This window comes from Triturus cristatus, chromosome 5_2, assembly GCF_964204655.1.
Source record: "Triturus cristatus chromosome 5_2, aTriCri1.1, whole genome shotgun sequence".
Classification (NCBI taxonomy): Eukaryota; Metazoa; Chordata; class Amphibia; order Caudata; family Salamandridae; genus Triturus; species Triturus cristatus.
Window position 1 is genome coordinate 894271530 of NC_140588.1, and position 72089 is coordinate 894343618.

Here is a 72089-nt window from a genome sequence, read left to right on the forward strand (position 1 = left end):
ATTCACTGTGTGAGAATAGCACTTTTTAGAAAGTAGCTATTCTCCTGTTTAACCTTCCTGTGTGCCTGTGTGCTGGTTGGCTGACAGGTGTCATGTGATGGGCTAGGTGGCTCCAGGAGCCTGGATGAGTCAGCAGCAGGGTGAATAGGGAGATCTGCTTTAGATGGGTGGGAGGAGTAGTCCCTGGGTTTGAATAGGGCTGCCCCTGCCAGCACAATGCTGGCTCCACCCCCTGCTGGCCAGGCTGAGGACTCTGCCTCTGCTGGCACAAAGAAGGCTCCACCTCCTGCTGAGCGTCTAACGACCCTGCCCCTCACTCTGAAAGGAACCAGGTGCTCCAGAGCAGAGCACACCCAGGAACCGGTTTGAGCAGGGGAATCCCCCCACTGGAACAAAGAGAGACAAAGACTTGGAGGGGTATAAGAAGAGGACCCCAGACACCTAAACTTTAGATCACTTTGGAACTAAGAAGAAACCTCTGCCAAGGAGAAAGCTGAAAAGGACTGAAGAGGAGAAGACTGCCTGCTTGCTGTTTTGCTTTGCTGCCAAGGAGAGGGGAAGGACTTTGCTGTGTCCCCTTCTTTTGATTCTGATCTCCAAGGGCCTGAGAAGAGCTGGCTCCCTGTTAAGAAGTCCCAGGAACAAAAGGACTTCACCACCAGCTCCCCTGGAACTCTGCTGAAGGAGTTCTGACCTGCCTTGGAGTGCTTGCCCAGTCTTGGGGCCTCAGGAGGTCGTTTTTGCTGTGTTTGGGAGCTGGGAAGCAGAAGCGTGAAAAAGAGTAACTGGTACCCAACGCATCATCCGATTGCGTGTCGCAAGAACGAGAGTACGAGGAGAATTTCATTGCGGCGTCATCGCAGCACCCGGAGTCCCCGCATCGCCAAGTGCGTCGAGCATCGTCCCGGTGCGAGAAGATTCCTGACGCTGCGAGGGTCGTCGCAGAACCAGTTTGCGAGCCGCACCACTGCCGGTGCGTGAAAGTATCCAGTCGCTGCATGTGTCGACGCAGAGTCCCGTCCCATGACGCATCGAGGGTTGCGGCGCCCGAAGTCAACGCTGCGCCGCGCACCGCGATGCATCGAGGGTTGCGGCGCCAGAAGTCAACGCCGCACCGCCAACTAGAGACCCCCAGATCTAACAGTAGGCATAACATATTACTATTTAACCTTGTGTATTCTCGTGCACTCCAACTCCTCTTTGAACCACGATTACCACTAACAGTTCGAAGATTGTACTTCAAGAAGGAAGGATGCACTCAACTGGTGTTCTCTATTAACGTTGAAAGAAACCTTCATTTACCTCAAGACGTTTCCAATATTATATTTTTTCTCCCTTTCCAGACACTGGGTTAGTGGAGCCAAAATGGGGGGAGCAGGTGCTCACCCCATGATGATGCCCTGGGCATTCTGATGCCTTCCACCGTGGTATCAAGACACTGTCCCCGACCGGATTCCTGCTGGGCCACCCTGATAGCGGCACCCCGGAGTTGGAGCTCGCACCGGCACGTCCTTGGACACACCGGTTGTGACAGGTGAGCAGTCAAGCCTCGGCGCGCAGGAGCTGCAATTGAGCATAGAGCGGAGAAAGGGGCTGGGGTGTAGCAGCCTGGGTGCACAGGTGCAGGCAAGCGATGTTGCCATAGATAATAATGTAATCTCTGGCCTCATTCATATTTCTGTTTCATTTTAAGGACTTGCTGTACCGCACTCTTTCTCGCGGACCCCAGCATCCCAGACACATGGGTGAAGGGAGATGAACAGTGAGGGCTGGGTTTCAGTAGGCCGGCGCTCTGTCTCCTCCTCCTCCTCCCTCTGTTCTTTTCTCTCTCCTTCCCCTTCTCCCTTCCACCCACTCGCTCTCTGTCCCATTCTCACTTTCCTCCATTCATTCTCCCTACCTTTCTTTTTCTCTTGCAGGTTTTGTACGCTGCTTCCGGTGGAGGTCCATCCACTTCTTTCATGTTTTACTGTTGTTCGAATAAAGTTACATTTCCATTTATTTGTGTTGTGTTAATAAAAGTTATTTTTTTTTACCAATAAAAAACTGAGTGTATGGGTCTTCTTTATCTGACAACACTTGTCTGTAGTTTATTGTGAAAATCAGCGGTTGATAGTAGGTTATAAGGGAAATTTTGTTTAATTTTCCGGTGCACCTACCAAATATAAACCAACAGACTATTACATAAATGAAGCCTGGGTAATTGTATCACTTTATAACACCATGAGTACAGCCCGTGTGATTTCAGAACCAAAAAGGCACTGCCTAGGGCCACCGAGGCTTCAAGGACTGGCGAGGCCCACCCTGCATATTTAAGTAAAGCCCCGGAGGTTGCCGATCCCTGGTCTTGAGTTGGCCTCGAAGCCCACCGAACAATTCGTAAACAATACCCGGGGAGGTGTCGAACCCCTAGTCTGCAAGACATCTCTGTGCCCTCCCACGTCTAATTTACAAGTGAGATTAAGATCCCCAGTGCTGCAGAGACCCTGCAATATAATAATAGGATTGGCCCTGGAACCTTACCCACCAGTGGGCTCATTTAAATGAACGGGTGAGACCCCGCTTCATTTTTTTTTCTCCATTTTTACCATCCGGTTCCGCTTTATTGAAACAACACGAGGTTTTTCTCCTCTCGCTTCAACGAGGCAAACAAGAATTTACTATCACAGGGTGCAAACAATGCTCCCGCCATGTAATAGCAAACATAAATGTCCCGCGCTTGCACACCCCGGGACATTGTATGACCTGCGCCAGGGAGGTGGCGCTCCATAAGGACCATGATGCTTTTTTTAATGCATAACTACAGAATTACTATAAACGAATACTAACACTACTTGCACACGTGTGGTACAGCAACCAGAGTATAGTGAAGAGGCAGAGGAAGCCCAAAATCTAAAAATATAAATCCTACCAGAGGTAGGATCACATTGTTCGATCAGCCGACGACCCTGGGATGAGTAGAAACAGTTTCACCAAGAAAACGGTCTTCAGCACAACGCAAGCAAGCGCAAAATCTTGGTGAGTGCTGCCTTCTTTTCACCTTCTCCCGCTCGTTGCCAAATTTATGTAGTGAACAGGAAGACAGCAGTGGATCCGATAAGTAGATTTATTGCAGGAAAAGAACACTGCTTAAACAGCCACCAACAGGACCAGACACCAAGGCATCCGTCTTCTCCAGCACCGTGTACAAACTCCCCAAGATTCCCCTCATGACAGCCCTACATTCTAACATTACATACTTACATTATAGTATCATTACATACTAACATTGTACTATGACTTACATTGAAATAGTACACAGAGCACATCACTTTACAGCAATGAGCTTACGGTTTAATCCCCGAGTCTTCAGCCCAGTAGGGGTGAGTAGTTTGCTTCCCACTCCCTGTATAGTTTAAGCACATACTAACACTACTTACAGTTATACTACAGCAGCCAGTATGCTACAGTGTCCACAGCCCATCACTTTACAACAATCAGCTCGGTTTGATCCCCGAGTCTTCACACCGGTAGGCGTAGTACTTCGCTTCCCACTTCCGGCATACTATAAACGCATGGTAGAGCTCAGTAGTTCGCTTCCCTCTCCCTGTATGGTATAAACGCCTACTATCACTACTTCCACAGGTATCCTACAAACACCACAGCACATCACTTTACAGCAATGACCTCCCGGTTTAGGCTCTAGGTTTCATACCCGACTGTAGCACCATGTCACTCTGAGCAACACCACACTTTCAGACCGGTAGGTGTGACTACTTCGCTTTGCACTCTCCCACAGAGGGTACAGTGCTCCTATCCTCCTGTTTCCTACTCTTGTCGCCCTTTTTTCCCCTTACTCGCTTCAATGGTATCACAAAATGGCGGCCAACACTTCCTAGTTGCAACTGCTCGCAGTGCTCACAACCAATAAGCAGCAAGCTCATGCTCGTAATGCCTCAGCCAATGAGATGGCAGAATTCCCAAATATCGATATCTGTAAATTTCGATATTTGTCCAAAACTACTGAACGGATTTACACCAAATAAACAAAAGCGTGCTTTCTAGACCAAGACCCTTCTCCCTCCCAAATTTGGGGCAATTCTGTTCACCCATTCGACCTGTAGCCTTGTCTAAAGTTTCCTATGGATATTAACATGGAGAAAACACGTTTTGGGGCTCCCCTTTTGTCTCGCCCCCCCCTTGATGAATCACCCCCAAACTTCCCACATAGGAGCTGATATGAACATAGAATTAGTTTGGAAAATTTCATGAAGATTCATCAAATGACGCCAAAGTTATAAGCAAAACAAAAAATGCTCTTCCTATGGAAACTTGGTCCTAACTATAACTACCTACTGGCGACTGGGATATATATATATCCCATACACGATCACTGCCCAAAAGATTGTAGCTCTCCACACGGCGGGTGTCGCAGCTCACGGGTGCGGTCCCATGCAGCAAATCGCACCAGCAGTCCAAGAACAACGCTGCGCAGTCAGGCTCTATAGTTTCTTGAAAAATCTATTGTTCCAAGCCACTTGAAATAAAGAAGCACTGACAAACGCGTTTCAGCCACCTGGCCTTCGTCTGTGTCAGTGACTGCCCGCAACCTCAGGCTTTTTAACAACAATTACACTCATTGGCTCACACCAGTTAATGAAAATAATGGAAGGACCAAATACAACTTATATGTATGTCATTCAAATATTGGCCATCTTAGACTGCCTTCAAAATAGCATAGTTTGGGTCGTTCCTGGATTTAAAGTTGTGAAATAAATACAAAGACCTATATATCCGTGATATCACCACAACAAAATATCTTAAGGTTGACAATAGAACAATAAATATGCATTTTCATGAATTACTTGATTATTTCAATATACCCATACATACTGGAAAAAAGAATATAATAATTCATAATGATAAAGTGCAGTATAATACAAATGGAAGTCGTCCTTCAATCATGCCCTATTGGGCTCACCATTGTATATTACGGTGCCGTATCAGTTGTCCTGTTGGTATATATTCTTTTACAATCTATGTATCAATCAATCCCATAATTGGATAGTTCATTAAACAAATTCATGTCCTACAGTGATATCAACCAAAGAATATATATGTACAGATATAATTTGATATGCATTCTTTATGGTCTATGTATCAAACAAGCCCTTGATGGGCTATTCCATTATCCAGGTTTAGATCCTACACTAATATCCACATAAATATATACAAATATGTACACACAAGGAAAGGCTTTACCCCCCGAAAGACAATAATTCCTCCTCACTGTTGAGGCCCCAAGGTGTGATATATATATATATATATATATATATATATATATATATATATATATATATATATATATATATATATATATATATATATATATATATATATATATATATATATATATATATATATATATATATATATCATGATTATTTATGTTTTACTGTTTCAAAGTATGTTTGTAAAGAGTGCTCCATGTGCAATGTTACTGAAATTCAATTGTGCATTGACTCGTGGGTGCTGACAAGGGCTCTCCCCTACCCCTGTGATTGACTAAAGAGAGGCTCCGGATGCTGATGAAGGTGTTTGTGCAACTAGGGAAGAAATGCAGAAGGAACATGTGGAATAAGGAAGCTACTATGACTTAAAAACGGGAAAGGAACCAGTGGTGGCTGGCATCTATTGGTCATGGGGTCATGTGCGCGTGTGCACCAAAATAATTTTAAAAGTACCTGAAGATGAAGATGATGTCCTCTGCACCCGACGTCTTCTTTCTCTGACTGCAGCAATGCCAACAGAAAACTTCCTTTGCCAATCCTGATGCTGCTCTCACCAGCAGGACAGCAACACTAGGATTGGTAGGAGCGTCCCAACATGGCGCTCAACAGGCTGTGGAGGCTTTGGCTTGCTCTAACTCAGCTGTCTTAAGACAGCTGGGTTAGAGCTGTTAAAGTGTGCATATGTGGTGGCAATCGCAAGAAAGACAAGCCCACTTTAAACAGTACTCAGCCAGACCACTCTCCTCCCTGCTGCTGTCAGTCAGCAGTGGCCCCACCCCATCCTGATGCTCCATTCGGGATGGGGCATGAAAAATAAAATGGTAATAAATTACCATTTTAGTTTTCACCTATGGAGCTTATTGGGGGGGTTTAAGTGGGGCAACGCTCTTCCGCTCCAACGGAGGAGCCGCCTCTGAAAGGAACTATATATAGTGTGACGAGTTAGAGTAGGTCATTGTACAAGGTTGCTCGGATTACTTAGCGAGGCTAACCCCCACCGTTATGTGCGGACTCATTCCACGACCAAAGACATGTGTAACCTGATAATGCAGGCTGCATGCTAGACACCCACTAACATGAAAGAGATAGTTTCCGAGAAGCAATTTATTACAGCATTCACTTCTACCGATGTACTGCCAACAATGTGTCACATAACTTAGGTGAAGATGAAGGTCATTTTTTGACACACTGGTGCTATCACGTAACCAGGTCTTTAAGGATGAATGCCCAGGTATGACATTGTGTGAGAGTTCTCATTCTACAAAAACAATGCAGGACGTCTCAGCCAGAACCTTACCACTTTATAGGAATCCACTTAAATGCTCCATACAAAGGAAGTCTACTAAATCTCACACTGGTGCAGGTACTATGAAAGAATGGCCCATCGTGTCTGTGACCTTAAGGAGAATAGTGCCAGTAGTGATCAGGGGCTACTGAATAAATCACAGTCAACTGGTTATAATGTGAGTAGTGTGAAACTGACACATATGATCAACATAATAATGCAGGCTATGGCCTGTATATTCACAGAGAAATATTCCTCAACAACACATGACACAGAGATTGACCAGCCTTCCCACAAGGTAACACCACAACTGTTATTTTCTTGCTTTTGTCTTAGTAGGTTAGCTCACCAATGTGTATTTATGGCTGTTGAGCAAAAAAGAAACACAAGATAGCCCTTAAAGGGCAATCCTGCTTAACTCACTGTAAGCTCTGCACTTGTGACGCTGCTTTTCACTACTGATTTTCTATTTCATTCTTTTGCAACTTGAAAAAAATGGAATATTATAATTTCAACTTAATTACAAATTTTGTATTTCATGCACCCTAAAATAAACCTATAAAAAAATAATAATAATAATTTGTTATTTTTTTAAATTATGTATCACTGTTGGAAAGTGGGTTATTAGTAGCGGTGAATATATATCTACCACTGGCAATAAGGCCAGTAACTCAATATAGGGCTCAGTATAGGTCTTAGAAAATTATTCCCATGCACAACCCTTGGTAGCTTGGCTGTGAGCTGACAGGCTTAACTTCAAAGACATGTATGTAAAGCATTTAAAAACACAAATTCAGTGAATAATTAGAACCCAACACACAATAAAAAATCCAACACCAATTTATAAAACTAGTAAATGTTTTTTCTTTATAATGCACCAAAATAGAAAACATCCAATGTAGGGAAACAGAGATATGAATTTTTAAAGATTTAGCACTAATAGCACATAGAAACCTATAGCGCCTATTGGGATCTCTGGTCACGCTAAGCAGGGACAAAGTCTAATTTTTAGGCCGATCACGATGGAGCCCTGCGAGACTACCCCTAGCAGAAGGTACTGGTCAAAGTTTTTACCTTCTGACTTGAAAACTTTTCTGGAGCTTTTCTTCCCGGGGTCCCTCAAAGCTCTCAGCCAGTCTGGATTTGGTGAAGGTTCGCCTTCTTGCCTTGCGATGAGCTCCTGGTCAAACCTGCAGAAGTCTGACCTCCAGAGCTTTCCAGCGGAACTAATCAGAGATCCAGGCCAGATCATGGTTGAAGGTGGGAGGCTTGACTCTCGCGGTTGGTCCCGGTTACCTTATCTACGTTCTGACTTAAAAACTTTTACGGAGCTTTCTCTTGCGGGGTCCCTCGATGCTCTTCACCAGGACAGATTCAGTGAGGGTTTGCTGGCTTGGGTTTCAACCAACTCCCAGTCAAACTCTTTAAGTCGGACCTCTGGAGCTTTTCTGCCTGATGATCCTGGATGTCAGGCTGGCTCATGGTTGAGGGTCGCTGGCTTGGTTGGCCAGGTTGAGTCGGTCCACTTATGGAGATTTTTCCCAAGTTGCTCCAAACATCTTCAGACTTCTAGAACTTCTTCCTGAAGCTACTTTGAGGGTACCAAAGTGTCCAAAACTTACGCCAAGGTCCTGGAAGCTCCAAGATGATCCTTGAAAGTTTGGGACTTCAATTCCCACAATCTACTTGGACAAAACCCTTACAAATCCACTGGTAGTACTCCAGGCTGTTGATTCTTCGTGGTGATCTCTGTTAACCTGTAGCTTGCAGGGAGTCCACTCTTTGGTCCTTTTGAAAGAGGTTTGATCTACAGAGCTCTAGTTCCAGATTGTGCAGCAGGAGCAGTCAGTCAGAATGCAGGGCCTGATTGGTGCCAATCAAACTTCAAACATGGACTCTTTTTCTCCCTAAGGTTTCAAGCAGCAGATCTGAGAGGCTCTCCCCTCTCAGATACTTATTCCAAGTTCTCTGGGTCACACAGGAGGGAACTCCTGTCCAATGAGGTACAGGGCAACACCTCAGGGAAGGACCACATCCTCTATAGTGTGGCACTATAGTCTCCCAGAAAGTTCAATTTCTCCAAAATTCATTATGACTGATTTTCCAGTAGAAGGAGAAGAGATAACTAAACCAGCATACAGGATGGCTCGACTACATAATTTCCCCCCCTTTTGCATCTGCCAATCCCTTCTCTAAGCCTGCCATCTGGCTGGTGGAGAAGGGTACAGGTGTAAATCAAACTGGTTTCTCCAGCTGATTCCCTCTTTCCTTTGAAGAACATTTATTACTACCCCGCCTCCTGGCTCTGGCATTCCTATGCCCAGCACCTTCTCCTACCAGAAGGGCTCCCTAACCACAGGGATCATTTATCAACTCTTTAAGGCAGCCTAGCTAATCCACTTAACTCTGGCCAATCAGGTCAGAGCACTAGAAGATTGAATTTTGACTTACTGACAAGAAAGTCTTATAACTTCTTGTCAATACATTTTAGGATAAATTCAACAATAGCATATTGTTGGATTTATCAATACCATTCTACTGAGTCCTTGAAATATATTTTTATGACACCCCTTTCTTTAGTTATTATCCAATAAACTTTTGCCATGTTGATCTATGTGGCTGGATAACTGCAACAGGGAAATTGAACTGGGCAATTTCTCCACCACCAGGGCTTATAAAATATCTTTTATAAGGACCCTGCCTATATTACAGGACCCCCTCCCTTGGAACACCTATGGGGGGGACTTTAAGCGTTCTGCATATGTACAAGTATTGCTGATCCTCACTCCACAGTGCTCCTTGCATAAAAGTTGATTTTGGAAAGCACTTTACCACAATGTGGAGATTGAAATGCTCACTTTCACTAACCCCAGGGCATATGAAACTCATTTTATAAATGTCCTCCTTCTTAATACCTGGCATCCCACCCCTGGCACTCCTAGGGGAGACCATGGGGGTACCCTATATGCCGAAACATTGTAGTTTATTAATTTTTAAGTGCCCCAAACACCAGAGTCACATTTGGGCACAATTTGCATTTTAAAAGCAGCCCTGCAACACTGGGCTGCTTTTAAACTGACCCCAGGCCTCATATGCAAGTGCAGAAAGGGCTGCTGGCCTCTAAACTGACATCCCCTATTATATACTAGGGACTTAAAGGTAGTTTTGATTCCCCTCTCCCATTATGTACTAGGGCCTTATAGGGGAAGTCATTCCAATCATAGGGGTACCCTAACCCATAGAGTACCCTAGTGCATGTAGGTGTTTTCACTGTATTCTAAGGGTCTTCTCAGCATAGCACTGGAACTGGACCTGGATAGGTACAGCCCAGGGACAATCAGAGTCAGTTAACACCATTACCTGTCAGCAAACAAATGGGAGTGCCAAGGGCATAAGGATGACTTTGCAACAATGACACTATTAACATCATAGTAGGTTACCTAAGTATTTGGCTGCCTACAATGGGTATAGCCTCAGAAAAGTTCAAGAACAGAACAGACTATCTTTCTTATTTTGACAGGGGATTACATGTAATCCCCTGAATCCAAATGTTAAGCACTAATAATAGAATAAAATTAGCAAAACTGTACAAAACTGCTTTAACAGATTTCACTTGAAGCTCTTCGATATATATAAAGAAAAAAGTACCATACCCCAAATCAGGAGCATTTGTAAATTGAAAGTGGATTACTTTAATGAATAAGATATTCTGATCCAATGTTTAAAAGAACAGGGCTAGCACGTTGAGTCCTCCAGAAAGCTAACAAGAGAACTTCATTTGGCACTCGAGGAACGTTTGTCCAAAGATGCATACAATCCTTGCTTTGGAAGTATGCTCATATGAGACCTCGACTTACTCTTTTTTTGTGAATTCTGAAATGTGGATAGACAATGGTTCCTGAAATGTCTAAGCTTATAGTAAAATAGTCAGAGAAAATAGGTACACATATAAACACAGAATCACACTCCAACTTCTCATCTCTGCTTAATCCCTGCTAGATATTGCACAAACAGCAGACAATTCTCAAAAGAAACGTGTGTTGCTTTTAAGGATGTGGCCTAATGGCTAGATCAGTCGACCTCAAAGCTGGGGAACCAGGTTCGAACCGCGGCAGGGACGCTCAACATCCTGTGATTCTGGGCAAATCACTTAATCTCCTTGTGCTTAACAAAATAAATGTGTCCATCTGTAAAGCAACTAGTGTTTCAGTAAGCAGTACCAAACAAGATTGAGGTAAATAACACACACATGTACTTTGAAAGTTTTATGGTAAAAAGCACTAAGAAAACACAAAGTGCCAATCAGAGTCATTGTTCGCAGTAGACAGACTTTGTTACTTTTTTAGCCAAAAGTTCTGAGCGGTACAAAAGCAGCATTTTGCAGTTTCTAAGGTCACTTTGCTACTGGGGTAACTTGCTGTCTCATCAATGTCCCAAGTTGCACCTTCAGACTTTCAGGCTTCGAAATTATCCAGGTGATCCAATGCAAATTTGTTTGAATCGAATTTGCTCTCAGGCATCACACAGAACTCTTTTTAAAAGCTGCTTGTCCAATACACTTATCAAAAATATACTTTCACCATTGAATTCTTTTTTAATAACAGATGACAATGAATTATTTCGCAACCATTTCCTTGGGTGGAATTATAAAATTTGATTTTTATGGGAAAACATAGCCTAGCATACACTGCTGCAAATAGCTATTGGCAACTGTTTACTGAGGGAACACACATTTTTAATATTTAGTATGCCCCACTTATATATATAAATAACCTAGCCCTGGGGCTTAAAAGACACACTGGGGGATGCCTTCGCAATATATAAATGTAATTTTCTTTGCCATGTGTCACTGTAATAGTTTTAAAACTGCAGCCCAGCAAGGGCACACTAGGATTGACTGTAGCCACACACTTTGTATGTGAGTCAGGCATATGCATACAGCAGCATATGCATTATATTTAATATAAATATCACTGGTGCTTTTCCTGTGCCAGTTTACCATGGTCTAATATCAAGTCAATAAGCTAACTAGGTGTAACCATGTAAAGAGGAAATGCATAAATGCAATGACACTGTTTAGCATTCTCATAGTACACAGAGTCCTAAAGCTTGCCAAAACAAACTGGAAAAACTAGTGTGAACTACAAAAGGATGTTATGTTATGTTGACCTTTATAGCGCACTAATCACCCAAGAGGGTATCCATGTGCTTTAGCAAGTGTGCAGGTTTGTGGCTCCAAGGAAGGAGCCCCTGGCTTCAGTTTATAGCGGAACTCAAGAAGTGGGGAGTAAACCCTAACGCATTGAAGGAGGTCGTTCCATGTCTTGGCTTCAATGTAGGAGAATGAGTGACCTCCAGTTTTGCTTCTGCGGATGCAGGGAGTGTGTGTGAACAAGAGTGAGGCATAAATTAGGTGTCTGTTGGGTTGGTGAAAGTGAATGCGGCTGTTCAGGTACTCTGCTACTGTGTTTTGTAGGGCTTTGTATGTGTGTGAGAGAAATTTGAACTGACTGTACTTGTGTGTGGGAAGCCAGTGAAACTTCCTGAGGTGCGGTGTGATGTGAGTGCGGCATGGGAGATCGAGTATGAGTCTTGCTGTGGTGTTCTGGATGCACTGGAGTCTGTGTAGGATATCCTTTAGATAATCAACAGTGTTTCAAGTACTGTACATTTACTAGTTTGACTTCAAATCAACCTCCTCACAAGGACTTATCAACAAAAGGCAGGCTAGCACCACAATGAATCATAAACATTGAGAATCCAACCGAGAACAACATAAACCCACTTAATATTTCACACCTTATCCATCTAAACTACCCATCACATGTATAAACAATACAATTCCCAATTAAGATGTTTAGGCTTTACGTAGCCCCAGGTCTGTGTACCACAAAGAATATTCAAGGCAGTGTCCAACAGTTGGAATTAGAAGGAATCTTGACAGCATGTGGACACATGTGAAAGATGGGGAATAGCAGAGTTGTGCTGGTTTCAATCATAGAAGTAGCCTGATGGCACGTGGTTGCTTCTTAGGGTTAGCTATAATCCTTTCCTAGCATGAGCCTTCTAAGCAGTGCTATAAGGAAAACAACAGTTTGGCCTTCTCTTGTTTATTACTGGGTGTGGGCGGGGTCTGGGCTGCAGAAATCTTCAAAGTTTTAAATGCCGCCCTCCCCCTCAGTAAAAGAAAAAAAAACACTTGGGCCCGCCCTCAACATTTTTCACAATTATTTCACAATTATTCTTTTAAACTGGCGATGTTTAAATATGTCTAGACTTATTTAAACATTGCATTTAAGTCCTGGTACTATTTTGAAAATGCAAACAAATAAATGATTGTCAAACATACTATTCTGGCCAGGCAGGCCTCACTAACGTGTAAAAGTATTAACAGTGTGATTATTAGACATAGGGGTGGGGGTTTTAAAGACTATTTGGAGCCCTTTCCTTTATGACATCTTCTCCCATCCAGGATAAAAATGACAAAAGATGTTAGTGATGGCCCATTACAGTGTGGCTTACTGCTGCTCATTTTTTTCTACTGTAAACAAAGCACTGTTATCAGCATAATGCTTCTTTTGGCCAGAGCCTGGCGCCCCCTATCCCCTCCCACTAGGATCACTTGAGGCCCCTCTAGGGGGGCTCGCCCCCCAGTTTCAAGACCCCTGAAAGATAGCATGGCTCGCCCCCCATTCTCGCGAGGACCAAAAATGCAAAACTTTGAATTACATTTGGCACTGAAGCCTTAGATTGGGGACCATTACAGGAATATCACAAACATTCTGCATATCGAAGGTGTTTGGGCTGCGGATCAAAGGATTTTTTTTTTTAAAACGCTTAGAAAGCAAATACGTGTGACCTAATTGATTAAATAAAATGCAAAATATGTCGACAAGAGAAAATATTTTTTTTTTAAACGGCCAACAAACACGAATATTGTGTCTAAAAATCACCCCTGAGGCATCGGGGTACTGGGCAGGAAAGCAGACAAGGAATTCTAAATTCAGTTTCCCCTTCCCAAGCACCCGGAAGCGATTTCATCTCTGAAAGTCCCCTCGATTTCTCCAACCGATTTTTGTGACTTTTTTTCGCCAGCAATATAAATATTTGTTTCGGTTGTATGAAATACTTTAATTATTACCTGTTTCTTAGTTGTTTGGGGGAGGGAACACGATGATGTTTGCCATTTCATTTCAGTGGACGCATCTGTTTAATGAAGTTGCAGTGAGCACACACATTAATGTATTTTAGTTCGCACAGTTCATGTGACCAACTTCTGAGCACCTAATTTTTTAGTTCATAACATGGCTCCATATCACCATTTCAAGTCAATCAAGACTACTAATCCCAGAATGCAATGTTATTTGAAATATACGCCCACTAGTGGAAATGCGTTCATGTGTAGATACAGAGGGGCATATCAGCAAGGGCCAGCGATAATTATCGTTCAGCGCTCTTAGCGTGAGGATAATTATCGCCGGCCAACTCTGAATTTTATCGTGGAGATAGCGTGCTATTAGCAACGCTTATCTCCAAAGCGATAAAATTCAGAGCGCAAGCTGCCAATTGTGAGATTATCGCTGGAAATACAGCGATAATCCCACAAGGTTTGGCGATAGCTTGCTGATAGGGATAGACATACTTAGCCATGATATCCACCTTACATAGGATATCACGGCTAAGTCAGAAAAATACCAGACGTAAAAAAGCAGCGTTAACCGCGGTTAGCGCTGCTTTTTTTTATCTCTAACAGTATAGCGATATCCTTGATAATAGGAGAAATGTCGCTTAGCGACATTTCTCCTTTTATTTTACTCTGGAACGCCCCCTTTGCATCTCATTAGAGATGCAAAAGGAAGCGTAGAGTAAAAGGGTGCTAACATGCAAATTTGCGCGTTGGCACCCTGTTGCTGATAGGGCGCTAGTTTTATCTCTGCTTTTTTGGCTTTTAAAGCCAAAAAAGCAGAGATGAAGCCCTTGTTGATATGCCCCAGAGTACTTCAGTAATCCTACAGCTTTTTAAAAATATTTTATAGTAGGCTGAATATAGTTACCTGTTAGTTAACTTCTGGCTTGTCTCTGCCACAGCCAAACAGGCTCGAAATGGCGAGAAAAAAAGACGATAAAAAGGGTATAGGAGGAAACTGATGCAAGAACATTTTTTTAATTCATAGAACTCTCAGATTTCCTTGGTCCATTCGTGAAGAGATAATCAAGCCAGTTTTTTTTTTGCATTCCCACAACTGTAGTTTGGATTTTATGCTAAAAAGTACTAAAGTGCAAAATAAAAATCCTGGATTGACTGACTGAGCCTCTATTGCAAGGACTTGGGAAACTTTAGACCCTGCATTTAAGAACAGCACTTTCAAGAGTCTCAGTTCAATTTGTGAGTCACTCATCTAGTCCAGGTTTCTAGTTTAATTCTGGAATTTGTAGCCCTGTTCATCGTATGCAAAAACCAGAACTGCACGTCCCAGCATTTAAAGTAGTATCCTGGGCTGAAGGAGGTGCTAATACACGGAACTGCAAAGCTTCAGGGCCCTGTGATTAGATAGGGAGTGACTTGCAAGTTTCCATGGGAATGTGCCATTACCCAAAGGGCTCGGCGTTGGACCAATCAGAAATCTGAATTACACATAGTTAATATCCCTGTTACCATAGAAACGAGCCGAATGAGTCCCTATAATTATGCAAGGGAAAAATATTGTTTGCACATGAATGCTAGTCTCACGATCTTTTCTCAGGGTCTCCTTGACACACATTCATTATTTATATAAATACATTCACTAGTTTGCTCAGACGTACATGATGTAAAGCTTTTATTGTTGCTGTTTGAGAGCATTCATTAACTCTCGCTTGTGTTTGTTTATATCTGCTGCGTACTACAAGTTGCTATTTACTGTGAAGCCACCATGACTAAAGTGTCTGGTCACTCTTGTGGAAAGGAGCTCGCCTCCGTTTGTAATTTTGCTTCAAGCTGTTATGTAAATGGCCTAACTAGTAATGGAGTGCCGTGCCACTGCATGGAAGTGAATCACCAACAAACAGAATGCCTGCAAATTAAGCAAGCTCCGAAGCGTGAAAAATGCAAGCAATGTAGAGTAATCAAATCGTCTAGAAATGGTATTCACTTTAATTATGCGAGGGACCGTCAGGAGTTGAAATGGACAAGTAAAGAAGCGTGCAAAAGTTCATGAGGCAGAGAGTCTCCCTGTGGCCGCCAGGGGGCATTATTCTGCACCATCACTGCTGGAGGATGCGAACGCCGACCAGGCTGTTCATGTGACTGGTCATGCAGAACAAACATACTATGTTTGCAGTAGCTGGATGCTTCTGCGATATTGAGGTAAACCAAGGAAAATGTTCCTGCACCCAGCTGAAACTCTCCACACCAGGATTTGTTGGAATTAATTTATTTCAGTGATCAGTGTTGTCGTAATACTCCACGCTCACACTGCAGGAACCTTTTCTTTCCTTTTTTTTATTTTATGTAGGGAGAAATAGATACAACATATAAATATCATATATCACAATATGCTTATAATATAGAGAGAAAGAAGGAAAGAAATTAACCCATCGCAAAATATTTACATAAATGATGAACAGAAGACCAATTTTCAGTAAAATTTACAAGATATTTCGAAACACAAAGTACTTCCACCTCTGACTTTTACATTTTATGGTTTGTATCACTTTGTTATTATTATTTAGACAAAGTAAGCAGTTCCTTGCCCAGCTGTAATAACAACGATACATTTCGAGGTTGTATAGTATAAGCTTATCCAATCATGCCAATTCTTATCGACCAAGCGGTACATTAGATAGGGCAATGAGGAACAGAAATCTAACTTAAAGCGGATCCCTCTCGCTTCCCAAACTCACTCACTCTTCTCGTACATGGCTTAAATGACCATGACCAGTTGCAATTAAGGCGTAGACTCTATCTCTGGTAAGCGAAGAATGCCGAGATATTTAAGGCTTGTCAATCCACGAAAATCTTGGGAGAGCAGAGACAAGTAGGGTTGCCATAGTTCTCCAAAAGAGGCACCTTGATCAGCAACGAGATCTTCACCATGCCCAATATATACCATAAGCGGTGTATCCACCTCTGGTGTGTCGGTGTTCTCGGTGTCCCCCAGTGGGTGAGTATGTTCTAGCTAGCTGCCCCTAGAGCTAAACCTATCTGTCTCCCCCGCGTTGACTTGAGTGTGTATATGAGAGTGTTAGGAAAGCCCAACAGGATGCATGCGGGAAATCTGGGAAGTTGTGTAAGGAGGTGAAGATCTACATCATCAAGCATTTGCGCCCAGTATCAGAGCAACCGCGGGCAGTTCCAAAGCAAGTGCACCAGAGTTCCCAGAAATAGATACAACATATAAATATCATATATCACAATATGCTTATAATATAGAGAGAAAGAAGGAAAGAAATTCACCCATCGCAAAATATTTACATAAATGATGAACAGAAGACCAATTTTCAGTAAAATTTACAAGATATTTCAAAACACAAAGTACTTCCACCTCTGACTTTTGCATTTTATGGTTTGTATCACTTTGTTATTATTATTTAGACAAAGTAAGCAGTTGCTTGCCCAGCTGTAATAACAACATTACATTTCGAGGTTGTATAGTATAAGCTTATCCAATCATGCCAATTCTTATCGACCAAGCTGTACATTAGATAGGGCAACGAGGAACGGAAATCTAACTTAAAACGGATCCCAAACTCACTCACTCTTCTCGTACAAGGCTTAAATGACCATGACCAGTTGCAATTAAGGCGTAGACTCTATCTCTGGTAAGCGAAGAATGCCGAGATATTTAGGGCTTGTCAATCCACGAAAATCTTGGGAGAGCAGAGACAAGTAGGGTTGCCATAGTTCTCCAAAAGAGGCCCCTTGATCAGCAAGTGTCAACGAGATCTTCACCATGCCCAATATATACCATAAGCGGTGTATCCACCTCTGGTGTGTCGGTGTTCTCGGTGTCCCCCAGTGGGTGAGTATGTTCTGGCTAGCTGCCCCTAGAGCTAAACCTATCTGTCTCCCCCGCGTTGACTTGAGTGTGTATATGAGAGTGTTAGGAAAGCCCAACAGGATGTATGCGGGAAATCTGGGAAGTTGTGTAAGGAGGTGAAGATCTACATCATCAAGCATTTGCGCCCAGTATCAGAGCAACCGCGGGCAGTCCCAAAGCAAGTGCACCAGAGTTCTCAGAACCCTACAACTTTTCCAACACTTTTCGTCTCAGGCTGGGTTGGCCTTGTTTAGTCGGACCGGTGTGTAGTACCAAGAGGTGGTCACCTTAGTAAACATCTTGGTTAGTGCTGTATTGCATTCTGTGTGTCTGGCTCTGTAGTAGATCTCCCCCCATTCTTTATCACTGAGTTGCCTCCCTATTTCCTGCTTCCACCAGTGCTGACTAGCTTTATATGTGTGTCTATTGCACTGCAGGAGGAGCATGTATAGATCAAAGACAAGGTGTCCATCGGAAGATCTGGTGATCAGCCATAGCTCACAGAGGGTCTCTGTGTGTTAGGTTTATTGTGTGGATGCGACAGCCAATGTTGGAGCTGCTGGTAGTGAACGCGTTCGGATTCAGGGAGGGCAAAATTTGTGCAGAGTGAAGTGATGGGGATACACCTGTTTCATCTAGTGTATGACCTGGCCGATCGGCAGCCCGTCTGCAGCCAATTCTCGAATTCTCCGGCTCCCAGCCCGGGTGTGAAATCCATATTTTCAAACAGGGGTGTGAGAGGTGAGGGTAAGGAAGTGAGAACATGTTGTATGTTGGTCTTATCAGTGTAAAGACTTAAGGCAACAATTATAATACAATCACATTATAATTTGCATAATGAACAAAAACAAATGCTTAAAGAAAGAACCAACAATTACTATTTTTCTCAAACAAGTACAAAATTTAATTTTTTGATAATAACATGAGCAATAAAATGACCCATTCATATTATTTCATTCATATCAGCAATCATACTTCACCCAAAATATAAACTCAATTAAAAACAGTAATTTGATGACATTAATAATGAGAATAGTTTGATGACCTGAACACGACAGTCAATTGAATTCGTGCCACACTGTTTTCTTGTGAATGTGAAAACCGGTCATCAAACTATTGTCATTATTAATGTAATCAAATTACTGTTTTTAATTGAGTTTATATTTTGGGTGAAGTATGATTGCTGATATGAATGAAACAGTATGAATGCAATAGGTCTATTTAGCAAAGCGATATGCGCTCATCCAAATCTCTTCCAAGGATAATAAAGTATGTACTGAATGGTATAAGTGTGCCCAATATAGGAGATCATTTTCATTTTATTGACTTCCATCAGTACCGAAGTTTAGGACAGGTAAAACAACATATTCATCTCTTCTGCATTTGCAACCATGCACCTGGGCCAATTAGAGCTAAGGTTTTTATTTCAGCAATGTAATCTACTAGAAGTGAAATCGAGTTGATGGGTTGTTTTACATTGCTGCATTAGTAAATTGGCCAGACGTAAATATTTGCCCGACCTATTGAAGCTTTATGAGATTATCTCTGATGTTATTGGAAGATGCAGAGCATTGGCCCAGATCCACCCACAGATTATTGCAGTTAGGAATTTGTTTTTTCAGACATGCATAAATATTTTTGATGATACTATACTTGGGATGAATTAGGAATTCTATGAACTTGATTTTATCTATTTAGTTTTCATTAGGTATTTCCTAATCTGTAGATATTTTTGAAAAACCACCCCTACGAAGGTGAAACTCCTTGTTAAGATCCTCACATGTGCTTATGTATGCGTTGGTTCCTATAGAAAGAACCAAGTTGGGCAATGCCCTTTTAGTCCACTTCTGTGCCAACTCATCATAAAAGATATCTGGAAGATGAATTGGGACTCAGATAGGTAGGCAACTGTTAATTGTAGGAAAGCTGAAACATTTTACCCATTCTAGCCATGGTCTAGCATCTCTGATTACCTTGAATTTTACTCTCTTAGTAGTTGTGTTCAAAATGGTGCATAAGATATCCACTAGCATTGGCTTCTAAAGTCATAGAGTGTGTATTAACAAGGTTATCCCACTTGGAAGGGAGCAACAACATTGACAGTCACTTAGCAATGGCAGCCCAATAATAAAATTTAAATCAGGCAGTTACCACCCTCCTTCTACAGGTGGGGCCTTGAGAAATTTGGTGGAACATCTCACCTTCCTGTAGTCCCAAACAAAGAGTGATATTGCAGCATCTACACATTTGAAAAACATCAGCGCAATAGAGATAGAGCATAAAAAATATAGGAGGCCCATTCACAGAACTAATCTGAGACAAAATCCTAAACTTACTCCTTTTTCTATTCACAGAAGGCATTTAGTAGTAGTAAAGTTAGGATTTTGTCTTAAATTAGGATTTTGTCTTAAGTTAGGAGTTTGTCTTAAATAAGGATTTGTCTTAAGTTAGGATTTTGTCTTGAGTTAGGATTTTGTTATTTTGGCTTGCGGATGTAGAGTTAAAAGATGAATTATAGTTCATAATACTTTGATCTTATTGCTATTCAGTTAATAGCTGGAGGTTTTACCTAGTGCAGAGGTAATCTCCTCAATAGTCAGAAGCGCTTCTTCAACATTAGAGGAGAAAATTGTCACATCATCAGCATAAGCAGCAATCTTTAATGTACAGTTATTTAGGCACACTGGAGATATGTGTGGTTCTAGCTATAATCTCCTAGGTTAGGGCTCTAGATGAAGAGTGAAAAGTAAAGGAGACTGTGGGCACCCGTGTTGTGTGCCCCCCTTATTCTCTATATTTGCTGACTCCTTGCCCATTACTAATATTCTAGCAGTAGGATTCCGATATAATTGTTGGACCAATTTGAGGTAAAGCGTCCCAAGATCCATTCATGACATCACCTGCCACAAATAGGACCAGCTTACTCCAGCGAAGGCCTTCTCTGTGTCAGGGAGGATGATACCAACCTTCTCCTCGAATCACTAGCGGCATCAAGCCTAGATATAACTGTGTTTATATGCTCTGTTATGTCTCTCTCAGGCATGAAACCATGTTCTTCTAGAAGACTACCTTAGTAATCACTGCAGAAAGTCATCTGGCTAAAATATTGGCATAGGGGAGGGGGATGAAGCTTGCCAGGCCTGATGATGGCCACTTCCTAAGCAAGCTCCTTTGGCCACCAAATCTATCCTGAAATATCCTTCACCATACATAAACTATGGCGCTCTCTGACACCAGTCCTGGTGCACCTGAGTGGCTCAGGTACGAATGGAGGACAGAAAGTTAAATCAGAGCACCGGAGGCGGTGAGACATCGGAAGCCGAAATCGGCTGGAGTCCTTGCTGGTGCTGTCTCCGTTGTGAGGGCCCATGTGACCGGGGTGATTGTAGCGCTCCTCCCTCCTTCTAGTCTGCCTGTCACCCCAGGCTTGGATTGCCTTTGCTGCTGGAGAGCCCGAGCACTGAACACAACTGTGTGGAAGAATTGGAGGCCCGACAGCGGCCTGCAGTCACTGCTAACCTGCTCTGTACCTGCCTAACCCTTCACTTACCACCGGGCAAACTGCGCTGCACCTGTGCTGCACTCATCAGAACCATCACCGAATGCCAATTATGAGACCATTGCCATCCTCATAATAACAATTGAAGGGGCTCTGGGACCCACCCTATGACTGCATAGCTGCAGTGGGCCTGTAACCAAAAACGCACCGACTGCACTGTGGAACATCATTTGACCTGCCTCTGGGATTGAGACTACATGAGCTGGAACGGGTGGGGTAACATCACGGGCAGCTCGTAGTTTGGCTCCCATGGGGCCGCTCATATTGAACCCTTTAAACCTCTATCGGGTCACACCAAGGAGGCACCACTGACTGGTCTATCGTGCCTCTGTAGGCCATTGGGAGCGGGAATCTTCACCTCTCTTACAAAACTACATTTTCAGCAGCACAAGCTCCAGGGGCTGCAAAGTGAGGACCAGAGGACGATGGGTGCAGACACGGAGTCCCAGGAATCTGAGATTGGAGGGGACCTGCGGCAGATCCTCTCTGCAATGTAGGTTACTCTGACGGCCATTGATAGGAAACTAGACGCTCTAGCGTACCGTGTGGATAGACTGTCAGAGAGAATGGACAAACACGCAGAGCGTCTCGACATGGTGGAGCGCAGAGTGTCCAATACAGAGGATGCTGAGAGCACAGCCACAAAGACCCAGAAGAAGATGAAGAAAGTGCTGGAATCACTCCACCCCAAGGCCGAGGACCTGAACGCACACTCCACACACAATAACCTCAGAATTACCGGAATTGCTGAGTCTACAAATACAGGCAATATGGAGCGATTCACAGAAAACCTATTAGTTAACCTATTAGAGAGAGATGCCTTTATGGATGTACTTGTGGTAGAGCAAGCTCACCGATCACTTGCACCTCACCTGCCGCCTGGGGTGAGACCTGGCCTCATTATAGTGAGGATCCTGAACTACAGAGAACGTGATGCAGCATTGCTCGCTCCAGCAAATTACAGACCCTCAGATATGAGGGTGCAGAGGTCTCCATCTACTCGGACTTCACATTAAAGGTCCAAGAGGCGCGAAATACATTTTAACCAATGAAAAAAATCTCCACAAAATAAATATCCCTTATGCTATGCTATACCCGGCTCATTTCAAGATAATAATAGATGGCAGGCAAAAGGACTTCGAAAATCCAAAAAGTCTACAAAAGTTCCTACAGCAGCAGGAAAGGGCGGGTAACCAACGGAAATCTCCCTGGGGGAAGCTGGTGAACAGGCATGGATGACCCAACCTAACAACACATCGTTAACCATGGTCCCACACTATATTGTGACGGAACATCAGGGCGGCTATTGATATCTGATACCTTTGCAAAGTGCCTCCCTTGTTGAGATGGATCAGGAACATTACTAGAGATCCTTTATTGCAAAAGAGAAGCGCGTAAGGACATTCATGTGGACCCTATGTTATCACTGATGGGCATCCCCCTTCGGCATTTATCACACTGTGGGTGTATTTGGCGGGCCTTTTCCACGCCCATGTGTGCACCAAATTGTTTCTATAAAGTTGAGTTGTCTAAAGGGGGGAAGGGGTGGGATGTTTTGGAGGAGTTTGTCTTAGGGAACGGTAAGGTCTCTGACACAACTGGGGTGTTGGAGTTGGAGGCTGGTGGGTACACATTGTGGACGAAACTAGATTTTACTGACTGAATTGACACAACAGTTAAACTGCTTGATACTGAGTATAATATCCTGTACCACTTTATAAGATGCTACACTACGATATGACTGTGGTGCAGTCATTTAGACCTCTAACCCTACTTACATGGAACATCAGAGGACTGAACAACCCACGTAGGACCATACAGGTTTTGTATTTGGATCACCATGGTGTGCAAGTCGCGTTCCTATAGGAAACGCACCTCACTCAACACACAGAGCTAAACGTGGGCACTAGATGGGCGTCCATACGCATAGCCTCCTCCAACTGACATACGCCTGCATGGTGCTTTTGCTGGTTAAGAAAGGGACCCCATTTACAGTATTACACATGACTACTGACACACAAGACCATTATGTTATTTGCAGGGGAACTTTAGAGGAATCATCCTGATGGTAGTTAACGTTTACTGACCAAATATTGATGACCCAGCATTCCATGCACAAATCTGAGTGAGTCTACATGAAATGTCACCGGCTTCGGTGGTGTGGGGTGAAGACTTTAACACCTGCATTGATCCAGCAGTGGACAGATCAACCCACACCGAAAGCTACATCAAGCAGGCAGCCAGGGTACTCAGAGATGGTATGGACGAGCAAAATCTGATTGACCTCTGGAAGCTGCGGCACCCGGACAGACGAGAGGGTGCTTATTCCTTATCCACACATAACTCCTGGTCTAGGATAGATTACTGGTTAGCTACCTGTGTAGTTAGTACCTGGACGGAGACAATAGAATACATGCCAAAGACTCTATCTGATCATGCCCCCATCCGGCTGGTGTGGAAGCGGCCCACTCATGCGCCCGACAGTTCACATGGCACTTCCAGGCAGCAGTAATGCTGGATCAGGTGTTTAGGGGTGACATAAGATGTTCACCATTGAATACTTTGAGTATAATATGGGGACAGTGGCAAATACAAAAACGCTGTGGGATGCCTTCAAGGCAACATTACCAGGGGTCTGTATCAGTAAACAAACAGGTGTAATACATGACATCCGCCAACAACTCACTGTGTTTGAAAACCCTAACCAAGCATTAGAGATGGAGCATGAACAAACATTAGATGCCACACTACTAGCCACAATCAGAGAAAAAATGTCCTTATATCAGGAGATAGCAGAAGTATAGATTCTATCGCACAGACACACGGCACGGATGTATGGCGAGGGTGGACGCCCTGGCAGCACACTGGCATCCAGACTGCAAGCTACTCAGACCCCCACTCAAATTGTGCAGATAACAGACACTCAGGGTAGGAAATGGTAAGATACGTTGTCTATAATGCAGGTCTTCACAGACTATTATTCACAACTATACTCCACACGCCTGACCCCTTCCAGTGATGAGATCGAGGACTATCTAGAAGACATTGCCCTGACCTGCCTCTCTGACGGGCATAGGGAATACTTTATGCAGCCCATCACGGAAGACGAGGTATCGGATGTGATCAGTTCCATACTAAATGGCAAGCCCCCTGGCATGGATGGCCTGCCGGGCGAATTCTACAGGGAGTTCAGTGACTTATTAGTCCCACACCTGCTCGCAATGTATACGGAAGCCTATGAACAAGGTGTGAATCTTACAGACCTCTCTCACTTATAAACATTGATGCTAAAATCTTAGCAAAAATACTAGCCACTAGATTACAATCCGTAATGCAAAATTTAGTTTTCCCTGATCAATCGGGATTCATTCCTGCTCGTTCAACAACACATAACTTGCATACTTGCTCTGTTTGATCAGCTAGACCCTGATCCGCCTGCAGCAGCTTCATTATTAGATGCTGCCAAAGCATTTTACTCTGTGGAGTGGGGATTAATGTTCACTGTCCTGCGTAATATGGGATTCCCACACACCTTCCTCCGCTGGATCCAACTATTATATTGAACCGGCTGCCAGAATTCGCATAAATCATAACACAGTGGACTCATTGCACATTTATAGAGGAACACGACAGGGCTGACCCTTATCTCCACTGCTGTTCACGCTAGCCCTTGAGCCACTGGCATGCAAAATATGCCAACAGCAGTGAATGCAGCACTACGATTCAGATTGCGGCCTTTAAGCATCTCACTACACGCAGACAATATGGTTCTCTATGTTCGCAAACCGGCAGATAATCTAACACTACTGATGAGGGAATATATTAGTTTCAAACAATACTCTGGTATGAGTATAAACTGTCCTAAATCAGTGGTTATCCCACTAACACCCTGCACGCAATAATTCTCCCTCGACTTTTCCTTGCTCTGGCAAACGGACCCGGTTAAATACTTCGGGATCTGGGTACACTGAGATTCAGAACAGGTGTTTTGCGACAAGTACAGGAGAGCACTCTCCAAACTAGAGAATCAGGTGGCCTATTGGGTCCGGTTGCTGCTGTCCTTAGCAGATCACATAGCGTTTCAGAAAATGATAGTTTTGCCACGCTTCTTGTATCTATTTCTCAACATACCTATTATGCTGACACAGCCCTTTTTCCTTATAATTTCCTCTCATCTGAGTAGGCTCACATGGGCGGGCCGACAGCCAAGAGTTAGCTGAAAGGAGCTCATTTGTCCACATGCTCAAGGAAGTTTCGGAGCCCCAGATCTTCAGCTCTATGACCTCTGTACTCAAGTGCATTTTGCATATTACTGGCTACATTTACACAACCACCCCCCTCACGTCGCTGTTGAATCAGACGAATCACACTTGATCCCACTGTCGGCTCTTACACCACAGAAGAGGCCAGGAATCTCTCCCTCTGTGATAAACCCTACCCAAATGTCCATAATAGCATGACCCAAAATGGGCCAACATGCTTACAAACTCCCACTCTACGCTCCAGCCCTCCAACTGTCACAACACCCAGATATATCTGTGACACAAGATCAAAGGGTACGGCAGATGCTGGCGACATGTTCTGAAAGGGATCATTTGTTGACTCCTCAGATATCCTTCCGGACACCTCCACACTCCACAACTGCTTTTCACATACTTGCAGCTACGACTAGCAATTAAAAACCTTTATCCACCCTTCCCGCAGGAACCCTCAACACTTTATTCACTACAGATGCTGCTGACAGTGCCCATGCACATACATCTCTTAACCAAACTCTATAATGTGGCTCAGCACGAACAATATAGAAATTCTGAACAGGCGTTAGAGAGAGGGAATGATGTGCGTGACACACCTCTGCTCACAGGCGATTGGGATTTATGTTGCACACTTACGAAGATGCTTTCACCAAACTGTAACTTACGCATTATTCATTTAAAATATTTACCACAAATATACTATATGCCAGTACAACTACATAAATATGGATTGCAGGGAGATGACAAATGTATATGCTGTAGTGCCCTCCAGGCGGACTTTTTGCATGTAGCATGGGCATGTCTTCTGATATGGTGGTACTGGGAGGAAGTGACGAACACTCTGGGAACTATGCTATCAGAACTGATCCCTAACACTCCACAGATTTTCCTACTGGGCCTGGTTAAAACACAGAGACTATCCAATTGCAGACTAATGGCTTCCGCCCTTTAATTGGCCAAAAGATGCATTGCCATGAGACGGAGTGGCAAAAGAGCTACTCATACAAAATATTGGATACCTGATATCGTATACTGCAAGGAACAGTTAGAAACGTATGCAAAGGAGCTACCTGCTGCCTCAAAACCGAAAGACTTTTGGGGCCCTCTGGTTCACTACCCACAGACACAGTCTGACACACAAGCAGAAGATGGGGAGGGTCCGGTATCAACTGCATGATAAATTACAGATGTTATTACACCTTGAAATAAGCTGTAGAAGAAAATTAACTGTCAAAGTTGTGCCAATGTGCTTAATTCTTTTCTGATTTGCATGCCATTGTACTTTATACCAAATCAATAAATAAATTGTTCTGGGGTGTTTTTTTTTTATTTTTTTAACGTTTTGAAGGGAATATCCCATGTAATCGGTATCTCACCACCTTTATTTATATTATTTATGACAGCCAAATATAATGGGAGGATAAACCCCAAAAATACTTTATTAAATTCCAAAGGTATAGATAGCATCTTTGCCAGCTGCTTTACCGTTAGCAAAATGTGGTGTTTTAAGGAAGGCAGTGGAATGCTAAAGGAGTTTTGATGATGTGTAATGTAGAGCGGTTGGAATGTTGGTGATGCTTTTTCAATGTTCTATGATAGTTGGTAAGAGTAGCCATGCTGACAGAACATGTCTGGTGGCTCCTGTTAATAATCATACCTCTTCAAATAATCAAGTCTTCTCCTTCATCACCACAGATTTTGTTGGTGACCAGTGGGAGCAGGAGCTGCCAGCACCTGGATAATCCATGGTGGCTGCATACACATCCGCAAGTATGATTTCCCTACAGTGTGGCTGTGTGCTCAATGTTTCCGTGTCCCATTCCATTAATTTTAACTGTTTGTTGTAGGCTCCTCTTTGTTTTGCCAGCAGTTTGTCTCTGCAGCTTCGATTTGTATTGTCCTTACGTCTCTGCCATTGTACACATGTGCTAGGCGGCTGATCGGTGACATCGGCCGATGCGGCCATCTTCTGAATTCTAGGGCACATTTCCTATGATATTGTGCACTGAGTGCCAGTGACGTCAGCCCGGCGGACATCTAGGGTGGTGGAATCCTTCTCATTGCTGGCTTCTGAACTCTAGAGCAGATTCCTAAGGTTTGTGCACTGCAGGCCTGTAACATGAAGCCGGTGGCCAACTTAGGCTAAGGAATTTATTCCTATGCATAAACACTATGTATGAATTCAGTCTACCATGGCAGCCACTTTAAACTATCTACTCAGTTTTTCGTTTTTTTATCCGTGCCGCATTAGGGTACAGGGGCATACCAAGAGCAGCATATGTTTTGGGGATATTTCTTCTACATCAATAGTCTGTACACAGCATTATGTGTCTGCCTCAACAGCCAACTGTTATATGATCTGTAGTAAGCACATCTCGTTTTTTACTTGTGCATGGTGCTCAGCACAGTCAGCGGCCTGCAACCATGTGTAACGACAGAATATATACCTGTAACATAGCTACCCCCAAAGTAATACTCTCACTTTTATATTCAGTGATACACTCACTTGGTCTAGCAGTAAACACGTGCATCATTGAATTCACAGTGATGCACTCACTTTTGGTTAGAAAATTGGTATCATCAAGTGATATACTTACTTCAATGCCAGCAGTGATACACTCACTTCATGTAACACATTATGGTGTATCATTGAATCCACAGTGATACTCACACTTTCTTTGCTCCAGTACTGAGAGTGCTTTATTATACCCAGTCTATGAATATACAAAGTTGAAGTTTTTGTATTGTTATCCATAGTGCTAGTATAAAATCAACTGAGTAGTTGTGATATTCATTCATTGTGTTTGTAATATTTTTTAATTGAATAGAGGTGTGTGGGGTATCTATGCTTGATAAATGGTGAATATTTTATAGGTGAATGGGATATCTGTGCTTGTTGGGGAAATATTCTGATCAATTAGTGAATATTTATTTAGTGTAAAATGCAGTCGGTTACTCCACCACCTTCATTTCTAGATGGTCAAGGTAAACCACTGGTATCCTGGAGAAACTCATTTGATGCTTTCAAAACATATCTTGGAGCCATAGGAGCTTCAAAATGCAGAATGTCCCGTTTCCATCAGGGATGATTTGGAGAAAGGGCTGATGAAATTTTGTGACAGTGGGATTATCAAACACATAGAGTCATCTTTATGGTTATCTCTACTGGTAGTGGCTTGGATGAAAAAGGGTGAACTAAGGATTTGTGTTGATTTGCGCAGTTTGAACAGTGCTATTTAGGTAGATTCACACCCCCTGCCTAGGATCACCGATCCTTTTGAGCATGGTGGCAGAGGTGAATTGGTTTTTAAAACCTGATTTTAGCTCTGTTTTTCAAAGGATCATTTATCATGTGCTAAACGATATAAAAGGGGTGGTCGCTTTTCAGGATGATGTTTTGATTTTTACAAAAACAAAGAAGGAGCATGACACCATTTTAGACCAGGTATTGTTTATTTTACAAGAAAAAGGCATGGTATTTGAAGTTTGAGAACTGTGAAATTGCCAATGCCCAAGTGGAGTATCTGGGGCATGTGGTTCCAGGTGATGACATTGAGCCAAGACCAGGACGGGTTAATGCCATTATTGATGAAAGACCACTGACTGACAAGTCTGGGCTGAAAAGTTTCATGGGTATGTGCGTTTTCTATTCTAGCTTTATCCCGGACTACGCTTCTCATATCAAAAAATGTACTGTGTTCTTGTAGAAAATTAAATTTTCAAGTAGGACACTACATGTCAAGAGTCATTTGAGTAGGTTATACAAGAGTTAGCCAGCTCAAACGTGTTAAAGCCATTTAATCCAAGTTTGCAATGTTGTATCTCGGTTGATGCCTCAAATGTTGGGTTAGGTGGCATTTTTACACACTCCAGTTGTGAAGATGAAAACACAGTTTTCTATGTATCTAGAGTATTGTAGGAATCAGAAACTCATATTCTACAATTGAAAAGAGTTATTAGCTTGTTGGTGGGCTATTCAAAATTTCAAATCATATGTTTTGGGAAGCAGTTTTACAACTGTGGCTGATCATAAACCATTAGATGCCATTCTTTCTGTAGAGAAGAGAAAGGAACAAGCCTCTAAGATTGCCAGAATCATGGCCAAATTATAGCAATACCAATTTTACACACAACACATCAAAGGTGCTAAGAATGTTTGGGCAGATTCTTTGTCAATGTTTCCAGCTACAAATGGTAATCAAGATGATGTGTGTGAAGGTGATGAGGATGATTGTATCATCGCTATAATGGATTTGGAAGAATTGTGTGCAGTGTCCGAGAATGAATGGAGATCCAAGCTGGATCAAGTTGAAGTCCTGAAATTGATTACATCTTATGTGAAAACTGAATGGCCACCATAAAGGTCCTTGTACCTTCATGTCAGCCTTTTTGGAAAATACATGATGAATTATGTATAGAAGATGGTCTTCTGTTGAAAGGAGATAAGTGAGTTCTCCCATTAGAGATCAGCTTTAGGGTAATCAAAATGGGACATGAGGACATTTAGGAAAGATCTTTACCAAACACAGGGTCCATCAGATGTTGTGATGGCCATCCATAGATAGAGAAATTGACCAGTTTGTAAAAAGGTGTATCGTCGGTTCTAAAGCTGAAGAGGGTTTGGTAGTCAGAAAAACACCATTACAACCGATTGAATGCCCCTGTAAAGCCTGGGAGAAAACTGATGTTGATTTAGTTGGCCCTTTCGTCACTTTACCAAACCATCTGCATTATGCTTTAGTAGTAGTGGATCTTTATTCTAAGTGTCCTGAAGTAAAATTCATATATGAACCTAGTTCTAAAGCAGTTATTGAATTTTTAAATGAGATCTTTATCAGAGAAGGTTACACCTGGTTCTTCATATTAGACATTGGGGATCAGTTTGTGAGTGGGGAGATGGAAAATAGTCTTAAAGCAGGTGACATCAAGCATCATAGGCCGTCACTCTATCATCCCTAAACAAATGGCCAGGCCGAGCACATGAACAAGGTGTTAACCCAGTGTGTGCAATGGACCCTGGGTAATAGATGTATTGGCCTGGATGCGGTACACTCAATGCTATGGTTTGATCACACGAGTCCACATTCTAACACAGATGTCTCCATTCGAACTGTTGACGGGAAGAAAGCCAGCCATAAAGATTTGTCCTAGTTGGATGTGCAGATGGGTAAAATTTGGTGTACATTTGGATGAGTTTAGTGACAGATTTGAAAATAATGTGGCCAATGCCAAATTAAATAAAAGAAGCATTGTATAGGAATAATCGAGTACATGAAAAGAAAATTGAGGTTGGAGATCAGGTCCGTATCAAGAAGGGGCGTATGTTAAAAAAGGAGATAAAAAATGTAGCCTTGTTTAGTGGGAAAACTATATGGAAGTGCCATCAGGGTTAATGGTACTGATTGGTAAAGTGTGGGGAGAAATATTAGGCGTGATGGCAATATGGAACAAGTAGCCCCACCATTTATTCAAGTCTCTCAACCGTCTGTAGATTCTAAAAATAGTGATACGTAATCCACAGAACTACCAGATTCTAGACAAATTCCTCAATGATTTAGGAAGTGATCTGTAGCTTATGATCGGAAATATTTTGGTATTTTATGGGTGTGAAGTTTTTTATTTTGCTCATTTATGAATATGTGTATTTCTGTATAATTCAATCAAAAGTATTTTATAGAATGTCCAAGTTAGATTTTTTTATGTTTATTTTTTTTTGTTTTGATCTTTTGTTTATTATTTTATTATTATTATTGTTGCACGAGTTTCTGCATTCTTTATCAACAGTTATATATTGCATTATGTGATTTAAGATGTTTTAATGTTCACTTTTATTGAATGTTAGTTTAGTTTTCTTCTATTTGTTTATTTTGTTCAAAGGGGAAAAGTACTGTGGTGTTTTAGACAAGGCAGTGGAATGGTAAAGGGGTGATGATGATGTGGAATGTAGATAGGTTGGAATGTTGGTGATCCTTTGTAAATGTCAGTTGGTTGGAGCAGTTTTACTGACACTACGTGTCTGGTGGCTCAGGTTAATAAACTTACCTCTTCAAATAATCGAGTCTTCTCCTTCATCACCACCAGTATATATAGCCACTTTAATCTCTGCCTCAAATAATGGAGTATTTAAAGATTGTGAATCTACAAGTGAAAGTTATGTGATTAGTCACGGGTTAATGCTGTCAACTATATGAGGGAAGTTGATGATTCTTCATGTGTGTATAACTCCATTTAAATTACATAATAGAAAATCTGTACACCCCCCGCAGTGGTTTGGGACACAATGAAAGTCGCACTTCAAGGAATCATTTCTAGTTACACTATTCTAGAGAAGCAAACAGCCAATATTGAGATTTACAGATTAAAAACAATACTTGCTGCATTAGAAGATACACATGTCAAGATAATCCAGGGATGCCTACCCAACAGTCCAGGCATTTACCTTGAAATAATTAAAACTAAAACAGAATTTGATAATGCCCATGCTAAAACAATGCATAACTTTATCTGCAACTTTGCACAGAAGTATATGAATACAGAGACTCGGTTGGTCGCATACTGGCCTATAAGGCCAAGGAACAACCAAGTTGCACTACTGTTGGACTTGGCCCTTTTTGAAGGGAAACTTTTTGCCTTTCTCCTAGCCTTTCCTCTGACATGTTGTTGGTGGTTTTAGGACTCTGGACTGCTGTTCAGTGTAAAGTGCACAGCTGGGTGTGGAGAAGAAAAATCTAGAGACCGAGAGGGTCTTAGCGCAGGAGAGGATGGCGGAGGCAGAGAGGGCCTTCGCCAGCGAAAAACTAGCTCTGGAGGGTAGATTATCCCCTGAGTGCAGTTTTAGTTGTCTGGATTCACCAGTGAGGGCGGGATCCAGTGGTGGCAGCAATATGGAGTCCAGTGCAGAAAGTCCCACTCCCAGATCCCAGAGCTTGGTACCTAGTTCCCAGGAGGAGGGCGTCACACCTGAAGGGTACAGGTTGAGGTTCAGGGGCAGTAGGAAACTGTCTCACCAGTCTTGGGGGAGTTTGTGAATGAGTGTTGTGAGGCACTGGAAGGTTGGGTGATGAGTAGCACGGCAAATGATTTTGAAGGGCTGTTCAATCTGGTTGTCAGAGAGCACATGTTCAGTAATTGTTTTCCGGGGTTACGCCAACACCTGTTGGAGTATGAGTTCTCTGATCTCAGGGAACTTGCATGGGAGGCAGACCTCTGGTTGTGTGCCGGAGGGTCTGAAGAGGCATTGGGGAGTGATCCCAAAAGGAGTGGCTCAGGTATCTTCCGGTCCTGTGTGGTGTAAGAGATTCAGTGTAGCCTAGCTGGGTCCCAGTGTAGTGGGAGGGGTGTGGGGGCTCAAGTCCTGTCTCAGTGGAGAAGGAGGGAGTGTGGGACTGTGTGTCCCAAGGTGCCCAAAACCCAGTCTCAGGGCCTGGAGGGTTCCCAAAGGGAACACCAGGTTGGGGGTCTAGGTTGTACTAGTCGGCCATTTGAGGAGGATCTCCTAGTGTCAGGAGAACCTGGAGCATCTGTAAATGGAGCTCCAGAGGTTCTGTTGTCTGTCAGTGCTGCTCCAGTTGGGAGGGTGCAGAAGTCCAGATTGTGGGGTGAGAGGGGGATGTGTTCCCCAGTGGGAGAACCAGTGGATCAGGGACCAGCCAGAAGGGCTGAGACTCCTAGAAGTGACCATGGTGACACCACATCTGTCCTGGGGTATCTTCACGCATTGTCAGATAGACAGGGGTCAGGAGATCTGCGCCAGGCAGACTGTCACACGACACATGCATCATGTGTTACCCTCAGGGGATACTGTGTGAGTTCCCAGAAGTCCTGGTGTGCCAGGCAAGTGTTCAACTGCAGGGTTTAGTCCCTGGCTTGGGAGGCCAGGTTCAGGTTCTGACTGACCTAAAGGAAAGGACATCTGTAATCAGTCTCCTGACTGAGGGGATACTGTGTGAGCTCCCAGAAGTCCTGGTGTGCTAGGCAAGTGCTCAGCTGCGGGGTTGAGCCCCAAGGTTGGGAGGCCAGGTTCAGGATCTGCCTGGAGGGAAGGACATCTGTAACCACTGTACTGACCGGTTTGGCTTCCAGGAGTACCACTCCAGTTGGGAGGGTGCAGCACTCTGGAAGGGGGTCCAGAGGGAGTGAGTCCTCACCTATGACCCCAGTACAACCTGAGGGTTTAGGCCCTAGGTTGGGAGACCGGTTGCTGGAGAGAGGTCCTGAACTGGTGGGAAAGTTGTGTTCTGAGGGTGCCTCTCCAAAGAGGAGAGTGGGGAACCCTAGAAGGAAAGGTAGGGGGAGGAGAGCCTTGCCTGTGACTTCTCTTCAGCCTGAGGGTGCGGACCCTAGGTTGCAGGATCAGTGGCAGCTTAGAACTGCACTGAGGGGTAGAGTGGAGAATGGGTACTATGTGCCTGGGGTTACTGCCCCCCACATCTGGATGGCCTGGGCCTGGTCCTGGCTATGGACAACTAGGGAATACTAGTGGGGTAGCTTAGTTGGTGCTGGGAGCTTTGACAGAGGGAACCACATGGGTTCAGAATGGCGTAGAACTGGATTGTGTCTCTGCAGTTGCGGGCCGTGGTCTATCGCCCAAGGCAGGGAAGCCCATCGAGGTGGTGATTGGTCTACCCTGCATTTTGGCTGGAAGGGGGTTGTGTTGAACTTGGCCCTTTTTTCAGGGTCATCCCTAAACTTTTTGCCTTTCTCCTAGCCTTTTTTCTGACATGGTGTTGGTGGTTTTAGGACTCTGGGCACTTTAACGCTGCTGTTCAGTGTAAAGTGTGTGTGCTCTCTGTGGTAAATATGGTAAGGATTGGTCTACACCTGTTTGGCATATTTAATTTACCTGTCAGTCCCTTGTAAAGTGGTATCTCATATACAAAGGGCTGGTGAATTAAATGCTGCTGGTGGGCTTGCAGCTCTGATTGCGCCACCCACCAAAGTAGCCTTTCAAACCTATCTCAGACCACTGCCATTGCAGGGCCTGTGCGCGCAGTGTTACTGCCGCTGTGACGTGGCACTTAAAGTGTGTGCCATGTCTGTGACCCACCTTTTTACTACATGTCAGTCACCCCTTAGGTGGGCCCTAGCTAGCCCTATGGGCAGGGTGCATTGTAGGTAAAAGGTAGGACATGTTCCTTAAGTGTGTGACATGTCCTGGTAGTGACAAACAGCCATTTTGGTTTCTCACTACTGTGATGCTGCCCTCCCTTAGGAATGCATTGGGGATTCCCTGATAAGTGTTTCAGTGGTAATTCCTGATATGAGAGGAGCAGCGTGGTCAAGTTTGGTATGTTTGGAATAGTAATAATAAATGCTACGCAATGGTGTGCGCAGATTAATTATAACTATTTTAGAAATGCCACTTTTAGAAGTTGGAATTTCTGTGTGCTATTTGTCTGCCAGCCTGATGTGGATTGCATGTCTGGCTTTGGAGTGACAGGGGCTAGTGAGGTGTGCGTGGCTCCAAGAGGGGCAGGGTGAGTCAGCGCTAGGCTGATTAGGGCATCTGCATTTGGAGTAGTGGGTGGAGTAGTCCCCTGACCCTGAATAGGATTGTGCCTGCCTAAGTCAATGCTGGCTCTGCTCCCCTGTGGTGTGTCTGATGGCAGAGCCCCCATCTCCCAAAGAAGGGTGTGAGTACAGTGTTCGAACTGGTTCCCCCAAGCCCTGTACTTTGCAGACAAAGGAAAACTGAGTATGAATGTAGGGGCTGTGACCCCATGTTTTCCTGCTTGTTCTTGTGCTGGGGGCTTGCTGCTGCTGGGCCCCAGGAGGAACCGCCACGAGGGACTGCCTCGCTGCTGGAGGGCCCAGTGAGCTGGCCTGCCTGAGCCCAGCCTTGTGCCCCTAGAACTTTGCCCTGGACCTGTGGGGGCCCTAGCGCCTCGTGGGCACCCTATTCACCTTTCCAGCAGCATCGGTGGCTGCAGCGCGAGGCTGTGAGGGAACCCCCAGCATGTGGGATTCCCCCGGCACTGTGTGTTGGAGCAGGAGCCCACCCCGCATTTGTGCATCTCGAGCAGGTGCCCCCGCCCCGCAATTGATTTTATTTGAAGCGGGTGCCCACCCCGCTTTTGGTTTTAATTACAGTGGGAGCCAACCCCGCGTTTCCAGGGAGGAGCAGGTGCCCACCCCGTAATTGCTTTTATTTGAAGCAGGTGGCCACCCCGCACTTCGCTAACGGGAAGTCAGGCTGTTGCTACACCTGACTGTGGGTGAGGCCAATATCTGGAAGCCAGTGGTAGTGCGGCAGAGACTTTGCTCTGTGCCTGGCTGTCCCTGAGGAACCTGAGGAGAAAGCCCAGAGTGTGGCAGAAGTTAGAGAGCTCCTCCAGATGATGCAGGAGCCGGTGGGCCCTAAAGTGAGGCAGACGGAGGTCTTAAGAGTGCTCCCAACTGAGGAGGCTGCACCGGAGTGTTGGCCTTACCAGGAGAGCGTAGGTGTCCACCAGAGAGCCCGGTGAGTGAGGGCTTTGCTTTGCACACTGTCGGTGCCTGGTTTCCTGAGCGGTCCCGCAGGAGAGCGGGCTGCTCCAACGTCGGGGGCAATTGTTTCTAAGAGTCCTGGAGTGGGGCTCAGACAGCACAATTAGTGCCAGGGCCCAGTTTTTCACAGCTGCACCACACCAGCGTCGACAGCTGCAACGTTTGGCCACATTTGGTTTTCAGGGTCCCAGTGGGGCCCTCGAGGTACAGTGAGTGCCAGTGCCTGCATTTATTTCCACAGCTGCACCGCCAGTTAGCGGCAGCTGCAACGTGGGGGCACATTTGTTTTGCAAAGTCCCAGAGAGACCCAGGAGGCACAGTAGTGCCAGCACCATTATTTCTTTGGGGGCATTTTGTTGAGAAAGGAGTGAGATACACTCCTGCCCTGCCCCAGCGCAGTGCGCACCCTTAGATGTTGCTGCATTGGCAGCCAAGCCCTGACATTTTGCAATAGGGCATTTGAGCCCCAGAGAGAAGGCCAGTTGGCCAGGGGGTCAGTGGTAGGTTAGTAGGGCACCAGGCCCTAATGTGATTTATGTGGTGCCTATGACAAATGTGATTTATGCACCATGATTTATGCCTCTGATGTTTATGTTTATGAGGTGATTGCATCCTGTGTTTAAGCTTATGAGGTTGGCGCATAATGTGTTTTACGCCTAATGTGATGCTTATTGCATAATGTGATTTATGTTGCAGGATAATGCTGGGTACAGTATTTTGCCAGTAATTACTGGTTGTTTTCTACATTTACTATTTGTGCTTTGTGATGGTTCTGACAGTGGCCCAATTTGCCCTGTCATGAGTATATAATCCCCTGTAAATATTGCCTAGTACCAGTTGGCACAGTATGTATTGTGTGATTACTATTTTAAAGTGTTTTGGATAATACAAAGGCTATCTTTATATATAACCTTGTGTGGAGTTTCTTTTGTGGTGTGCCTATTTTGTTGCTGCTGTGTATGTGTTGCGCGAACGCTTTACACATTGCCTCTAGGAGAAGCCTGTCTGCTCGTGTCAAGCTACCAAGGGGGTAAACAGGGGTTATTTTCAGAGTGTAACTCCCTTGCCCTGACTAGAGTAGTGGTTTCTGCCTGGCTTAGGCGCAAGCCCTAGCCAACCAGAAATTCCATTTCTAACAACTACTATAACACAGGTCAAGACTGATAATGGTAAAATATCCTCTGAATCAAGATTTATTTTAGAACTTTTCAGACAGTTCTATCAACAATTATCATCAGTGGATCTTCTTGGATCACGATGGGGCTAGCAATGTTAGCATAGCACATAGACCCCAGAACTATCAAAACCTACTCACACCCCAGATTACACACAAGGGGTAAAACGTGCTTCGTCCGTACCTGGAATGGTCAATAAGGGGGTGCCACCAAAGCTGGCACCGCTCCCTGACTGAGACAAAATAATGACATACCTGGTGGGAAAGTTTTCATGTCACCAAGATGCTTGGATCCGAAACACCAGATCTAATGATGCTGATAAGTTAAATATTCACAGTTATGTTGTGTTTTTATTGCATAATGCAATGCCAGCAGACAGGGCTTTAAGTGAGATAAAGAACCTGGGATGTCTCTAAAAAAGGGGGTAACCAATGTAATTAAGAGAATGGTTTAAACATGTAAACTAAAAAGCAATACTTCCCATAGTGAGCCACCCAAATGGCATTTTGATGCTCTTCGGTGCTTTCAGTTATTGAATCCAGATATATAAAACTCAACAACCAAAAACAAGCAAGGACTATTGACTTTGTCAATGGTTGTTTGCTACATAAGATATATTAAATAAAATAATGATTTTATTGTAAATATTATTCGAACTGTTTCAATTATGAGACTATGAATTAAACATTACAGAGGTCTGTGGAAGGGGTAGTGGTCTTCACAGGGTCTCAATCCCTCTCGCTCTTCCCTCTCACAGCATTCCTCTTCAGTCTATCTTAGACATTCTTGCTCTTTTTCACTTCACATCACTCTGAAATCCTATATCTGCATATATCATACCTCATCTTCTTCCTCTTCAGTGCAATCTTTTACTCTCCCTGTGTGTACTTAATCGCCTCTCCTTCACTTCACCACCCCCAAACCCCATACAAACCCACTCGCATGTAAGTGATGCATTTTCTTTGACATATTCCTCCTCGATATTTTGACCACCGTTTATCTCCTTCTCAGACATTTGCATAGAATCACTGTGGCAACTGGCATACGTGACCAATGCTATTGTGAGCGCTGCAAAGATACAAAGGATTGGATGACTATGTATTCGGAACACCTTTATGATCCAGTGACAGTCACTGTGAGAAACTCGCACTGCCTTCAGCCTCAGCTCCTGAACTTTCAATCCAAGCCCATTCTAGACACATGGATGTGACTCAGTTGTTTCTGGTCCTGGGGCTAGTGATAGCCAAAAGGCTTATAGCAATCCACTGGTTGACGCAGCAGGGACCTATATTGGCAAAGTGGAGGTCAGATTTACGGGAATGGGCCCTAGCCGAGGAGGGGCACATACGGAGCACCAGGAGAGACCCCAAGTTGCCTGAGGTGCTACTAGCGTGGGGGGTAATGATGCAGGAAATAGCGGGACAGGCCTCCCAGATCACTATATCCAGTACGGCTGGCATGCCCATCGGAGTGGGGGAGACCCCAGGTCGAGAGAGGAAGGTCGTGGATGACCCCGTGTGAGTGCATAGATAAGCGACCCTTGAGTTGCAGTGACCCGGGGGGGAGGGATAGGGAGGGATAGGGGGGGGCAGTTGGGTTGGGGGACATGGTTGGGAGGTGGGAGGGGGGAATTGTTTTTCAAATTGGTTTGGAGAAAGCAAATTCACTGAGACATCAATTGTAAAATACTGAAGATAATGGACGCTCCAAGGTGTTGCACTCACACATTGTGGCTCTTAGAGACTAGTACGATGTGGTTCCTCGCCTCCGTGGAGGTGTACTAACTGAGGAACTGCTGGCTGAGAGGTGTGTGGCAAGATTGATGAAGACCACATAACAGGATTGTGGATGTTGCAACAATCGGTCCACTTCCAGGTGCCGCGTGCTAGATTGGTCCATTGGTAATCTGTAGATACCTGTTTTATGGCTTCCTATGTCGGAGCCTCTTTGAAGCATCTGTCAATATTACTATGTTATGCAGTGTATTGATGATGACGGAAGTTGTAATTTTGAGGACACCAATAAAGTTTGTTTACATCTCAAAAAAAAAAAAAAATAATGGATGTGACTCAGCTCAAGGTATGCAATATCCAAGAGTAATGTGCGTCACCCAAAAAACTTCAGAAACACAACATCCAAGGAATAACAAACACTCCTAGGGAACGGAAGACTAAGTAAAACATGTGAAATGTAAGCAGGAACTAAATCACTGAGAAGGATTACCTTAATATGTTTTACATTCATTGTTCAGAAATCAATCAGTCTTTTTGTTTGTTGAGTTAGGGACATGATTATGGGGTTCGATAAGCACCCGTTTCATTGTTTGCTTTTTATTACTACTGGAAGTGAGACCCAGAGGGACCCAGCCCATTTAAAGGCATGCCAGGACATTAATGGTTTGCAGGACCAATGTTGCAGCATATGCCCTGTGCCCCATACAGCCCTCTCCTGGGCAATTCTAAATCACCAAGGCTAGAAGCTCTTTTGAACAGACTGTGCTTGGCCAGCTTGTGCCTGCAATACACACTTCACTGTTGCAAAACCACTATTCCCTAACTTATTTCAGTTTCTAAAGCGATACAATTATAAGAGCTATCAGTAAATCATACTGCAATAGGACAACTTGCACATTATTCTCTAATTTGTTTGGCACCATGCAAATCCTCCCTCAACATTTGCGAACTTTGTTTCTAAGCATTGCAATTAGACGTACAATTCGTGTTTACTGGTTAGAACAGCCTGCTGCAATTTGAACACTTGTCTTCTCTTTTTCTTAAGCTGTGTCTAGTGATTTAGTGGACTAACGGAAACACAGGTAACATGGGAAGTCCTCTCAGCCTTTCATCCTCACAAAAAAGGAGTATCCATGAGTTTGGTAACAATAAACATCTGTTATCTGTCAGTAGCATGAAGACCCCTCCTTGGGGGTGGATGCGTGCTCTACAAATACGCGTTTCCTGTGTTGCCAAGTGTTCTATGATGGTGAGGCGGTTCTCGGTTGTGCTGCCAGCCATCTATAAAGATGAGTTTTTGGTCAGGGATTTCCCTCAACTCCATGAGTCAGATGGACTTTCCCTTATTAGTATAATTCTATGTCTGGGAATGACTCAAGACTATTGAACATCTGTGCCATGCTGAAAAGAGGAGCCCGCCGTCTCTGCGAGAGCAGATGGTTCATTGTTCGCCTTGGCGCCTCTGACTTTCTAATTGCTAAATATGCATATTATCATGAGAAGCGCAGGAGAAGCAAGTAACCTCTCTGTACGTGGAGTGGTATTTAACTTTGCACTACAGTTCATTATTCCTTTAATAACTCTTGAACTCCCAGGCAAGCATAGCCAGCCTCTTGGTGGCTGACTATTCTCAAAAGGAATATTGAGTAGACAAAGCCACTGCTGCTGCAAAACATTTAATCACAGTATTAAAACATGGCTTGTACTCAGCCATCCCATCTATCCCAGGGAGGGTTTTGCAAGCTCACTTTCACAAGGCAAACCATTCATCTGTTAGTTAAAGTTTGGAGATGTATATAGTGCAGCTTATCACCCGTAAGGGTATCCAGGTGCTGTCTATGAGCATGGGGAGATTAAGTGATTTGCCGTGAATCACAGGATGTTGCGCCAATGCCAATACTCGAACACTCTGGCCGCTGCGCCACATCTTCTTTCTACCTAGAGCAAACCCACTGTTTGCCTAAAACAACAACTACAGTTGTAGACTACAAAACATTGTGATGCTGCACTGCCCTTGCACAGTCCAGGGAGCAGCGTTCTTTTATTTGCATGTCAGCGTCTTCCATGCAAGTGATGGAATCCCAGGGTCTGTGCCCCATTGCGGAACAGAACACGAGAGCAGGAACTCCTGGATTTCTATACAACTCAGCCGCGGCCCGTGGAGGGAGTTCCGTGGGGCGGTAAGGCGGGCGGGGGAGGGGCAGGGTGGGGGGTTCTAAAAACCGGAATATGGATAATTGCAGGTAAGTAAACAATTAAATAAATAAAACGCAAAATGCGATGTAGCGCGCGCTACGAAATTTGTTTCATTTATTTAATTGTTTAATTACCTGCAATTATCCATATTCCGGTTTTTAGAACCCCCCACCCTGCCCCTCCCCCGCCCCGCCTTACCGCCCCGCCTTACCGCCCCACGGAACTCCCTCCACGGGCCGCGGCTGATACAACTGCAGCCAGGGCACAAGACAGTCTCTACCCACTATTTTCATAGGGTAGACACCATCCACCCTGCCAAGAAGTTGTGCCACACTGAAATATGCTGAATTTATCCAGGTGTAATTTCCAGACATCGAGAAACGATTAGCGGTGCCTGCACGTTGTCTGCTTTCCATTCCCAGCAGCAACATATGGGCAGGGAGCGAGCTTTCATCTTTCCACCTCCAGCTGGGCTTAAGGCAAAGGTCGAAGTTAAGGGTCCATCATGCTTACTTTTGTTAAAATATGATCATGGCACAGCACGGTTTGGAGCCTCACACTTGCAAAGGAGGGAAAACAACGGGACACATCTTGTTATCACTTCACAGGTACTTCAGAGAGGCATGCTTTTGATTTTGTTCAGTCCCTGTGAATAAAAGATATGCATACATTGTAAGAATGTCAGATGTGTTGGTCTGTCCCAGTCTTTACACAAATAACAATTTAAATACCTCTATTTTATCTATTTTATAGCTCTGCTCATCTTAGTGCAAGGAATTAGAGTGCTTTACTTAACATACACATTAAAAATTGACTATAAATCATATAAGTTTGTAAATCAATGTGCAGTTCTCTGTCTCGCTGTTGGAATTTTCCTCCCCCCTCATATTTGTATATTACCGTTCTCTGCTGGTGTGTTCTCTGTCCCATATATTTCCTTTCGGTGAGGGTTAGCGTTCTACCGATCACAGCTGTTCCTGTCTCAGTATCAGGATGTTCACTGTTGCAAGGTAAGGTCCATAAATTGCCTGTGCAGACTCCCTGTCGCACTGTGTGTGTCGGTGGAATGCTGCACTGGGATTGCCTTTGCTCTTGTGCATCCAGTGAAAGTTTCCATGCAGAGTAAAGCGTAGAAACAGAGCTCAGCAAACAAAGCTCCACAGACTCTGATATTTGGGGCACGGCCTCACTTCCCCCCACACCCCTCCCCAGGGCACACACTGCAATCATGACCCTATGACCTCAGCTGCAGAAAGAGAGGAAAAGGAGAGGGACTTGAATGCAGTTTGCGCGGTAAAAAGCGTTTTAATTTCAGGGCAGCATGCTTGCTGAATTATACCAACAAATTTCTTAGACTAACATGACTTGTCTATTGCATATAAGAAATAATGTTCCTATCAGGAATCTCTTGTGTGCATTGTTCTGTTCCCTTCCTTCTTGCGTTTAGAGTTTGAAGAACTAAGAAGTTTCAGAGGAGGTGGAAAGTATGGTGTTGCACTGATTTACATTTAACTCGCTTGTTTCTCTCTTGACACCCGCCTCTCCTGAACCTGAGAACAGCAGACATCTTCTATTGAGACCATGATCTGGTTCTTCATAAGGGGGCAAAATCCGCGGTAGACAATGTTACCTATATTTAATACTTCTTTCAATTTAAATATGTCTCCACAATTATATAAAGTATTGCAGAGAGTGAGTTTGAGAGCTCTCTGTATTTGAAACGACTGAGATGCAATAAATCATATATTAAAAATGCTATCATTCAAAGCAGGAGAATCAATTGCTGTTCAATGCGCCCCTGAGGCTGAAATACCTAAATCCAGCCCAAAGATACACCTTTGGTCCGCCGCAAACAAGATGCATTAGATAGATTTTGAAATAACCTATTTACAAGACATTCATGCTCTCGCTGTTCGCATTTATTCCAAGGAGTTGGGAAGTAGAGCACTTCCTGTCTTTCCCGTGATCAAACCTGCTTCTGCTATAAATACTGTATGATTGATTGAGGGTGAATGCACCGGCCATCCCGCCTGCGGGGTATAGGAAGCTCACTGCGGTGATGAATGAGGTGTGTATGCTAGGTTCTCTCTCTGACGTAAGCCAATGGCTGTCCTCCAAATGGCTTTAATATCATCAATTTTCAGCTGAGTATCTGGGATGGCTTTTGACATGGCATTAGCAGTGATTGAGAAAATAAAGGAGGTGTGAATGTAGTTCAAATGGGCAAAAGGGTCAGAAAATCATCTGGATATTGTGGGCCCATGAGGTTTTAGACAAGGGTTCCTTTAGCTACTGAGGGTCTGGAAATAACTATAACATAACGAAGCATGATCTCATTCTCTTCCCATTCTGCTGTAAATTTGGAACGAGTTAATCCACATTCGGAGGATATTTCAAATTGTGAGTTAGTAATGGTGTTATAATGCAACTGGGATGACGTGAGAGTACAGACGTAGTAAAAAAACTCTACAATATGTTTGGAGGACTTACTTGAATTTTGTTAGGTGCCTTCTTAGGACCTGCTTCTCAAAGGCCTTCTTTCGTGAAGAGGTGGGACTTGCTCATGAAAATTCAAGTGTAAACTTGGCCTGAGTTTGGAGCATGGCACCTCTATGCGCCAAAATACTCTATGGGAACTGTAACCACAGTCAGTTGAACCATTGACTCCCTTACTACATTGACATCGTTATTCAAGGATGAAGCTGCGTTTTTTTTTAATAGTGGTTCTCAGTAGAACCAACAGGCTTGTAGACTCTGACCACACCGGATGTAATACACGTGTGTACATACGTAAAAGTGTAGGTTTAGGACAAGGTTTGTGATTAAATAGGTGTGCTGCACTCTGGAATGAAATCATCCTCACTTTACTCAAATGCTGAACTTAATGATTGCTTGTTACTTAGCTTCATAACCAAGATGCTCTGTTGGAGAGTAATGTGTGCTGTAAGTACCCAGAAAAAATAATCTATAAAATAAGTATATTTACATTATAGAAATATTCTTAATGATTCACTCTGGTGATGCACTTACTCAACCCTATTCATCGATGCATAATCATTATTTGAATGCTGTTAGACCTGATGAGCCTTAGGGTTGTCTTCCCCCAACTTTTTGCCTTCCTCCTTCACTTTTCTGACCTCATTTGTGCTGGTACTAAGACTCTGTGCACTTTACCACTGCTAACCAGTGTTGAAATGCTTGTGCACTCTCCCCTTAACATGATAAAATTGGTTTCTCCCCAGTTGGCATATTTAACTTACTTATAAGTCCGTCATAAAGTGCACTACATGAGCCCAGGGCCTGTAAATTAAATGAATGCTACTAGTGGGTCTGCAGCACTGCTGTTGCCACTCATTTTAGTAGCCCTTTACACATGTTTCAGGCTTGCCATTGTAAAGCCTTTGTGTGCAGTCTACTGCCATGTCGACCTGGCACAATAAACCTTTTGCAATCCAACATCTTCCCTTTTTATACATATAAGTCACTCCTAAGGTAGTCCCTGGACAACCCAGAGGGCAGGGTGTACTGTACGTAAAAGGCAGGACATGTCCTTTTATTATTTTACATATCCTGGTATTGAAAAACCCTTAAAATGTTTTTTTACGACAGCGATGATTATATCTCCCATAGGATAACATTTGGATTACCTTATTATATTTATAAGAGTAATTTCAAAATAGGAAGATATAACTGATTCCAATTTGATGTCACTGGAATCACAATTTAAAATCCAAACGTAAGGTGAAATCAGATTTTTTATTGAAATTCTCCAAATGCCACTTTTAGAAAGTTGGCACTTTCTTACTTTTCCCATTTGGTGCCTGTAGCCTGTCTGTGATCACATAACTGGGTGCAGCAGTTGGCCTTTGTGTATTCCTCCTAGACAGCTACACACAGTGGGAGCCTAGGTGTGACTTGATGGGCTATCCTGGCAGGAAGGGAGGGTGCAGCTGGGCACAGCCTCACTTACACATGAATAGGCTGTGCCTCATCCACACACAATGGGCTGAATACTGCCTTTAGTCAGTCTGGAGCCAGGGCAGGAAGGGAATACCTGTGCCAATAAGTTCTGGATCTCGGATGCCACCACTTCAGTACACTTTTGGACCTCTGGACACAATTCCAGGAAGAAGGACTGCTGTGCTGCTGTAGTGGCACTCTGCTGGACTGCACTCTGCTAGACTCCTGCTTTGCAGTGCAGAACTGCAGCCTGCTGCCTTCTTGCCTGGGTGAGAAGGAATGGACCTGCATCACTCAATTCCAGAACCCAGAGTGAAAGGGCTAACTGGCTGGCCTTCTGACCTGAAGCCTCAAGGACATAACAGGCTTCTAATCCCTGCACCTCGGCTCTGCCATCTGTGAGTCTGCCCTGCCAAGTGGTACCAACCCAGTTCTTGACCTTTGAAAGAGGGCTTAAGGTGCTTGACAGCGGAACCAATGCATCTTCTCGGCTGAGCAATGCATTCCCAAGCAGAGCCAACACATCTTCTTGGCTGAGCAGCGCATACCCGAGCAGAGCGAGTGCATCGCTGCCACCTCCCACATCTTGGGCCCAACCCATTACCTTCAGAACTGCCGCTGCGTGATGCTGTGCCCGGTGCAAGCTCCTCATGCCCCTTATGGACCGGAGCCTTGATGACAACGACGCTGGAACTCCGCACTGCATCTTCACTGCTCATCAGAATCAGGGAATTGCCTATGCTGCAACTCGCGTCCTCGACTCTGGACTTCGCATCGCAAGCCCCATAGACAGGATCATCAACATATCAGAAACTCGCACGGCATCCTCGTCGCATCTCGGAAGCAATGCATTGCCTTACTACCCGATGCATCTTCGACACGGATCCTCACAATGCTCTGCAACCAGGATTTCAGCAGACCTAACTGGATCCCTGTAGCTGGCCTGCGTTCCATCACAGTTGGTCTGAACAAGTGACTTTGTCCCGGGCTGGAGAACAAGATATCACGAATATCGCTTTTTGCTTCTTGGCACTATTTTTCCTAAAATGTTGAAATTCTATTTCTACAGTTCTACTAATTGGATTTTTGTCATTTTGGTCTTGGTTTATTTATTAAAATTAGAGGTATTTTTCTTTCCTTCGGTGGAATCCTTTTGTGTGGTGTTTTTATTGTTTTACTGTTTGAAGTGTTGCACAAATACTTAACACACTTCCTCTAAAGTTAAGCTTGACTGCTCTGTGCCAAGCTACCAGAGGGTGAGCACAGGTTAGTTTAGGGTTTACCTGCCTCTTACCCTGACTAGGACTGTGACCAAGGATCATACCCCAGCCAACCAACAGCCCAATGTCTAACAAATGCACTTTGTAGGTACATGTTTTAACTTGCTACCTTCTTTTGATGAGGTTGGTGCTTGGCATCCCAGCCACGCCTGCACATTCTTTAATTTAATCATTGTGGTTTAACCTTGTACACTTTCATTCTTAGTTCCTTGTACTGCTTATGTGGATGAGGTTGGCTGGATTGAAGTGGGGCCCTAACCTCTTTCAGCAGAAGCAATTTCAAGCAGCAGGCAAAATGCAGGCACAGCAAAGGCAAGCCTGTATGTGTGTGTTTATGCTGAGGACTGTTAAAAGGCACAGTGTCTTGCCTCTGTCACACACAAGCCCCAACAGCCATGGCCACTCTTCTTCTTTGACTCTCTGCCTACCAAATGCATGTCATGATGCTATTAAGTCACAAACTTGCCATCGCATTGATTAGCTGAGCCTTAATGTGTCAGCCACCCCTGAGACTGATCAAGCTTCATCCTGCTAGCGCCATCAGTAGTCACCAGGGGGTTCAGATTTGTCCAGCTCAATGTTCACTCACTTTCAATGCATAGTGGGATCTCTGCCATCTGCTTCTTGTCATTTGCTTGGACATTGATTTCCCTAAGAAAAGATGGCCATAGAAATCTCATTCACTTGATGTCGCCAATGCAGTCCATGAAGTTTAAAAAGTCACCAAGTAATAAAAGTACCATCTATTACTTTTAAAGAAATTCATTATCTATTTCCTTCTTCTGTGGCCTCTAACCTGCAAACTCTAGATTCTTCTTATTGAGTCTCTTCCACCCACTCACTTACTGTACCCTGGTTTATAAATGCTGGCCTACAGTCATCACTCTTCCTTCTCTTCTTCACCCAGTTAGCCAAGGTGAGTATGACTCAGAAATTACCATTGCTTTTGGAGATTTTCACACCTGGTTTTATGTACCCTCATGAACAGGCTATTGGTCTGACCAGAACCTCACTTACACAATTTAATATCTGGTTAAAGCTTATGGTAGCTCAAATATGTTCTTTTGGGGTGAACTTTCATGCTAAAGTTGGTGTCACATACTTTCTCCTGTGCTTTAGAGCAGATGATCGCTGCCGCTTCAGTTCTGTATGTGGATGGATGAATACCATTTTTACAACTAAATGGTGACAAAACAGAAGTCAAACAGGTGTGGAACTCAGTGAGGCATCCTAGCGTCTTAGGTGAGACTCCTATTGCAACTTAAAAGGTATAAAACTTACACATAACATTTCATGGCACTTTATGTTTGGCTTGTCAAGTCACTCTCTCCTCCTGTTCTTTTCAGCTTCACTGCTTAATGAAGGTGTTTAGTTTTTTGACTCAAAGTACCTACAGAAGTTAACACCTTTAGCTCATCATGTCTGAATTATGTTCACACAGTTTATTTCGACTTACTCTTATCTCTATTTAATAAACAGCATATCAAAATCTTCGTTTGTTTAGATAGCTGCATTTAGCTACTTGAGTTAGAGTCTTTTGTACCTGAAAATAAGTCCCCAACATGAGGCGCACAGGTCCTTGAGGTCACTCTTTTTAAGTTCTCTAATTTAGATTACTCTCCTCTTTGTCATAAAGGGCTTGATTGGCTGTGTTACATTTGAAAAAAAAACTTTCAAAACATTTCTTTTGTGCTACACTGCCAATTATCTTATTTCACAGTTCTTTAACCTTGTAGCATTGAGGTGAACAACAATGTGATATCTTACATATTGCCCTGCCCTGGACGGATGGATTGTCCTAAGCACAGGCTATAGAATGTTGGGAACCAGGTTGACAGTTGGGATCAGGCTGTGAGGGAAAACAACATGATAGAATGCTGTGACTGGGGTTTCCGGATTAAAGCCTGGATATCCTCCTCTTCAATTTCATGGGAAGCCACATTCAATATAGGTGGAAAAAGAGGTCCTTACCTGGGTGGTTGCTTAAGTCATAAAACATTTAAGAAAATTAACAGTCATAAAATAGCAACGATTTGTTATGAAATTGCGTTAAAGATCCTAAAGATTTGATAAGAATAAATTATGTTAAAGTAAAATCAATGTTCGACTCTTGCTCAAGGCTGACAATAATATCAGAAATGGTTTACAGTGAAGGATTTGAAAGGAATGTGGTTTTGCCGCACATGGATATTCGGCCAGGGGGTTATGGAGATCAGTCCATCAGAATAAAGGGGTATTTCCAAGGTAAAATTAGATACTGAGATAGAAAAACACTCAAAAGTGTACGTGTCAATCAAAGAGAACAGTATCAAAGGCACATTTGGATCCCAATGCTTGTCCTCAAACTCAAGTACAGGCTGTGCAGAGTTACATGAGCTTTGTGAATGAATTATGAAAATCCATGGGTACCTTAACACGTCCATTCACAAGTTACAAATGAAGAAAGTAGCAATCCCAGTAGCTTCAAATATTAGATTACCTTTAAATGTATTGTCTGCAGTAAAAGAGGAATTAGAAAATTGTGTAGTCAAGACATGATTGAACCAGCAAAAGCCACTGAATGTCTTGCACCTATAGTTGTGAATCACAAGGCGAAAAATAAAATTCACCGTTGTGTTGATCAGAGGACTCTAAACAAAGAAGTGATCATAGAAAGTTTTCCATTACCCACAATCTCTGAAATTTGAACAGCACTTGCTTAGGCTACGTTTTTCACAACCTTGGACTTGGCATTCTCAGATTCAATTTCACCCAGATTTCCAAGACCTCACTGGCTTTATCTCACCAAGGGGAACTTACAGATTTAAACATATGCCCTTTTGGTTGGTGTCACCGGCATTAGTATTTTTTTTAAGAGCCACGACATCTATGTTGAGCTCCATACCTGGTGTTTTCTACTATGAGGTACCGGTAACACAAGATTACAACATGATGAAAGAATTAAAGCAGTTCTGCTAAGATTCAGAGAGTATGGTCGGACTGTAAAAGCTGATAAATGTAAATCACATATTTAGGCCGTAAAGTAAGTGCAGAAGGAATTGAACCATAAGAGGATGTAGTAAATTCATTTTAGCAGATGGCAGCAGCCAAAAATAAAGAGGAGCGTGTCATTTATTGGCATGGTTTAATTTTATATTAAATTCATCAAACCTTTAGCAAGTAGAACATTCAAGTTAAGATCTTTTCTGAAAAGCAAAGTGTTTCTTTATGATAAAACCTGTGACGAAGAGTTTCAAGATATGAAAGATAGTTTAAGAGACTCTCCAGAATTTGGAACATTCATTCCAGGGGAAAAAGGTTGTGATCACCACCGACCCCAGCTCCAAAGGGTTGGGTGCTGTGTTATCACAACAGAACTCTACTGGAGAAAGAGCTCCAGATCATTATGTGATGCAGAATTCCATTATTCTATAATATAGAAGGAGGCATTAGCTGTATTATGGGCTGTGAAAATATTTAGAAACCTCACATGGATGCATATTTAAAAACAAACTGACCATAACGGCTCAAAGAAATATTTGGGAAAAGGAGTCCAGATTCCATCTCTAGCCACATCATGAGGTGGGTCATTAATCTTCAAGAATTCACCTTGGAGGTGAAATATTTGCCAGGAATTAAGAGCTGTGCAGCAGACTGTCTGTGTAGTTTAATAGATGAAGAGTGAGATGAAGACAGTGAAACGGATGCAATAGATGGGGAAGAGTCACCCACTGAAAAGGTTTGTGTGGTAACTTATGGTGTGGTTACTGAAACAGATTGGAAAAAAGAAATGAGAAAAGATTAGGTTTTAGCTGAAGTGATATTGATGATTGTGAATGGGTGGGCACATCAGAATAAGGAGTGGGACAAGTTTAGATCATGCTGGATGATCAGAAATGAACTACCATATGTGAAAAAATAATTTTTGGGAAGTACAAAGTTCATCCCTGCAGAGAAAAGAGAGAAGCTTATTGGCAAGGCACATCGGAACACTTTGGTGTTTGCAAAATAAGAGACTAAGGGCCTCATGTAGGTAGCCAAATACCGGTCGGTAACGGCCGATTTTCGGTAAATATGCCGTTACCGACCGGTAGTCAGACAAGTGAGATGTAGGAGTCCAAAAACGACTTTTCGGTAAATATGAGGCGGTAAATACCGATTCATATTTACCGAATTCCAAAATACCGATTCAGAGTTACCGAATACATAATTAACGAATCGGTAAATATGAAGTGGTAAATATGAAGTGGTAAAAATGAAAATGACATGTAGGAGCACTCGGTAATTAAGAAATCCAAGAAAATCGGTAAATTAGAGTCGGTAATTAACACGGATTGAAAGCAGGTGGTAACCATCAACAGTGCAGATAAGCAATCCCAAAATGCAACAGCGTGGACAACATGCCCGCTATGTACGTCATTGCAAGGCGCCTACATCTACAGGCAGCAGGACTGAGGGTTTGGCGACGGGAGGAACGCATCTACAGACAGCGCATCACACTAGTCCAGCTGACTGATGCAGAGATACATGAGAGGTACAGGCTACACCCCGAAACCATCATGGACTTAATCAGGGACCTGCACCCACTCCTGGACCAGCCAATAAGAAGGGCGCACGCCACACCCCCACATGTGCAGGTGCTCTGCAGCCCACATCTGTTGGCATCCGGCAGTTATCAGGTGGTGACAGCTGCGGTGGGTGGTGTATCCCAGAGTTGCCCGTCCCGTTCCCTCAGGAATTTCCTGGATGCCATGATGCAGAGAATGCACCACTACATCAGCTTCCACAACACACAGGCTGCACTGCAGTAAACAAAAACAGACATTTCTCACATGGCACAGTTCCCCCATTTCATTGGCTGCATTGATGGTACACACATCCCAATCTGTCCACCAGCTGACACAGAGCACATCTACAGGATCAGGAAGTCCACCCACTCCATCAATGTGCATACCGAATTGAATGATTTTGGGAATGGTCCTGTGGGTGGCAGAACCCAAAGGTGGGCCTATGCTACCTACAACGAAGTCTGCAAGTTGTCGCACAGTGAGGCGGCTTCCAGATTGAGAGCTATTGACCAAGCAAACATGGAGAAGGCTTTTGCCGTCATAGATAATAGCTTTAGCACTCTCACTTCTAGGATTCATACATGAGACAATAGGCACATGCAAGTACACGGCGCATGCAATGTACAAGCCCCGATTTTGGCGTGCGTCCTACAAGGTATCCCAGTGCCTGTGATTACACCTTCTTTCACTCTGCTTGCAAACGGTATTTATTTAATTTTGATTAATGAAGGTTGCTGCGGGATGTGAGTGGGTATCCCGTACATAACTGTCTCGCATAAAGTTGTCTGCTGCAATACTGTTTTTTTTTCCACCCCCGCATGTGCGGCGGGATGTTTCCATCTGGCCTTCGATTCCAACCTTGAAAGCAGAGTTCAACAAGTTGAGCAGAATAGAGCGCCATTGTCCCACAAAGAGGTGCCTTTGACTTCCTCTCGTGAAACATTTGTCCTTCACGTTGCTAATACGCGCACTGAGGTACAGGCGCCTCTGAATACTGACCTCCCCCTGCATTTCAGCTCTTTGATCCAAACTATTATCAATGCCTCGTCCACGACCGGCCTGGCTCATTTTTTTTAACATGTGGGCTCAGGGCCCCGTGACCTCTTTCCGAAATATTTTTGGTGTAATTCCGGCATTTGTTCATTCACTTTTCTCGAGCACCTTTTGAGGTGTTCCGCTGCTTCTGGCGCTAGTGGCAGGTGTGCTGCTTTACCTTTTCGTACTCCGGAATGGCTGCTCCTTCTGTGCCACACGAGCACCTATCCCGTCTGCATCTTCTTCGTGATAGGATGCTTGACTTCTATGGTACTTTGCCATTGGCGACTTTGAGCCTGGCTTATGGATTATCCTTCAGGTATTCCTACTTCACCTGCGTACAACCTGTATTACACTGCCTGGATTGTCCCTTTGAATGGCCTCTGGATTTGTGCTTGACCAACATGGTGTCTCCGGTGCCGGATTTCGATCGACTGATGAGGCCCTTAGTGTCTCACGAGTTGTCCTGTTCTGGTGTCCGGATCATGGCGTGTGGTGCGGCGCATGGTATCCTGGGTAATTGGGACATCTCAGCGGCAGCCTACGACTTCTTGTCCATGAGCTATTTGGAGGAACCTTCCGGGTGCCCTCTGATTGTGCTAGAGGCTCCGTTGGTTGGAGAACACGTATGTTCCTTTTCTTTACTTAATTGGATGGCTGAGACTTTTAGTGGCCCTGCAAACGATTTTTTGTTGGAAGCCGTGGCCACATATGCTGCCTATACATTCATGGATTAACTGGATTGTCGTCCATTGCGCCTGTGCTACTGGACAGCACCCTGGCGCAACATTTATTTCTCTTATTTCTCGTTTTTCTCTTCCTGATGGTCGGCTTGAGTTTTTTACTATACTTGCATTGTGTTTTTGGGAATTTTATGCTGCAATGAATTGGACTTTAGGACTTTGGCGCTGCATTGGTTACGCCTTGTTCTGCTCTGACGAAACTGAACTCTGCGTTCTCTCTTTTCTTGCCTATTACATGTTGCTTCGCTCAAGGGGGCGTGTAGTGAGTTCTCCCTGAATACGTACATACATTGTTCAGTTAGCATAACCACGTTGAATATTATGTAGCCATCTTTTTGTCTTTGCACACGACACTGCGTTTACATGTTCTTTCTTGAATAAACTGCTGACTCGAGACTTCCTTCAGACGAGTGCATTCTGTTGTTCCCATCCCAAGCTCTGCGCAGCGACCTTGGTCTGTACATGCTGTGACACACAGTCTGGAATTTTACACGATGCATGTTTTCCACTCTAGGTTGTTCGACCCGCTATTTAGCCATGACACACGCGCAGCTGCAAATACCTGAAAGTTGGTGCTTTTCATATCACAGACATCATGTTTATTGTTCAGACCGAAGACGTGCCTTCCTGCGAGACGGCTCCTGATGCTCCTGTGATGTGATTTCACTGAGCTGATTTTTGAGGTATGGGGTCCCCTATTCAAGCCGGAGAGACCTTCTATTATGACATGATTATGATATTGGCTACTTGGTTAAGGGAAGGTGGTAGTATCCTCGGTATTTTCCGATTCGCTAAATACCACCTCGGTATTTACCGATTCGGTAAATACCACCTCGGTATTTACCGATTCGGTGAATTCCGATTCGTGATTACCGAATGTTACCGAATCGGTAACTGTTACCGAATTTTTACCTACATATAACTTACCTATTCTAATTTACCGATTCGGTACGGCTCGGTATTTAAGAACCGGTAAAATTTATTTACCTACATGAGGCCCTAAGGCTTGATTTCTGGTGGCCGGATATGGACATCTAAATTGAGAGACTAATCAGAGATTGTTCTTTATGCAACAATAGTAACAAAATGCTGATCACTTGGAAACCCCCAGTACATTACAGCAGGCTCCCAGACAGCCCATTGTCAACACACCATACATAGTGTCTCTGATGGATTTAATATTCCCGATGGCCAGAAGCGAAAATAATCTCTGACATTAACACTAAAAGCGTCATAACATTTATGGAAAAGATGTTTCCAAGAGAAGGATTACCATCCTCTTTTCGCTCTGATAATGGGGTACAATTATATTCAAATGGAATGCAAGAGTATTTAAACGGGATTGGTGTCAAACATTATCTGTGTGTGATTTACCATGCCGAAATCAATGACATGGTGGAAAGATTTTAAAAAACCATAAAAGAAGGGATCCAACTTGCGAACATATGTTGGAAGGATGAATCATGTAGAAGGGTGAAAGTTTTGCAACTAACACTGCATCAGAGAACAAAGAAAGCTCCTTTTGAACACTAGGCAATCCTGTAGACAAAGAGAATTAAGACTACTAAAGATAAAAAGATAAAAAAGAAGATAAAAAACGGATACATTTAAGAGTAGGAAAGTGAGTAAAATCAAGTGCCCTGTTAAAAATAACTAATGGTCAAAATTTTTCAAGCCCATGAGAATACTCAAATTGCATCACAATGCCTTGACAACTGAAGATGGAAAGGCTCGGAATTTAAGGAGAGTAGTTAAGATTAACCACCATAGTGGCAATGCCAGCACGGCAGAATGAACAAATGACAAAAACAGGAACAGCAAACTTCAGAAGGCATGGCACAGTAAAAGGCTGGATGAGAGTACAGAAGGGAATTCATTAAGAGATGCTTCGAGCAGGGCCAGTGCTCGACCGACCTAACCATCTGGGCATTTTAAGGACTACATTACCTATTAGAGTACATGTGAAAGAAAAGTGTTGATTAACTATTTCTTGGTCATGTGCATGCTAAGCAACTCACAGAACTTGATGTTCAGTTTGATCATTGATGTTATACTTGTACTTCACATTTATTGAACGGCGTTAGTTATTGTTCATTTGTTTTAATTATGTTCATTTTATTTTCTTTGTTTCAAAATTTTGCAGGTATTGCCAAATTCGTTTTGTAAAATATACAAATGGAAGACGTGCGGTATCTCCCATGTTCCCCACCCTTGGATGCATGGAATCTCCTGAACACAGGCAATAGAATGTTGGAAACTAGTTTGAGATTTGGGACCAGGCTGTGAGGGGAAAGAATGTGATACTATGCCGTGGCGGGGCTGTCATGAATAAAGCCTGAATTCTCTTCAGTTTCCTGTAGTTGATTTAAACATCTCACAAAGAGCTTTATCGGTCTATTTTCATTCATTAATTTCCATTCAGGTAAGAAGGAACACTGAGTGTCAACACATATTCTAATGGGGAGATATGAAGTTAATATATTATTTACAGAGAAATGATGTAACGAGCTGACATCTTTCTCAAGACCATGTTGAATGTAAAAGCTCCCAAAACAACCAAAGGTCAAAACAATGAGACTGCTGGATTTATGACAAACAAAACCAAACATAAAATTAACATGTATATGGGACAAAATGCTGAAAGCAAAAAGAAGAAATTGCACATATCTGGAATAGGAGGATAACATTGGAATTCAGGGTAGGAGTTAACCGAATAATGCTCATTTACCTTCCAGGTTTTCTTTCAGAATATTGCAAATATAAACTTCACCCTGCCAAAATATCTACCACAACATTCTGAAGGTAAGTATGCACATGTAAGTATAGATTTATTATTTTTAACTCCACATCTATGTACCTAGATGAAGAATATTGTTAGTATTCATATATGTGAATTTAACAAAAATAAATACATATTTAACAATAGACATTTACTTTCGCAATATTGTTATAGTTGAGAATTTGGCAACACTGTTTTGGCAGGATGATATTGGAAACTTGACATTTTAGTAAAATGCAACCTTCCTAGAACAAAAGATCTCTTGTGGTCAACTATCAAGAATACACTTTTTGGTTAGTCAGGGAAGTAGGGGGCATATTTTGAAAGCGGGGGTAAAAGTACTGTACATGGAGCAAACAATATCACTATGATATTATTCCACATGGTTTCCTCTGTTTTTAATATTCATATGAAATCAATAACCAACCACATAAAGTCCTAGGATTTCTCAGACACTGATGACACTCTTGTTCTCCAACACTTTGATGGAGATCAGAAGGAAATTGAGATGTGCAACGACAAATCATAGCAGCTGTTAGGAGCTATTGTTATGACCTGTTGGCAGAGTCTTAAAGTGGATTATTATTTTGCCCCTATGACCTTGATGAAACATTTAAATGCACAAACATGTTACAAACATTTGTAATCTTGTTAGGTCAAAACAAAGTTCAGCGATAAACTGCATAACGTCTTGTATCTGTGGCAAAAGCAGCAGGCAATTCCTGAAGGAAAATTGGGTTAAGTTCAAGCAGTACCAAACAATATTAAAAGTAAGAAGACAGGTCAATACATTTTACAAAACAATTTAGAAAACTAAAGAAAAATGTAATAGACAAAAAGACACAATAATGTTTAAAAGTGATAGGGGAAGTGTGAATGTGGCTTTGTAAAGTTTTAACAAAGTGCCAAGAAATGGTAAAGCACTGTCCAAACTCAATGTTTGCCTTAAACCGGTGCATATTTTTTGGGTTGGGTAAGCCTTGCTCAATGCCCTGGTCAAAAGAATTACCTTGATGACTTTTTCTAGTTATAAAAATCCTCCAGCAGGGAAAGACAGTATGCTGATGCCAGTGTGCGTCCCGGGAAGTTGGATACATCATCATCAAACTCCCACCGAAGCCACAGTTTTGGTGCCAAAAGCTCTGAGTGGGCTGAATTTAGATTTCATGGTCCCCAAGGATTGTTTGTCATGTCCCAATACAGACTCAATGGGGTAGGATATTCCTTTCAGTGATCCTGCAGTAATTTTAAATGCTGAGTGGAAATAACCGCCAATTTGTAATCAGCTATGTCACACCTTTCTTGCAGAGCTTTGATATCTTTCCCTTCAGGGAAAAAAAAAACATCCCAAAACGTTCCTATGCTGGAAACATCACTACTGGGCTGTCTTATAGCTCCTAGATGCTTAAGGTAGGCTTCTAGGACTCATGCCTCTCTCTATCAAGAGCTCCCAGAGGGTCCGGTGCAGTCCACCTCCAACTTGCAGCTGGGTCTTCCATAAAGGTTGAAACCCTTCATCTGCCATTCTTTTTCCTGGTGTAGTGAAAAGGAGTCGTGCCAGATGACAATTGAAGGGCAGCTTCAGTTCTTTTCAGTTCCATGATGCAACTGGAGATCAGCAGTGCTCTAGGCTTCTTTACCCGGAAAGTCAGACTGAGGAGTTTTTGGTGAGGTGGCATGTTTATCCTGCAAGCTAGTTGGTGGTTGGGTAATTTCATTAGGCCAATCCATTCAAAAAGCAAGAAGTCAGGGTCCCTATTACAAAATCGTAAATAGTTGTTAAAACAACACTTTATTAAATAAGTATGACCTCCTGCCACATTAGCTTTACAAATCTAACTGTCGTTATGACAGACATGTGGGAGTTAACAGGTACTGTAGGAATGTTCCATTGGGTGACAGAAATGGGGGGGGAAGAAACAGAAGAAGGGAGATGGCCTTAAGGCAAGGGAAACGAAGGCTAAAAGAAGTCACAGATTACAACACATCTCCCTTCCATAACAACAACAAGAAAAGAAGTGAGGTGGAAGGACTCGGGATAGATGGGGCGATACAAATGTGACGTATGCAATAAACAGGGTACAATAGGAAAACAAATGTTCAGATACAGGATAAAATTATTAATGAGTATCATAGTCTTTGTGCCACAAAGGAGCTCTCCTTGAACGAGGGCCAGAGTTTTCCCTATTAGTTATACAGTCTCTTTGAGAAGTCCCAGGAATTACGCAATAGTTCCTTTTACGGGATGAGTCTTGAAGATGACTAATATTACAGAGTCTGGTATTGTCATGTGAAATTCTATCCATGCCCAAGGTTCTACCATTATCCAAAATGACCGCATTCCTTTTGACCTCAACTATTCTCATAGGTTTGGAGAACTTACTGTAGCATGGGCGATGGGCATCAGGAAGTTTTACTACTACACTGTCCCCAATTTTCCAATCTTGAATTTTCACTGCATGTTTCAAATCATATCTTTCAGTAAACTCTTCTTGATGTTGTTTGACATGACCTTACATCTCCTATCTGTTTACCCATCTGAGTTCTCCTCCTCCTAACCAGTTTGGAATCATTTTGGTTCCTGGTAACCTACCCTTGAGAGCTAGAAATGCAGAAATATTTGTTACAGAGTTTGGTGTAGTATGATAGGACCAGAGCATGTTTTGAAGTGCCTTATCTACAGGTTTACCAGAGATTTGTGTATTCATTTATCTACGATTAACACGTTCTACAAGACCATTGGCCCTTGGACAGTACAAAGCAGTTTTATAATGGCAAATAGAAATTTTCTTTAAAATATCATGAATTTCATCTGAGGTAAATTGAGCACCGTTATCTGTTATGATAGTACTGGGAACTCCTTCAGACATAAAAGTATCAGAAAGAAATTCAATCAAAGATAAAGTGTTTATTTTGGTGCAGACTTTTGTAGTTATCCAATGTGAATCGTAATCTACCAATACTAAAATGTATTTGCCTTCCCACAAGGAGTTTTTAAGAGGACCAATAATATCTAATTCAAGTTTATCCCATGGTTTGGAAGGTACGTTTACAGGAGACATTGGGACAGCTCTCGTAACCTTGGTTTTGTCACTCAAAGCGCAGATCATGAATTCTTTTACCTTGTTCTCTACAATTCTATCAAAACCTGGGAACCAGTAGGATGCTCTGACCTTAGACTTTGTTAAATTCCTTCCCAAATGACCTTCATGGGCTTGATCAGCAATTCTCTCCCAAAGAACAAGTTTGTAGTTCCTCATAAATTTCTCATTTATAATGCTTAATTCATGGCGAATTCCCCAAAAGTCCTTCAAATCATCATCTACACACCCTTGTTTCGAAGGCCAACCATGAACAATTTTTTCTTTAACCTTTTTGAGGGACTCATCTGCGTTCATGCCTACTTCCCATTCTTCTGGAGAAATTCCTGGAATTTTTACTAGCATGACTTGTTCTACTACGCTGTCCATTTTTGTTCCTTCTTCACTGCACGGTAATCTAGACAAGCAGTCGGCTAATACATTCTTAGTACCTGGAACATAATCAACTCTAAAATTGTAACCTTCCAGGCCCATGAGCCATCTGCTTATGCGAGGAGTGTTATTTCCTATGCCTTTGGTTGAAAAAATATATATAAGAGGTTTATGATCTGTGCGTACGCTGAATAGTAAACCCCACAGATAGAATTTTAAATTAATAATGGCCCATGCAACAGCTAGCGCCTCTCGCTCCACAGTGGAGTAGTTGTGTTCAGCATCTTTTAATGCTCTTGATGCGAATGCTATAATTTTCTCTTCGCCATCTATAATCTGACTGAGGGTCGCCCGATGCCTTTTTTGCTTGCATCTGTAGTTAGTAAAGTTTTTCTTCTTGGGTCAAAATTGCCCAAAAATGGGGCATTCACAATAGCTTTCTTTGTGAAATCAAAAAACTCTTGACAACCTAGACTCCAGACAAAGTGTTCTCCTTTTTTTAGTAACTCTCTTAAAGGAGCCGTGATGTCAGCAAAGTTCTTTACAAATTACGTCATATGTTCAACTAACCCAAGGAAGGACTTAACTTCCCTCTTTGTTAGTAGGTGCTGGCGCTTCTCTCACTGCCTTTACAAGATCTATTTTAGGATTAACTCCACTCTTCGAGATGGTGTGTCCTAAATGGTCCACTGTGTCTACGTTGATCTTGCACGTTTCTCTCTTTATGGTCAGACCAGCTTCACTGAGAGCCTGTAAAACTTCTTTTAAAACATTGTAGTGTTGTTCACTTGTTTTTCCATCAATTAGAATGTCGTCTTGAAAACAGAGAACATTCTTAATTTCTTTCAAAATCTGATGCATCACTCTTTGGAAAACTGCGGCCACTGATGCAAGTCCAAACGGCATCCTGCAGTATTAAATGCTCCAAAGGGTGTAATAAATGAGGTCAGAGACTTTGAATCTTGATGAAGTTCAGTCTGATGGTACACTTGAGATAGATCTATTACAGTGAAATGTTTGGCTTTTCCAATCATGCTGATCATTTCATTTATTCTAGGGAGCGGAAATCTTTCAACCCAGATGTTTGCATTAAGGTCTCTTCGGCCCCCAATGCCTAGAGACACTTACGGGTGATTGTTTGCGCTTTACATATGTGGATTTATTAGGTCAACACAGACCCGCAAACCCCTTGCTCCTGGTTTTTGAGTGACAACAATGGGAGCCAACCATAATGAGCTCTCGATAGGTTCAATGATTTTTTGACTCACTAATTTGTCAAGTTCTTTCTTAAGAGGTTCATGCATTAAAAAAGGAATAGGCCGGACTTTGTGTACCACTGGCACTGCATTTTCTTTTAGTTTGATTCGGTGTTGAAAATTCTTAAGATGACCAATCTCTTCTCTAAAAACTTTTGGGAATTTTTCAATAATGTTGGTACAACCATTCCTCTTATCTACTGTCAAAACTTATTACAACAGTCCCATTTTAGGAGCACTGAGTCCCCTCGAGATCCACCCCTACGGAAATGAGGAACAACCCCTTGATCTAGGAACCTCATACTCTGAGAAGAGATAAATGTGTTAGAGGACTCACTTGATAAAATGCTCTGTAACTTGGGACATTCGTGTTAAAGAAAAGTTGTTGCTCCTGCCTGTTGTGATACCACCTGTTCTGACCTTTCTTGAAGACTCATCCAAGCAACACTGTCAATGTTTGCCCTATAATGGACCTTTCAGCTTCTGAAGTGACTGGATTGCCTTCTGCAGAACAAACACGTCAGATCTAACTGAAATGCTATTGTAACCACAGGAGGAAAGGTAGACCAGCACAATGGGTTTAGCTTTCAGGCTGCACAGAATGTACTTATCCATTACAGTTATCAAAATGGTGCTTACAGAAAGTAAATGTGTGATGAAAAGTGAAAAACAAACAAGTTTCTATTATATTTTCAGGCCAAACTGTGAACATAGTTTAATGCACAATTAAGGCCTACCGTAGGAAAGCATCATTTTACCTATACAGTGACAATAACTACTACTTGTCAGGACACAATGGTGTTTCTTGGAGAACTACATTTAAATTATATATGGTGTGTTGTAAATATTCACTTCAGTCCACATATGACATCTAACTTACATGTCACTGTTATATTTCCTACAAATTCAGTGTTGTTGGTTGAGGAGGGGTGAACCCCTACTCAAGCAACAGCCACAATCCTTGGCAGGGAGAAACAGAAAAAGTGTCTAAATGAACCTGTGCCTAATGATCTGGTAGCCTGGCACAAATGCAGTCAGGCTTCACTTAGAGGCAATGTGTAAAGTATTTATGCACCACACAAACAGTTAGAAAGTGAAAACAAAACACAGAAAATCTCACACCAATTTAGTAAACAGAGTACATTTAAATATATTATTTGACAACAAAACAAGAAAAATCCAAGCAGTAGAACCAGAGTTACAAAGTTTTAAATTTTAAAGTGAAAATTTGCACCTAAATGATCAAAGCGCCATACGCAGACTTCAAGTCGCTCGAGACCAGGGCAAAGTTGAAAGATATGGATGACTGCATTGGAGTGCGAGTCGAATACTCAAAGTGGATTGGGGACGCTGTCCACTTACCTTCGGACTTAAAAGTAATTTTAAAAGAATATGTTTGAGAAGGTAAAGCTCAGTGGGGTAAGGCAGCAGGTGGGGTCTGAGAACGATGCATTATCACAGAGCCACTGGAAAAGTGGTGTGAAAATTTCTTCACTCGGAATTAGTCTCTTTTTTGGAAGTTGAAGTTGAAAATCTCCAGTGGGAATAAGCGGCAGGCTGTAGCTGACGAGGGCTCTATGGGTGCGGATACCCCTTCTGCAAGAAGCCCCTAAACATGATTTGCTACTGCAGAGAGCGTAGTGGGAGCTGCGAGGCTACTGGCGATGCACCTTGGGTAGGTCGACAAGCAGGTATGTCCTGGTGTTTCCTCGGTTCTCAGAGCAAATTTGTGTAATAAATTCCCAAATTGAATTTGGGCTGTCTTGGGACCTTTGCACATCTTCTAAAGGTCCAGGGCCGGAGGGTCACTACTTGGAGGGTCAGGTCTCACTCAGGCAGGGACCAGGTGTGGGCTCAATATGGTTAGATCCTTTTCTGTCACTGAAGCTCTGACCAGGATGTCAGCCAACTAACCCTTGGAGTCACTCTGAACGTCCTGGCTTTAGAGAAGTGCTGAGCTCATGCAGCAGGGCAGTCCTCTGGGGTTTCAGAGCAGGCTTTGACCAGGAGAGCAGTCCTTCTTGGTGCAGCAAAGCAGACTTCTGAAGTACACAGCAGGCCACAGCAACAGGCAGCCTTCTGAGACTCCTTCCACAGGTCCAGAAAGTGAACTAAAGAGTCGGTCTGATGGTCCTATTTTTTTACCTGGTGCCTCCTTCAAAGTAGACGTTTCTGGAGGTTTCCCCTGTCAGAAGTGTTTGGAAATTCCTGCCTCCCCTCCCTGGTCTGTTGACATGCACACTAGGCTAGTTTGAAGTTCTTTGTGTGAGAGCACGGCACAGCCTATTGAAGTGCAAGAGGGACCATCGATCCTGTCAGAGAAGGCCAATCCAGGCACATCTAGTCCCTCTATGATGTGGCTCTCTGGGAGGAATAAACAAAAGCTGCCCACTACACCCAGTTATGTGACACAGGAACAAGCTGCAGGCACCAAAGGGTTAGGACAGGAAAATGGCAACTTTCTAAAAGTGGCATTTTCAGAATTTTGATTTAAAATCCGACTTTATCATTAAAAATGATCTTAAATTGCAATTCTTCAGATAGCAAATATGATCCTCCTACCTGCCCTCAATCAAAGGTTATCACTTATTAAATGTAATAAGGTAACCCAATGTTATCCTATGGGAGAGGTAGGCCTCACAGTAGTGAAAAAAGAAATTTGTCGAGTTTTTCACTACAAGGACATGTAAAACAAAAATGTACATGTCCATTTGTTTAACCCCTTTGATGCGAGTGACGGAGCGGTTCCGTCATGCGCGTCGGTTGCGCTGTGCGCATGACGGAACTGCTCCGTCACGGCCCCGCCCACGCACGGAACCTTCAGCACGGCGCGGTAATCCACGCCGCGCTGAAGGGGTTAATTACAATGCACCCTGTCCTATGGGCTGTCAAGGGATTAATTTAGGGGTGATGTATGTGTAATAAAATGGAGTTTAAGGCTTAGCAAATGGGTTATTTTGCAAAGTTGAATTGGCAGATAAACTGTCAAAAGGCTGCATTGGCAGGCCTAGAGCATGTTTTAAGGGGCTACTCAAGTGGGTGTCACAATAAGTGCTGCAGGCCTACTAGTACCATTTAATTTAGCAGCCTTAGGTATATGGTGTACCACTTTACTATGGACATAGAAATAAATTAAATATGCCAATCATTTGCAAGCCAATTTTACCATGTTTTAGGGGGTGAGCACAAGCATGTTAGTACTGCCTAGCTGAGGTAAAGTGCACACAGTTCTACGGCCAACAAAACTAATCCAAAGAAATAGGAGGGGTGAAGGCAAAATGTTTGGGATAATGCCCCCCTAAGGCACAGCGTAATCAATTTTATAGTGTTTTTGCTGGAAGAACACACACACTGTGGAATTTAATTGCAGTGTCAGTCGATAAAGTTGTAATGATAGCAAAAGGAATCCATTAAAGTGAGGTTACCACTGCCAAAAGATGTTTTTCTTTACAGGAACTTTGCACGCATCTGTCATATGAGTAATCATTGCCTTTGTTGCCACATAATTAAAATATACTGCAGCAGTATTCACCTATATGTTCCTAAGAAAAAGTTGCTAAATGTTAGAGTGCCAAACATGTATCCATACAGATACTACTCTACAAACTCATAAAATGTGATCTGGGGCACTCATGATAACATAATTTAGCTTGTGAAATTGACTAAATTTGAGACACTGTCCAAGAAGCATAATTATTTATATGGGGTTGCTCCAGCTTTGTACAAATACAACTAGCACAGAGGAAACCACCCAAATCCATAATACTGCCAATTTGTGTGTTGATGGCTTTAAATGAACTCAACAGGGAAGGTCTTTTTCCACCTGACTTCACAGAAATAACTGTTGCATCTCAAATTGGCCCCATTAACACAGGGCAGAGTAAAGAAGACCCTCTGGACAGAATTAGAGTTGTCACAGGCAGCCTGCCACCCATCCTCTTGCACATGAACCTTGAGTATGTTCTCCAGGCTGATTCATAATGCTTCTGTATATGACATATGTGTCCCACTGACACTCTCCTGCTAGAGGCAGAGGAAGGGAAATATATTATAGGATGGGCAAAATGATTGACAAGGTGCACAGAAACCCCAAGAGTAATTACTTTTTATAACCTGACACACAGATATTGTGGAAGACAAGGAAGGTAAGTGTCAGTAGGTTCCCAGCCAAATCTCAGTGGGAATAGTGCACAAGAAGAAACGAGTGAGGTAGCGGACTGCAGCATGCAGAGAGAATAGTGAGCATGCACATGATGAATAAGTTAAGCGTTGGCAATGCCTATAGGTCTGGCTTTTAAGGAATATTGTATGGAAATGTGAAGCATTACAAGTAAAGAGCATTAGAATGGATATATATTAATATGGAAGCAAAGAACAGTGGGATAATATTGGTGTAGCTGAAAAGTTCAGGTGGCAGTTGCACTGCCCAGTCAGACTTAAAAATCCTTGTAGGTTAGTGACTTTCCTCCTCCCATCTCTGCTGCTGCCAGAGAAAAACACCATAAATTGTCTAGGCCATATGTACAAAATTTGTGATTAGCAATTTCCAAATTGCTATTTTTTGTGATTCGCAATTAGGGGATGACTATTCCTAATGTATAAAACCTTTGTACTTTTATTTAGCGATTCCTAGTGGGTCGCAAATCAACCCATCATGAATATTAATGAGGTAGATCGCAGTTTGCAACCAATTAGAAAAGACAGCCATAACAGGAATGGTGGCCTACTGGGGTCAAATACCATGTCATTGATTGCTTTTAACAAAAGCATTTTTGTTTTCTTAATGCAATCCGTTTTCCTTTAAGGAAAACCGGATGCATTTCAAAAACAAAAAATTAAGGGGTCTATTAGGATGGCGGTCGGAAAATCTCCCTGACCGCCATGGTAGCGGGAAAAGACCACCCGCAAGGTCCGCGGCATAAATGCCGGTTCAATTAGGACGCTCCGCAAACGAAATCTGACCTCGACGGTTGGATTTTGGCGATTGACATTGGGGCGGTCGCTGCTGCTAGCAGCACCGCCGTGATGTTAAAAGGAGCATGTCCTGCATCTCCCTGCACTGTGTGGCAGGCACTGCACAGTGCCTGCCACCTGGCACAGGCCCCCCCAGTGCACCCACACCCCCCCAACACATTGGGGGCCCGCAATGGGTCCCCAGAACATGTCTCCGCCACCCTTTCCATGGCGGTTCCACCGCAGCGGAAAGGCTGGCTACCGCTGGCATCATAATCGTGCCGGCGGTGCTTGGTCCTGATCTGCCACAATTGTACTGGTCCAGCTCCGCCCGCCAGGCAAGCAGGCGGACTGCGACCGGCGGAAAAGTGGCGGGTGGAAAGTCACGCTGGACCAGCGGCGGCCATCCGCCCGCCATCCTAATAGACCCCTAAATGTTTAACTTTCATTTTCCAAGAGCAGGCAGTAGTTCGTGGGACTACTGCAAATGGGATCATTTCCCATTTGCAAATGGGTTACCATCTCCTTTGGAGAAATCATAAAATATTAATGTTTTGCAACAGTGATTCATCGGTATTCGAAAGAGACGCCCTAAACATGCCCCTTCCAAATACCGTGTTGATATTGGGTTGAAAACACAAATGATTTTGTAACTTATAACCAAGTCGAAATTTGTGGTTTGAAAATGTAAAAAAAAATTTTTGAGGTCACAGACGGCCTGAATTTGCTAATCGTGCCATTTGCGTCCTCAAAAATGCTGTGGATATCTGGCCCCTAGTTATGTAAAGTACTTTAATAGCTTTAGAATGTCTACTAAAAGTTCAAGCTCAGGTAGTCAAATCATTACAATTTCACAACTGTGTGGAAGGCAAGCACTTTTTATGTGGAAGCACACATCTCCATCGCAACCAAAACATGTACCTCAGACTCCTAACATGTGGGTGGAGCTCCTCTCCCCTGGTGATTCTCACATAATAGTCTGGAGACACCTGTGCTGTCAAGCTAGACCATAAACATGACTGAGACAATGAGCACCTAGAAGCAAAGTAGAGAGTGAGATTCTACTGATTTATGGGAGAGACGTGGCTCGTAGGAGGTATATGCTTGGTTAAAAATGAATTTGGCAGAGAAGATACACACTTACCCTGAGAAACTTTGAAATTGTGCATGAATAAAATGAGCATGGTTCATTTAGCTGTACCTATTAGTATACTGGCTTAAATGTATCCCGTAATTGTGTTAGGGGATGCCATGTGTTTAATGCACTCTGCAAGTATACATACAACCAAACGAGCAGAAGCCATTCTCTCGCAGGACGTTGACATTGCGTTCATCACCGAGACATGGCTCAATGAGCTCTCATCAACTTGCTTGGACATGCTTGTGCCCCCAGGTTTTTCCATTATCAACAAAAACAGAAAGGACCAACGAGGAGGTGGGGTAGCTATCATTCATAAAGACAACTTTGCCATCATGGAAATAGACTCATGCAAGTAAAACACCTATGAATGTCTCTCCGCCAACATAATGACCAAAGATAATGGAACACTACTCTGTCACCTTCTTTATCACCCACCAGGCAACACTACGGCATTCGGGGAACAATTATCAGACCTGATTGCTCACTGTGCTCTTGGAGATTCCAACATTCTAATTCTTGGTGATCTTCACCTGCGGTGGAATGAAACAAACAACCTGCTAATTCAAACGCTATGCAATCTTCTCTGTGACAACAATTTAACCCAACACTGCACAGAGAAGACGCACTACAAAGGAGCTACCTTGGATGCCATCATTGCCCAACGAGACGCAATGACGATCGAACACATACTCCCCGTGGACTGGTCGGACCACCACATGATCCTATTTCATACAACAACAAATTCTCTCTCATTCACCTATGGAAGACCCCCCCAAAATGGGTCAGAAACCTCTCCCAGATTCCCATGGAAGTCCTCGAATAAAGGATAAACTCGCTCCATCCCTGTACCAACGATCACCACGCGGTACAACTCTAACTTGGTGACTATGCTTGATCAACTTGCTCCTCAAAAGCTGAAAAAAAGCTGAGTCATTCCGTCCAGGTCATGGTTCAACACTGACATTAATTCTGAAAGGAGAAAACTAAGAGATAAAGAAAGAAGCTGGAGGAAGAACCCTACCTCCACCCTCTGCGAACAACTCAAAACAGCTCGTAGGAAATACAACAATCACATCAAAAACAAGAAATCCTCGTTTTTCTGCTCTGCGCTGAACAGCGCAAAAAACAGACCCAAAGAGCTCTGTAGCATCATCAGACAACAAACTTCCAAGCCTGTGACCTCCTCTATACAGGCGTCCAAAGAACTCTGTGACAACTTTGCCAACTTCTTTAACGACAAGATTACTAAGATCGAACACTCAATTGACACCATCAACACTCGACCCACTAACAGCATCATGTCCGGGGCGGACGTCAATGCTCCCTGCCCCCCTCCCAAACTTTGGCTAAGCTTCCGCCCCATTCAGGAATCTGAGATAATCACGCTGATCTCCACCCCCAAACACTCTTCTCATGTCCTTGACCCCATTCCGCCCCTACTAACCAAAAAACTGAAGCGCCCCCTAGCACCGCTTTGGTGCATGATAATAAACAGCTCCATGAAAAATGGTGACGTTCCGGACTGCCTTAAAGTAGGACAAGTCACACCCTTGCTGAAAAAACCCGGCCTCGACATAATGGATCTGAATAACTTTAGACCTGTTTCTAACCTTCCCCTTCTGTCCAAAACCCTAGAAAAATGTTTACTCCAACAGCTAACCCAACACCTGGATAACATCAACCTCCTGGACTCCCACCAATCTGGCTTCAGAAAAGGCTGTAGCACAGAAACCGCGATACTCAACATCATCGACGATATCCACAATTCACTAGACTCTGACCAATGCTGCCTCCTCATTCTCCTTGACCTATCGGCAACAATCAATACAGTAGACCACAACCTCCTCATTAGGGCTCTCAAAGAAAGAGCCGGTCTTTCTTGGTGAGGCGGTCCTCCAATGGTTTTTCTCCTTCCTGCACAATCGCACTCAAAAAATAAAAACAAAAACTTTGCATCTGACACTCACCTTGTCAACAAAGGAGTCCCTCAAGGCTCAGTGCTCTCCCTGCAACTCTTTAACATCTACATGGAACCTCTCACCAAACTACTCAAAGCAGCCAACATCCGTTTCCATCTTTACGCAGACGATACTCAGATATATCTGGAAACCACCTCCCTCAGTGACATTCAAAGACTCAATGACGTACTGAGAGATGTCCAACACTGGCTGTCATCGAATCACCTTAAACTAAACCCCGACAAAACAGAGATCCTTCTCATCTCGAACAAGGAGGAGAACCCTCAGATTGCTGAATGGCTTAAGGCCGTTGATGCGCTCAACGGGAATCTCACCCTAGCTGACTCTGTCAAAAAACTAGGCATCACACTAGACCCAAAACTGAACATGACCAGTCACATCAAAATTCGGCAAGAGTGCTTTCCTTAACCTTAAACTACTGAACAAAATAAAACCTTTCATTCCGCCCAGTGATCTTAAACAGGCCACTCAAACACTGGCGCTGTCAAGATTGGATTATGGGAACGCAGTCCTCTCAGGAATTGCAAAATCACACCTAGCTCCCATCATAACAACTCTGATTGCGGCAGCCAGAATGGTCACCGGAATCAAGAAATTCGACGACATTTCCCCTGCACTCAGAGAACTTAAGTGGCTCCCAGTCGAAATGCGGATCAGCTTCAGAACAGCCTGCCTCACTCATAAAGCCCTTCATACCGGCAAACCTGAATATCTGGCAGCCAAAGTCAAAAAAGCCGATCCGGCCAGCAACCTCAGAAGCTCAAACTCCCTCCTACTCATCCCGCCAAAAACTCGAAAACAAAAAACTGCGGCTCGTTCCTTCGCCGGAAGCTCGCCCAAAATCTGGAACTCCATTCCCCCTCACATCAGAACCATTTTCTCTTTTGTAAAATTCAAAAGCCAGCTCAAAATCCTGTTCCTCAACCGCACCCTTGGGAGTCGATAGGGGCATTTGGAGCAGGGCAACTGACACCTCGCACTGCTCCAACATCATGTCCCCGAGACTACGAAACAGTTGTCCCATGACTACGGAGCAGACCCCTCAACCAGCGCCGTGCAATGTTAATGTGGCATTCTTTTGTCTCGTTTGTTGTGAATCTCTGCAATGTATCTCCTGTAAAGCGCTCCAATACCCTCGGGTCAGGCCAGCACTATATAAAACTTCTAAAATAAATAAAAAATAAATAAAGTATATAAAATAGTAAGTTGTGCAATGTGTAAAGCCATAAGGAATGAAGGAATGAAGGGTGGATGGATGGATGGATGGATGGATGGATGGATGGATGGATGGATGGATGGATGGATGGAAGGAGAAAGGAAGTCATGGATGGATTGGGTAGGTTGGTGAATGGTTTTTCATAGCATACACAACAGTATACATCTCTTGGCACTAGTAGGGTTGTAGGGATGGAACAAGGGTAGTGTCAGAGGCATATAGAACATCTATGGTTCACACTCACAGAGTGGGAACTATTTTGGGTATGGAATACAATGGCACTACTCCACCAAGCTCCTAATCTACACCTGAATATGAGTCGTAATCAATCCAATATGTGTAGGGTGTGGGAGAGACTGGCTTATTGTGTAGCTTCCATTGATGCAGCAGGTGCACTGACACCCGGGCCCAGACGCCTTAGGGGCTCACTGGTCCCTGAATATTAATTCAGGCAGCCAGAGGGGCGAGTTCCTTTGTTGCACAAGGGCCCATGATGAGACACTGGCTACGCTATTGGGTTGCATGGGAAATATTTTAAAAAGCATATTGTTGAAAAGAAGCACGTTTGTCAAATGTCTTATTGCGGACTTGTGTAATCTGCCACTGTTGTTCACTGAGAGTGACGGAGCAGGAGCAGTGACGGGACAGGAGAGGCGATAGGACAGGAGAGGTGACCAGGAAGGAGAACTGATGGGCAGGAGTGGTGACGGGCTGGAGAAGTGACTGGGCAGGAGTGGTGGCGGGGCAGGATAGGTGACAGGGCAGGAGAGGTGACGGGGCAGGAGAAGTGACAGGGCATGAGCAGGAGCAGTGACCGGGCAGAAGCGGTGAACTGACAGGAGCAGTGAACGGACAGGAGCAGTGAACAGTGCAGAAGAAGTGACCCAGCAGGAGCAGTGAACGGACAGGAACAGTGAATGGACAGGAGCAGTGAACGGACAGGAGCAGTGAACGGGGCAGGAGAAGTTACGGGACAGGAGCAGTGATGGGGCAGGAGCAGTGACGGGGCAGGAGAGGCGACTGGACAGGAGAGGTGACCGGGCAGGAGAGGTGACCGGGCTGGAGAAGTGACGGGCAGGAGAAGTGACAGGGCAGGAGAAGTGACAGGGCAGGAGTGGTGACGGGGCAGGAGAGGTGACGGGGCAGGAGAAGTGACGGGGCAGAAGAAGTGACGGGGCAGGAGAAGTGACGGGGCAGGAGAAGTGATTAGGCAGGTGCAGTGATTGGGCAGGAGCTGTGAACGGACAGGAGCAGTGAACGGACAGGAGCAGTGAACGGGGCAGGAGAAATAACGGAGCAGGAGCAGTGATCGGGCAGGAGAAATAACGGAGCAGGAGCAGTGATCGGGCATGAGCAATAGTGCTGACCGGACAGAAGCAGTGAACGGGCAGGAGCAGTGAACGGACAGGAGCAGTGACTGGGCTGGAACAGTGACGGGGCAGGAGCAGTAACGGGGAAGGAGAAATGACAGGGAAGGAGCAGTGACGAGGCAGAAGTGACCGGGCAGGAGAAAGTGACAGGGCAGGAGAAGTGACTTGTACTTATGTTCTTTGCCTATTTATTTATATACTATTGCATGACATCCACTGATGTATCTGTTAAGCATACCTTTTATCCCGAATTTTTGTCCTGAATTTTGACCTCCTGTCCTGAATTTTTGTCCTGAATTTTTACACTCACCGTCCTGAATTTGCGCCCATGCTAGTTGGCCACCTTATGACTGTGTGACATCACAAAATATCATTGTGACGTTTTGCAGTCTCAGAATGTATATTCAGGGTTCTGTTTTTCAATTTAAACGGAGTGCCCAGCACACAGAATAAATCCCCAACGTAGTAAATAAGATGATAGCGTATGCACGCCGGCAGTGATTCACAATCAAAAAATATTTTTTTCTGATGGCTTTAAAATCCCCATCCCTGTGACTCACAACATTTGTATGTATTTATTCCATAAAGTCCATGCTGACTCGGTGGAAATTTAATGACAGATAACTCCACTGCAAAAGCCAATTAAATCCAAGATTCCTGTCCAGTGATCAAATTTATTTTACTTTAAGAAATGCTGGACGACATTTTGAAAACAGGTGAATTGGACAAACCCACAGACAAACCTCTAAACTAACAAAATCATCATAATGCGTCGTGTGCATTTGGAAGATGTACCCTGGGTCTCTCAGAGCAGGCCTTAAATTGCCACCTAAGCATGTTTATGACAGCCGTCAATTCAGAAACAGTTTATCAGAACGGAAAGATGACGGGGAAATGCTGAGCCGATATGACAGTGATGACCACAATTCGTTGCGGCTTGCATTCCTGAAGGAAATGTTTCAGCGCTGCGGCAGATGGCCAGTGGTCAAGGGAAAACAGTTAGATCCGGAACTGCTGAATGTGGTTAACTCTTCGCAGCGAAAAACACGCTGCAGGGCACATCGTGTCTGAATTCCACCGGGGCATCTGCGGGCGAATGTCTCAGCGTCCATCCCATGCATCTGCACACATCTGCTGCCATTTATGAACCCATATGCGTCTGGCTTACAGGGAGGAGTCCTTTTTGGTCGGTATACGTAACTATATGGTGATACTGATAAATACGTGATAGGTTAATGTTATATCCTGAGTTTTACTTAATTGTAATTAGCCTAGGTCTTCCTAGCTGCTCAGCCAGAGCGAGAGATGGTCATAGAATGTTGGTGTGCCTGTGATGCATGGAATGCCTGGGTGTCTGAGTGGATGAGTGTTGGCAGTTGA